The sequence below is a fragment of the Oncorhynchus kisutch genome, linkage group LG6 (assembly GCF_002021735.2).
Source record: "Oncorhynchus kisutch isolate 150728-3 linkage group LG6, Okis_V2, whole genome shotgun sequence".
NCBI classification, from domain to species: domain Eukaryota; kingdom Metazoa; phylum Chordata; class Actinopteri; order Salmoniformes; family Salmonidae; genus Oncorhynchus; species Oncorhynchus kisutch.
In genome coordinates this window covers 73,522,577-73,587,364 of record NC_034179.2, presented here as the reverse complement: position 1 = coordinate 73,587,364, position 64,788 = coordinate 73,522,577, and the positions used below count along the sequence as shown (strand labels likewise).

The 64,788-nt window shown below is 40.8% G+C and overlaps 14 protein-coding genes and 2 pseudogenes across 17 annotated transcripts; 9 read left to right on the top strand and 7 right to left on the bottom strand.

Moving 5' to 3' along the window:
* The first annotated feature begins 950 nt into the window (after window positions 1-950).
* Window positions 951-2,076, top strand: LOC109888026 (hemoglobin embryonic subunit alpha-like; annotated as a pseudogene).
* Window positions 2,077-3,091: 1,015 nt separating this feature from the next.
* LOC109888030 (hemoglobin subunit beta-like) lies at window positions 3,092-3,837 on the top strand. Its single transcript, XM_031827429.1, has 3 exons — window positions 3,092-3,204; window positions 3,314-3,536; window positions 3,628-3,837. Exons 1-3 carry the CDS (start codon window positions 3,113-3,115, stop codon window positions 3,754-3,756), a joined length of 444 nt encoding a protein of 147 aa, XP_031683289.1. The 5' UTR covers window positions 3,092-3,112; the 3' UTR covers window positions 3,757-3,837.
* A 2,248-nt stretch (window positions 3,838-6,085) lies between these two features.
* On the bottom strand, window positions 6,086-6,902 carry LOC109893424 (hemoglobin embryonic subunit alpha-like). The gene is made up of 3 exons (XM_020486642.2): window positions 6,808-6,902; window positions 6,493-6,700; window positions 6,086-6,295 (listed from the first exon to the last, which is right to left on the bottom strand). The coding sequence occupies exons 1-3, from the start codon at window positions 6,900-6,902 to the stop codon at window positions 6,167-6,169; spliced, it is 432 nt and encodes a 143-aa protein (XP_020342231.1). The 3' UTR covers window positions 6,086-6,166.
* Window positions 6,903-10,265: 3,363 nt separating this feature from the next.
* On the bottom strand, window positions 10,266-15,651 carry LOC109893425 (hemoglobin subunit beta-like). 2 transcript variants are annotated; one of them, XM_031827423.1, is made up of 3 exons: window positions 15,541-15,651; window positions 15,083-15,305; window positions 10,266-10,394 (listed from the first exon to the last, which is right to left on the bottom strand). In XM_031827423.1, exons 1-3 carry the CDS (start codon window positions 15,630-15,632, stop codon window positions 10,266-10,268), a joined length of 444 nt encoding a protein of 147 aa, XP_031683283.1. In that variant the 5' UTR covers window positions 15,633-15,651. The 2 variants fall into 2 exon arrangements, with proteins under 2 accessions (XP_031683283.1, XP_031683282.1); XM_031827422.1 differs by lacking the exon at window positions 10,266-10,394 and adding an exon at window positions 14,731-14,915.
* On the top strand, window positions 12,027-12,547 carry LOC109893610 (hemoglobin subunit alpha-1-like). The gene is made up of 3 exons (XM_031825987.1): window positions 12,027-12,121; window positions 12,219-12,409; window positions 12,516-12,547. Exons 1-3 carry the CDS (start codon window positions 12,027-12,029, stop codon window positions 12,545-12,547), a joined length of 318 nt encoding a protein of 105 aa, XP_031681847.1.
* A 1,225-nt stretch (window positions 15,652-16,876) lies between the features above and the next one.
* On the top strand, window positions 16,877-17,746 carry LOC109893423 (hemoglobin embryonic subunit alpha-like). Its single transcript, XM_020486641.2, has 3 exons — window positions 16,877-17,010; window positions 17,120-17,327; window positions 17,514-17,746. Exons 1-3 carry the CDS (start codon window positions 16,916-16,918, stop codon window positions 17,640-17,642), a joined length of 432 nt encoding a protein of 143 aa, XP_020342230.2. The 5' UTR covers window positions 16,877-16,915; the 3' UTR covers window positions 17,643-17,746.
* Window positions 17,747-20,289: 2,543 nt separating this feature from the next.
* LOC109893422 (hemoglobin subunit beta-like) lies at window positions 20,290-21,256 on the bottom strand. The gene is made up of 3 exons (XM_020486640.2): window positions 21,095-21,256; window positions 20,682-20,904; window positions 20,290-20,568 (listed from the first exon to the last, which is right to left on the bottom strand). Exons 1-3 carry the CDS (start codon window positions 21,184-21,186, stop codon window positions 20,440-20,442), a joined length of 444 nt encoding a protein of 147 aa, XP_020342229.1. The 5' UTR covers window positions 21,187-21,256; the 3' UTR covers window positions 20,290-20,439.
* Window positions 21,257-32,070: 10,814 nt separating this feature from the next.
* LOC109891945 (hemoglobin subunit alpha-4-like) lies at window positions 32,071-33,126 on the bottom strand. The gene is made up of 3 exons (XM_031827424.1): window positions 32,952-33,126; window positions 32,375-32,582; window positions 32,071-32,284 (listed from the first exon to the last, which is right to left on the bottom strand). The coding sequence occupies exons 1-3, from the start codon at window positions 33,044-33,046 to the stop codon at window positions 32,156-32,158; spliced, it is 432 nt and encodes a 143-aa protein (XP_031683284.1). The 5' UTR covers window positions 33,047-33,126; the 3' UTR covers window positions 32,071-32,155.
* A 1,051-nt stretch (window positions 33,127-34,177) lies between these two features.
* LOC109893407 (hemoglobin subunit beta) lies at window positions 34,178-35,212 on the top strand. Its single transcript, XM_031827416.1, has 3 exons — window positions 34,178-34,442; window positions 34,556-34,778; window positions 34,967-35,212. Exons 1-3 carry the CDS (start codon window positions 34,351-34,353, stop codon window positions 35,096-35,098), a joined length of 447 nt encoding a protein of 148 aa, XP_031683276.1. The 5' UTR covers window positions 34,178-34,350; the 3' UTR covers window positions 35,099-35,212.
* Window positions 35,213-36,841: 1,629 nt separating this feature from the next.
* On the bottom strand, window positions 36,842-37,915 carry LOC109893416 (hemoglobin subunit alpha-like). Its single transcript, XM_020486636.2, has 3 exons — window positions 37,779-37,915; window positions 37,163-37,370; window positions 36,842-37,053 (listed from the first exon to the last, which is right to left on the bottom strand). The coding sequence occupies exons 1-3, from the start codon at window positions 37,871-37,873 to the stop codon at window positions 36,925-36,927; spliced, it is 432 nt and encodes a 143-aa protein (XP_020342225.1). The 5' UTR covers window positions 37,874-37,915; the 3' UTR covers window positions 36,842-36,924.
* Window positions 37,916-37,941: 26 nt separating this feature from the next.
* Window positions 37,942-41,178, top strand: LOC109893409 (hemoglobin subunit beta-1). Of its 2 annotated transcripts, XM_031827419.1 has the most exons (4): window positions 37,942-38,009; window positions 40,106-40,400; window positions 40,630-40,852; window positions 40,981-41,178. In XM_031827419.1, the coding sequence occupies exons 2-4, from the start codon at window positions 40,309-40,311 to the stop codon at window positions 41,107-41,109; spliced, it is 444 nt and encodes a 147-aa protein (XP_031683279.1). In that variant the 5' UTR covers window positions 37,942-38,009; window positions 40,106-40,308; the 3' UTR covers window positions 41,110-41,178. The 2 variants fall into 2 exon arrangements, with proteins under 2 accessions (XP_031683279.1, XP_020342220.1); XM_020486631.2 differs by lacking the exon at window positions 37,942-38,009 and having other exon boundaries at window positions 39,764-40,400.
* Window positions 41,179-48,136: 6,958 nt separating this feature from the next.
* Window positions 48,137-60,143, bottom strand: LOC109893417 (hemoglobin subunit alpha-4-like). Of its 2 annotated transcripts, none has more exons than XM_031827426.1 (5): window positions 60,138-60,143; window positions 49,461-49,467; window positions 48,842-48,951; window positions 48,503-48,710; window positions 48,137-48,410 (listed from the first exon to the last, which is right to left on the bottom strand). In XM_031827426.1, the coding sequence occupies exons 3-5, from the start codon at window positions 48,934-48,936 to the stop codon at window positions 48,282-48,284; spliced, it is 432 nt and encodes a 143-aa protein (XP_031683286.1). In that variant the 5' UTR covers window positions 48,937-48,951; window positions 49,461-49,467; window positions 60,138-60,143; the 3' UTR covers window positions 48,137-48,281. The 2 variants fall into 2 exon arrangements, with proteins under 2 accessions (XP_031683286.1, XP_031683288.1); XM_031827428.1 differs by having other exon boundaries at window positions 48,842-48,942.
* Window positions 50,417-51,360, top strand: LOC109893405 (hemoglobin subunit beta). The gene is made up of 3 exons (XM_020486628.2): window positions 50,417-50,572; window positions 50,754-50,976; window positions 51,116-51,360. The coding sequence occupies exons 1-3, from the start codon at window positions 50,481-50,483 to the stop codon at window positions 51,245-51,247; spliced, it is 447 nt and encodes a 148-aa protein (XP_020342217.1). The 5' UTR covers window positions 50,417-50,480; the 3' UTR covers window positions 51,248-51,360.
* On the bottom strand, window positions 52,716-53,606 carry LOC116374459 (hemoglobin subunit alpha-like). Its single transcript, XM_031827425.1, has 3 exons — window positions 53,454-53,606; window positions 53,024-53,231; window positions 52,716-52,927 (listed from the first exon to the last, which is right to left on the bottom strand). The coding sequence occupies exons 1-3, from the start codon at window positions 53,546-53,548 to the stop codon at window positions 52,799-52,801; spliced, it is 432 nt and encodes a 143-aa protein (XP_031683285.1). The 5' UTR covers window positions 53,549-53,606; the 3' UTR covers window positions 52,716-52,798.
* LOC109893410 (hemoglobin subunit beta-1-like) lies at window positions 54,997-56,121 on the top strand. The gene is made up of 3 exons (XM_031827418.1): window positions 54,997-55,158; window positions 55,573-55,795; window positions 55,924-56,121. The coding sequence occupies exons 1-3, from the start codon at window positions 55,067-55,069 to the stop codon at window positions 56,050-56,052; spliced, it is 444 nt and encodes a 147-aa protein (XP_031683278.1). The 5' UTR covers window positions 54,997-55,066; the 3' UTR covers window positions 56,053-56,121.
* Window positions 60,144-63,569: 3,426 nt separating the features above from the next.
* On the top strand, window positions 63,570-64,423 carry LOC109891944 (hemoglobin subunit beta-4-like; annotated as a pseudogene).
* The last annotated feature ends 365 nt before the right edge of the window (window positions 64,424-64,788 follow it).

Genomic DNA, 64,788 nt, shown 5'->3' with positions numbered 1-64,788 from the left:
CACAACCTCACTGAACACCTTTGGGATGAATTGGAATGCCGACTACGAGCCAGGCCTTATAGCCCAAATCAGGGCCTGTTCTCACTAATGCTCTTGTTGCTGAATGGAAGCAAGTCCCCACAGCAATGTTCCAACATCAAGTGGAAAGCCTTCCCAGAAGAGTGGAGGCTGTTCTTGCAGCAAAGGTGGGACTAACTCTATATTAATGCCCATGATTTTGGAATGAGGTGTTCGATGAGCAGGTGGATACATACTTTTGGTCATGTAGTGTCAATGACAAGGAGAAGTAATCAACATTTCAAAATTAATATATATTAATTTGGTAGATTGTTTTAAATTATGTTGACCTCCTCCGTTATAGGTGGAAGAGGAAGTGTAAACTCCAAACACATTTTCGCTAAAAACATCTGTTTAGCTCGATAAACAAAGGAATGTCCAAGTCAAGAAAGCTTAACAGCAGCCAGCAGCACTTGCGGCACTAGCCTATTAGCAGGTCCTTTTTCAAAGCATAGGTCAGATTCTCCAGTGAGTGTTATTGGGCTCAATATTAGGAGTTGAGAAATAAAGTTGACATTATAAAAAAAAGATATGCTCCTCTTTTCTACTCTCGGTATGCCATTCAACATTCGTTTATTCTGTTTGCCAGCGATATTCATAACATTCTAAATAAAATAATAATAACAAATCCACTAAAAGAAAGAAGAAAATAACAGTTGAATAACCTTGCCATACGCCCATAACTTTTTTTAATCTATACTTGGCTGTGTGCCATGAGTTGTAAACAACTAAGATGGCACGCTATGATAAGAGATAACCAACGGGTCTCTTTTGGAGGTGGTTTCTGGGCAGCAGCATTGTGCTTGGGCAGATCAGACAATACACAAAAAGGGCCCCGAAAGAGTGAGCTCTATTGAGTTGGTTGGCAGCAAGTCAAGAAGTTGAAGCAAACAATGAGTCTCTCCGCTAAGGACAAGGCAATTGTCAAGGCCTTTTTGGCAAGGTTGCCGGCAGGGCAGAGGATGTTGCCAACGAGGCGCTTTCCAGGTAATTACAATTATTGAATTATTAATGCAAGTAATTGATCAATACAAGTATTTAAGACATTTGAATTACTTGTGAATGGTTGAAAATTCCTTACCATACACGTGCGTAAAAATGGAACTCGCACATGCACATCAAGTTAAAGAGTGGGGTCCTATAGTACAACGATAAACATGCCACGCTTAACCGACGTATGTTTTCAACCTCCCAGGACGCTGCTGGTGTACCCCCAGACCAAGACATATTTCTCCCACTGGAAGGACCTGAGCCTCGGCTCTGCCCCGGTCAGGAAGCACGGTGGGACCGTTATGGGAGGCGTCCTGGATGTCAATGGGAAGATTGAAGACCTTAGTGCTGGTCTTCTTACACTCAGCGAGTTGCACGCCTTCATGTTGAGAGTGGATCCTGTCTACTTCAAGGTTAGTAAATAGTTAAAACTGCACTTGTTTTCTTTCTCACCAGTAGATTTTTTCCATTAGCAACCGTCCAATTTTGAATACTGTAATAGCTTAATGTATGGATTTCAATTTTCAGAAACATACTCGTGAAATATGCTTCTAATAATGTTTCTGCTCTCTTTTCACATCCCCAGATCTTCAACCACAACATGCTGGTGACGCTGGCCATGATGTTCCCTGACGACTTCACCCCTGAGGTGCACGTGGCCACAGACACGTTTCTGGCCCAGCTGGCCCTGGCTCTGTCTGAGAAGTACGGTTAAGCAATGAGACAGATTTCCACTTTACAATCTTTGTAGGGTACCAATTGAAATGAAAAGTTGCAATAAATGAATCCTACGGATCGAATCTGAAACGTTGTTGTCCTTGGTGATTAATCGTAGGCTATATGTGTTTTAATGTTTAGTTACTTATTTATTTAATTGATAGACCTAGATTATTGACATAATTATTGATGTTTGAAATAATTACACAAATATATCCACTATCCACAAAGTTGAAAACTACTCCACTGTGGGTCCACATTGTTTTTTGTTCTTTCTTTTGTTCTACTGTATTATTGATTGTATGTTTTGTTTACTCCATGTGTAACTCTGTGTTGTTGTCTGTTCACACTGCTATGCTTTATCTTGGCCAGGTCGCAGTTGTAAATGAGAACTTGTTCTCCACTGGCCTACCTGGTTAAATAAAGGTGAAATAAAAATAAAATAAAATACATGATATGACCTTACATCCTTATATGATATATGTCATTACTGTTTGTCTTCTGGAGACCTGCATTACCAGTATTTAGACCAGGTTATTATTTCATGAAATAATCAATAAGCCAGAAGCACTGGTCTTGGATCAGATTTCTCACCCAAACGTTACATGAGAATGGCCCAGCTCTTACAGAGATGACTACAATAGGTCATTTATTAGGTTAGTTTGCACCATTTAATAATTGCTCAAACGTGCACTTGTTTGAAAAAACATAGGCACACACATCTTGATATCGTAATTTTAAGTCATATTATTCAATAAAATACTATAGTAAAAAAAATTGTATTGTGAATGAAAACATGCTTTATCATCAAAAAATGTAGATTAATAAAAGGAAAATAAATTATTTAAAAAAACACTAAAATGCATGTTTTATTAGGCCTAAATCAAATAAAATAAAAGGCAGGCAACATATTTTCTTTATCGGCTTTTGGCAGAACTTTTTTCTTAATTTGACTTTCTGAAAACCAAAGTGTTAATTATTTGTCTATACATCGGCAGTCACGGGGATATTACACTATCCATGTTTCCACCAACGCCACTTAAATCATTTCAAATATGAATTGGTAATAAATAATGATGATAATTAATGAATGAGCATAAAAGGCACATGAGAACTATCGTCACTGTCTTGGTGATTTGTTCCTTTCGGTCGTTGTAATTTACAGTAGGCTATGAATGGGCTGGCGTGGTACTGCAATGCATTTCTACAACCATTGTTAACCCAGCCCACTCAAAATAGCTAGACCAATAGTTGGCTTTTGGTGTGGAGACAAAACGCGTATATAAGCTGTCCCTTCAGTAGCATGAACAGTACATATCATCTTGAGTGATACATCACAAACGTCAATATGGTTCAGTGGACAGACTTCGAGCGCAAAACAATCCAGAGCATCTTCGAGAAGATGGACTACGATGACGTGGGCCCCGCGGCTCTTTCCAGGTCCTTGCTCTTTGTCATACCTCCTTAAAAATAGGCCTACATTTACATTTGACCTCGTGCATATTATATGATTAATGCAGTCACTCATAATCCCATTATTCACTTACAGGTGTCTGGTCGTGTACCCCTGGACCCAGAGGTATTTCGGTAACTTTGGAAACCTGTACAACGCCGCTGCCATCCAGGGAAACCCAATGGTCGCCGCTCACGGAAAGACCGTCCTGCGCGGACTGGACCGGGCTGTCAAGAACATGGATGACATCAAGGCCACTTACGCAGAGCTGAGCGTGCTGCACTCCGAGAAATTGCGCGTGGATCCCGACAACTTCCGGGTAAATTAGTTCTACTTTTATACTTAACAAGGTCATATTCTACTCTCAATAGTGTGCCAGAATGCATTTTTATACATTTTTTATTTTGCAGCTGCTGGCTGACTGCTTGACTATTGTCGTTGCTGCGAGAATGGGTGCTGACTTCACCGCTGACGTCCAGGGTGCTTTCCAGAAGTTCCTTGCCGTCGTGGTGAGCTCCCTGGGCAGACAGTACCACTAGAGCGTTCGTTGCTTGCGTCAACAGAAACAGAGCAACATCCAGCGCCCTGCATTGCATGTATCATAAATGTATCGATTCTAAAAGGAAAATAAAGTGCTAAATCGAAAATATATTTGTTATCGCTTTCATTATGTGTTCGTTTGTCAACATGTATGGCCTACATTAACATCTATTGTAAACAAATGAAAGGTCCACGTCAATAGGCCTACATCTTTTTTTGTGGTTTATGTAAGTCTAGAAGTTGTGCAGCTTATTTCTACTGGTACGCCTCCAATCAAATCAAATGTATTTATAAAGCCCTTCTTACATCAGCTGATATCTCAAAGTACAGACACCCAGCCTAAAACCCCAAACAGCAAGCAATGCAGGTGTAGAAGCACAGTGGCTAGGAAAAATTCCCTAGAAAGGCCAGAACCTAGGAAGAAACCTACAGAGGAACCAGGCTAGGTCGAAAGCACCCAATTCTCTGTCCAATCAAAAGCACGAAAATTGTCCTAAAATACATTTCACACAAATTAACTATTATAACATACAAGAGGGGTAAATTCCATAAATAGCGTTAGAATGACAACCCTATTAATGATGTAGGCTACAGCATCCGAGAGGTAGGTAAATTGTGGTTTCTTCCCTGTCCTCTCTCTGGCTAATGATGAAGAACTGTAGGCTACATGTGTGCTGGGGAGGCCGGTTGGAGTCTTGGAGCATCAGAATGTATATAAAATGAAGAAAAAAAAATCGAAATTAACGCATTGGAATCCAGAACGATATGTGAACACTTGGTCACAACAATGCCGAGGACACCCAAACCAGAGTGGCCACCGCAAAGCCCAAGTGCCTGACTCTCCCTGGAAGTTGCCGTAGCCCTGCTTAAGATATTTAGCCTGTGTTGGCTATTGGTTTAGACCCAGGACATGGGGTGACGCAGGGCATGGAGTGACGCACAATTGGCCCAGCGTCGTCCGGGTTAGGGGAGGGTTTGACCGGGTAGGCCGTCATTGTAAAATAAGAATTTGTTATTAAATGACTTGCCTAGTTAAAAAAAAAGGTTAAATGTTCTAGCTTGGTAGGCTATGTCGTGGTGGGAAAATGTAAATGTATATTGGGCCAAGTTGGAAGTGCATTTAGATCATAGTTTATTGAGATGCATAAATACACCACATGTAACGGATTTCCTCCTCTTCGTCTGAGGAGGAGTAAGGATCGGACCAAAGCACAGAATAAAGAATAAAAGAACAGAACTATGGTCAGAACGTGACACCACAGCAAAATCATGATTTTATGGCTGTTTTAAAACGATTTTCCTTTAACTCTACGTAGTAATGATTTATGTGCGCTATTTGATCAATTGATTTATTGATTCAATCTTTGCAAATAAATTATATGAATGTATTATTTACCCCTATGTTTTATTTTATTCTGTAATAGGGTATATTGTAACCATGTGTTCAAGCTTATCAAATCAAAGTGTATTTAGCGCTGTCCTTTTGGAACCATGAAGGGCACTCCAATCGTTTACAATAACACTCATCAAGATCTGTTGCTTAAGCCTAATAGTCTTACTCATCGTAATTATTATCACGTATTATTATTATTACAAATAGAAGATTATCACTTCTCACAATGGTGCTCGTTTAGTAAAGTTAGATCAAAGCTGAATCAATGTCTCATAAGATCACATAACGATTAATTATTATTTTACCATAACAGAACCAAATATAATAGCATAGCCTAATAGGTCTATAGGCTAATGTTACTGTTCCACCAAAAACGCCTCATAATTTCTAATGAGATTTTAGAATGGTTAGCTGAAGCTGAATAGTACAAACAAAACAAAACAAAAAGTATCATGCGCCAAAACTCAACGGGATATATGCTTTGATAGAAACAAAATACAAGAAAGGCTTTGGGTCTGTTAACACCATCTGCTCTAAACAGTCATTCAACAAGAACAAAATACATAGACTATTCCCATGAAACTAATTAAGACCTATCAAATTATTGGAATAAAGACGCAGTTTTGCCGGTAATAACTATCATCCACGATTGACAGTGATGATGGCCTATTTTGAAATGAAGTATGCCCAACTTAGTGTTTGAGGGAATTACAAATATAAAATGTTCTTGAGACAACATGTGTGGGCATAAGCAGACGTGCAATTGGAAGATGCATGTTATAACAGGGCTCTCCAAACCTATTCTGTTTGTGTCATGTTTAATTGATGCATAATGCTAAGCCTGGCTGTTTTCGCCACACAATTGTTTACATTGAAAAATCCGCTCTCCCTTTAAATAAAAACGATCAAGATAAACAGTTGTTGATGACGTAATTTTTATTCCATGATTCATATCATACAACATGTGCAAATGTATGATCAACACAGAAAACCGAGAGGATTTATCTTATCGCCTTTTAACGATACTTCTCGGAAAGCGCCAGGGCCAACTTGGCGAGGAACTTGTCCACAGACACGTGCACCTCAGGGGTAAAGTCGTCAGGGAACAGTATGGCCAGCACCACCAGGATGTTGTGGTTGATGATCTGTAGATGTAGAGGGAATAGTGATATTATTAGCAAGCGTTTCAGGCCTAGTCCATATGCAAAATATAGTGTTTCTGAAGATTCAATTGGAACCTTCACAAAATACATACACAGGACTCAAATTTGGACACGGTTGCCGCTGTGATATTTTGAGAAAGGGTGAATCGTTTTATTGATTTAGTAAGTTATTTAGTCACCTTGAAGTTGGCGGGATCCACACGCAGCGTGAAGGCGTGAAGCTCGCTGAGGGTCAGAAGACCACCGGCCAGGTCGTCGATCTTGGTCACCGCTTCCAGGACGCCTCCCATGACGGTCAGACCGTGCTTCTTGACGGGAGCAGAGCCGGGGCTCAGGTCCGTCCAGTGGGAGAAGTAGGTCTTGGTCTGGGGGTACACCACCAGGGTCCTGGAAATAAAAACATGTGATTATGTATTATGATGATTTAACGTGCGTAAATGCACCGCATAACTCTGTTACAGAACAATCTGTTCAATATATAAAGATGCCGTTACCTAGAGAGAGCCTCATTTCCGATGTCCTCTGCTTTGCCAGACACCTTTCCAAAAAATGCTGTCACGATCTGTTTGTCCTTGGCTGTGAGACTCATTCTAGCGGTTTCTAGGACACAATATATTGCTGGTGCCATAAGAGTGGACACTGGGAGTATTTATATGGTCTCTAAAGATCTCTTTGGCTTAGCTCCACCTTCAACTGGAAGTCATTGGATGTACACAATGTAGAGTTTGGTGATAGCCATCAGTTATGTACCATCAATATATTGCTATTGCATTATGATCAATCACAAATGTTACCCTTTACGCACGGATATACAGTATGTGTAAGTGTCATGTGCTGGAAAACGGAACCATCATGCTTCAAATTGTCATTAATCTAAAGGCTACATTATGCATGATGCAACAATGTCTTTTATACTTCTTATAATATAATGAATACTGTAAGCTGGACGTTTTATGCACAAGGAATGGTCTTTGGAATATGTCTGATTGCTATTATGTTGGCTATTTAGGCGTTCATTTGTTTTATTGACTCTCTCATTGATTAATTCGTTTATGTAATCATTCATTCATTAATTGGATAATACGTTCATTCATTCAGTAAATAGGCCTACTCCAATGGCCAAAATGTACAGAAGGTACTTCTCATTCATCTGACCCTGTTTTGTCAAGGGTGGTACCAAACAAATGATAATGGACATCTCGTTGGCAAAGGTTGAGTGCCAAGATTGCTTTCTTATCTCTGCAACAGCAAGGCAACACTTTTGTTCACCCCTTCCGGTAAGGTGTGTTGAAGGTTGATTTACATTTTCTCAGTAGGTCAGTAGTTACGGTTAGGCCAGGTCTGTCGTTCAAGTCACATGCTGCTGAATATCTATAGTCCTTACCACGTCGTGCGATGTCACTCAGATTTCCCTAAAAATAGGTAAATGCATATGTGTGTGCCTTGCATGAGGGTATATCCGGCATAGGCTTTGTTCACCAATATCTAGCCTGATGTCGTAGTAGCAACTTATAAAGAGCAGTCGCCATTTGTTAGGTGCGTGGACAAAATCGGAGTAATACGTTTTGTCAAGAAGAATATTGATTGATTGGGTAAGCTAATACACCTTGCTTGATACGTGTATAATTGAAGTATATCTCACTTGCTTTTCAAAGGGTGAAACTACTGTGAAGGCTACTCTAACCTCGGCACCTCCACTTCTCTCGACCAGAGAGATAACGAGGAAAGGTGAGCCAATGATTATCATGTACAAAATATGTTACCCTTTTTGTTTCATATCCCATAGCATAACGTGATTAGCCTATTTCGTCACCAAATGCAACTAGTAAAATAGCCTATATCTAGATTTTAAAAAACAAACATTATAGGCCTACTTATAGGATGGATCCAGCACCATGCCTAATGATAACGCTACACACTTCCTAATGTGTTGTAATGATGTTATAATAATGTTAAAGTCCTCTTGGGTCGTCTTGTTTAAATAGTGAGTTACTTAATTCGGGTGCTTTTCCGAACACCAAGCCCGTTGCTCTTCAAACCCATTTTGAATGCCAACGTTCAGCTGCAGTACCAGTAAAAAGCTTGGCCACACCTACTCATTCCAGGGTTTTTCTTTATTTTTTACGTTGTTATAAGGGCACAAGGCGAGACCCAGATGCAGACACAGGAGGCAGATGGTTGGAGTCTTTGTAGTTGATTTATATCCAAAAGGAGTAGGCAAGAGAATTGTCGTGGACAAGCAAAAGGTCAAAACCAGAGTCCAAGAGATAAAGAGTGGCAGACAGGCTCGATGTCAGAAGGGTCAGGCTGGCGGGTACGGAGTCCAGAAAAACAGGCAAGGGTCAAAACCCGGAAGACTAGAAAAAGAGAATAGAAATCAGGAGCACGGGAAAAAACACGCTGGTTGACTTGAAAACATACAAGAAGAACTGGCACAGAGAGACAGGAAACACAGGGATAAATACACTGGTGAAAATAAGCGACACCTGGAGGGGGTGGAGACAATCACAAGAACAGGTGAAACAGATTAGGGCGTGACAGTTGTAGAATAATGGTGAAGACATCAAAGCTATGAAATAACATGAATGGAATCATGTAGTAACCAAAAAGGGTTAAACAAATCAACAGACATCTCAACATCAACTGTTCGACAACACTGCGTGAATCAGGCCTTCATGGTTGAATTGTTGCAAGGAAACCACTACTTAAGGACACCAATAAGAAGAAGAGACATGATTGGGCCAGGAAACACGAGCAATGGACATTAGACCGTGGAAATCTGTCCTTTGGTCTGATGAGTCAAAATGTGAGATTTTTGGTTCCATCCGCCATTTCTTTGTGAGACTTGTGGTTCCCACTGTGAAGTATGGAGGAGGTGAGATGGTGTGGGGGTGCTTTCCTGGTAACACTGTCAGTGATTTATTCAAGGCATGCTTAACCAGCATGGTGTGGGGGTGCTTTCCTGGTAACACTGTCAGTGATTAATTCAAGGCATGCTTAACCAGCATGGCTACCACAGCATTCTGCAGCGATACTCCATCCCATCTGGTTTGCGCTTAGTGGGACTATCATTTGTTTTTCAAAAGGACAATGACTCAACACACCTCCAGGCTGTGTAAGGGCTATTTGACCAAGAAGGAGAGTGATGGAATGCTGCATCAGATGACCTGGCCTCCACAATCACACAACCTCAAACCAATTGAGATGGTTTTGGATGAGTTGGATTGCAGAGTGAAGGAAAAGCAGCCAGCTATGTGAGAACTCCTTCAAGACTGTTGGAAAAGCATTCCAGGTGAAGCTGGTTGAGAGAATGCCAAGAGTGTTGAAACCTGTCATCAAGGCAAACGGTGGCTCTTTGAAGAATCTAAAATCTAAAATATATTTTGATTTGCTTAATAACACTTTTGTTGTTACTACATGATTCCATGTGTGTTATTTCATAGTTTTGATGTAGAAAATAGTACAAATAAAGAAAAACCCTTGAATGAGCAGGTGTGTCCAAACTTTTGACTGATACTGTATATGCAAATTCCGCCTACCTGAGGCAAATAAAAGTTCACCTGGGCAACATAGTTTCTGATAGACTACGTTACTTTTCCTACAGTAGTGTATTAGAAAAGAAGGAACGTTTTGATATAATTACTATAACATAATACAGATGAACATATTGATTATTCCGTTGATTAGAATTCGTTGCTACATGTGATAGTTGACCAAATATACCCTCTCTCGTGACCCCAGAGTCAAAGAGAGGTTTCTCAATCTCACTTAGGCCAAAGGCATAAGAGTTAAAGTAGGCTTGGCTACATTCTCTAATGGCTCCTATTTTACTGCCCCCTCAAACAGAATGAAGTGAAAAGCATGGACCTCTGCTCAACAATATATTTTATTATTCATACAAAATGTCCTCTATAATAAAATATATATGTGTATTCCACTATAGAACATGTCTTTAGTTGTACTGTCTGCCTAGCGCAGAGATGACCACGGTCAGGAACTTCTGCCAGGCCGCTTGGACGTCTGGCGTGAAGCCGCGCCTCATCTGGGAGGCCAGAACAACGGTGAGGCAGTCGCCCAGCAGCTGGGAGAAGGAAACGATTGAAACGTTAGTCATTTATTTGCAACAGCAGTATCCTCTTGGATGTAAATCAACGAGGTAAAACGTATTGTTAATTTGTTTTAGGCACGTCATTAGTACTCATATTATTCATGTCTTTTCAACTCCAAAATCTTACCCTGAAGTTGTCGGGATCCACATGAAGTTTCTCAGAGTGCAGAACGCTCAGCTTGGCGTAATCCCGGCCGGATGTGATACAGCCTGTAGATAACAGTAGTTTTCTATTTTTGAGTGCTAGCTTTGTGAATTACTATAACAAAGACTGGAAATTACCACCAGTCACTGCAAAATGTGGTAGACAGCAAGAATGTGGGAGAACGAAAGAAGTTGACTTTTTTGAAAGGGACCGAGCTAAAGGGCTGTTTATCAGTGAAGTATAGGCTCACGTTTTATCTTGCCGTTCTGAATGAGTTCCACCCTAAAAGCTCCAATTGGTTTCCTTGTTCTGATTAGAAACACCCTTTTCTTGGCAACAACCATCTCCATACGTTGAATGTATTGGGCAACATGCTATTAACTGATAACTAAATAATTTTTTAAATATGAATTAATTGCGGGGTCAGGATTAGAAATCAATGTATTCACTTTAGTCAATCTAAATCAGTCTCGCTCATATAAAAGCATACAAAATTATTATTCAAATGATTACCCTTTGTTTACGATAATTATGCATCAAATAAATAAGTCATATACCAAATTAAACCTTTTTTGCACTTCCCGGTCACTTTATTTACAAATCTCCGCTAAACATATAATCAATATGTTTAGGCTATCTGTCTGTCTGTGACTGCCGATAACCACAGAACGAAGTCGACAAAAAATAAGAAGTTGCCAAAGTATTTGCAATTGTTACAAACAAGTGAAGGATAAAACCGAGATGCCTGCATTGAAAGATACATATGCTACATGGGCCTATGTAGGCTATTTAAATCATATTGAAATCAATTTCATGTTCAGTTAATTGAGTTATATTTTGCAACTAGGTCATTTTTGTCTCAATGTGTTTCATGATGTGTGAAAATATGTGAGCAATGGTGATCCAATATGTAATTTAGTGCATTATTATTGGGAAAGCATAGGCTAATAATCCGCCCCAATAGCCTACTTGCAACCATAGGTCGCAATTTCTCTCTAGGTGCTGATCCGTCGTCAGTATTCTTGTGGAATAATTCTTATGTTAAGGTGAGAGAAAGCTGATCTGAGAGCAGCGCTGCTTTTCTTTGGATTATATCAGTATCGACGCATTTAGCGAACATTCTCTTTGTGTGCTTGTTTGGGAAACAACAAACTCTTATAAAGTTGGCTCGTAAATAAGGATGCATCTGGTAGCATCATCGTAATGCTTAAATAACATCGCACCTGGGAAACGAGGCCCATCCCCGTACATCTCAATGTGTAAGTGTCATTTGTGTTTCAACTTCTTATCTATGAAAATTGGCAATACTCCAATTTCAACAAAAAATGGAATACGTTCAAGTTGGCATGTATCTTGGAGGTGGGTCTGGGGTCTGCCATGTAGGTTGTTTAATATAAAAACGTTCGTTTGTAACAGCTCATCGCTGAACTTTTACTTCAGTATCCTCTCTAAAGACGACAATGAGTCTCACCGCTAAGGACAAGGCCGTGGTCAGGGCCTTCTGGGCTAAGGTGTCCGGGAAGGCTGAGGACGTCGGATGCGATGCTCTTTCTAGGTAATGGAATTATCCAAATGCTATATTGTTGTTTTAGAATATACAATTTGGTGTCAGCTAGCCTTAAATCTCGACATGTATTTTTCCACCCGTGCAGAATGCTGGTGGTGTACCCCCAGACCAAGACATACTTCTCCCACTGGCCGGACCTGAGCCCCGGTTCTGCCCCGGTCAGGAAGCATGGTAAGACTATCAAGATCGACGACCTCACGGCAGGTCTCCTCACCCTCAGCGAGCTGCACGCCTTCCAGATTAATTGTGGGGCATCTTCAGACCAGACATATGGCAGTATGTGCTCAATGCTCTGTCCTGTTCTAAATTATGAATAAATGTTCAAACGCACATAACCATGTTATCTGGTCTTTACTTGGCTTTTTAATGAGTCGTGTTGTAGCGTCTAGACTTGATATGATGAAATACGTCTAGACTTGATATGATGAAATACGTCTAGACTTGATATGATGAAATACGTTGCTATTTGAAATATGTTGCTGAAATAACTATTTCTCAAAATCTTGACGAAATGCAAAAACGTATTCATATAGAAAACTGAGACAATGCAAAACATTGCCGCATGTCCATGAGCAGTCCTCTAAGAACTTTGCAGTAAATGTTTCGTAGGTAGTCTAAAAATATTAAAGGGGTAACGAGGAAGTACAAATACCGGCAGTAGCCCATAGATGAATCAAATAGCCATCCTCGACCTTGCTATTGAAAATCAAGATTGGAACAAACAATTTGACATACAAACAAATCAAATGAAATGTTATTTGTCACATAAACATGTTTAGCAGATGTTATTTCGGGTGTAGCGAAATGCTTGTAAACAACATCGGGAAAGGATTTGATCGACTACCAACATATTATTTGTAAACATTATGGATAGATTATAATCTGAGATTATCTATAAAACTAAAACGTAAAACATAACCTAAGGATTTTGATTGGCTGATCATGCTGTATTTGTAACATATTATACATTTATTTGTATTACACAATGTGGTTCAGTTTCCATAAAATGTCAACAGTTAAATGTCAAATTTTACACAATTTAAAATGAAATACACAGTATATCTTATTAAATTTCTTAGAAATATTGGTTGATTAATTAATTGATTCATCAGTCTAGTATTAATGAGAAGTTAGCAGTAAACGTTTAAAAAGTACAATTTAAAAAATCGAGAAGGGGAACAAAGTTGTAATAGTAGAATAATCAAATGGCTCGCTTAGAACTTGCTACTGATCAACAATATTGAACAAACTATTTGACATAGGACCACATAAACAAAAACAATTTGACATACAAAAATAACATATGTTAGATAATTAGGCTAATTAAGGACTCATATAAATAAATATATATATATCATGAATAGATTAATATTATTTATTCATTACATTTCCTATACACATAACGTGTAAACATAACCTAGTGGTTTTGCTGATCATGCTATAATTGTAACATATTGTTAATGCATTTTTATAAACCAATGGGGTTTAGTTGTCATAAAATGTGAAAAGTTACATGTTGCATTTATAGATGATGTAAAATGAAATACACAGACAGTATAGCTTGTTGAATTTCTTAAGAATATTGGTTGATTAATTCATTGATTTAATAATCTTGTCACGTTCTGACCTTTATTTTCCTTTGTTTTAGTATGGTCAGGGCGTGAGTTGGGGTGGTCAGTCTATGTTTTGTGTTTCTATGTTTGGTTTCTGTTTCGGCCTAGTATGCTTCTCAATCAGAGGCAGGTGTCGTTAGTTGTCTCTGATTGAGAATCATTCTTAGGTAGCCTGGGTTTCACTGTTCGTTTGTGGGTGTTTGTTTCCTGTGTCAGTGTTTGTGCCACACGGGACTGTTTCGGTTTGGTTATTTCACGTATTAGTTTATTGTTTTTGTATTTCATAGTGTTCAGTGCTTTTCTTATTAAAATCGTCATGAACACTTACCACGCCGCATCTTGGTCCGATCCTTACTCCTCTTCAGACGAAGAGGAGGAAATCTGCCGTTACAAATTTGTAATCTAATGACTTTAATAGATTCCTATCTGAACACTTTAGGAGGTGCCTCTGATAAATGTATTTTATAGGGTTCTATTGATTGACCAACTGACGTATTATTATTCATTTAAAAAAATGTTATGGCATTTTGATCTGGTTAAACTCTCGACCATTCAACAATTCCTTGCCACGCTAACACATCAACCAAGATCTGTTCTGAAAAGTTCTGTTGAACCTTTATGAATGACGATTGTGTGTAATTAAAAAGGAATTTATCATTGCAGCGCTGCTCTTATTTGACTCAATGTATCAATGCTGCATCTCTGGACACACGTTTGTCTTCATTATATGGGTCGCTCATGCACAGCTAATGTAACATGTCAGTGTTGTTAATTGCAAAAAAAAATGGTTGTTATTTGCTAAATATTTGTATATATTGCATATTATCCATATCTGGTTAACAAGGTTATTGCGATATTCACACCCACAGCCAATCATATTACCATATTAGGCCTATTAGTTTGCTATATGTGCCACCATATTGATGTTCATGCAAGAAAAAAAAGGCACAGATGAAAATATTATTTAGCTGAATTTATTTGCTTATTTGATCAGAGCTTGTTGGTACTCTGGTGGTCTTCCGTCTCTGAGTGGAGGGGCTCTAGTGGTACTGTCTGCCCAGGGAGCTCACCACGACGGCCAGGAACTTCTGGAAAGCGCGCTGGACATCAGCGGTGAAGTCAGCACCCATTCTCGCAGCAACGACAATAGTAATGCAGTCAGCCAGCAGCTGCAAAAGAAAAGAGCAAATGGACAAGTAAGAAAACGCATTCTGCCACACTATTGTAAGAAAACGCATTCTGCCACACCATTGTAAGAAAACGCATTCTGCCACACCATCTATGCCACAACATAGATAGGCAAGTACATTGTGTGAAGTAGAACATTTCAATTTACCCGGAAGTTGTCTGGATCCACGCGCAGTTTCTCGGAGTGTAGCACGCTCAGCTCTGCGTAGGTGGCCTTGATGTCATCCATGTTCTTGACAGCCCGGTCCAGTCCGCGCAGGACGGTCTTTCCGTGAGCGGCGACCATTGGGTTTCCCTGGATGGCAGCGGCGTTGTACAGGTTTCCAAAGTTACCGAAATACCTCTGGGTCCAGGGGTACACAACCAGACACCTGTAGAAATAATAAACCGTTAAGAATTACACAAACGTGATATCTGCATACACACATATCTTACGGAAATCAATGAATGTGTCATTTGGAGATGTCAATTACGCGTTAATTACACGCTTGTCTCAAATACGACTTCGTCTTGAAAATCATAATAACAAGCGCATAATAATATAATAACAGTATAATAACATGACTAATTCCAATAATTTGTAGACCACAGTTTTAAATGCACTACCTGGAAAGAGCCGCGGGCCCAACGTCATCGTAGTCCATCTTCTCGAAGACGCTCTGAATGGTGACGCGCTCAAAGTCTGTCCACTGAACCATGTTGCTAGCTGTTGAAGTTTCTTTCACAGAGGCTAAAGAATCATTTACACTTTGTCTTCGCTTGAGCAGCGTTTTTAAAAGGATCGGGACGCTCCTCCCTAAAGACAGCGATGGGTGGGGTCATGGTAAGGGGCTGTATAAGCCAAAAGTCACAGATTTGACTGAGATAATAATGTGAAGTTTTACCGTTTACCATATATGTTTAAAAGCAATTTTACAATAATACACTGTCCTAAAATCATCCATTTAAGTATTAGGTTACATACCAATTATTACATTATTAGAAATATTAACAAAAATAAGCCCCAAATAGTGGGGAAATATACCATTCTCAACACATGCAAATACATGTGTAAATATGCCTACTATCTGAAGATATAGACCTATTGCACATTAATTACACTTGTTGGGGATTCAATTACTTTGAGAAACATTTTTCAACTATCTCTGTGTATGCCTATAGTCAGATATTAGTACGATATAACTACGATATTAATATATTACTAAGATATATTAAATAGCCTACTAAGATATTACGTCATTTTTATCCTTGTAATACATTTCTAAACAAATGAATTGATATTTCACCTCTATGTTCATTCTGCGCTAGTAAGGTCGAACCCATTTAATATTTATTTTATTGTTGCACTATTCCAGTCTATTTTGGGGTAATGCATCTCTACTGTCAACTTTTCGATATTTCTGAATACAGGCTTATATTTCTTACTTATGATACAGGCAATTTACCTATTGAAAATACAATTAGACTTCTCTTTATTTGATAAATACCATAAAGCCAGAGTGATAAATAAATAAATAAATGAATATTGAATTATTTTGTACTGAAATAAAATATGGGAAATTACCGACTCCCTTGTGAAAACTACCAGCATTAAAAAACCTCTCAACACATCTCTAATACTAAAAACTTCGTAGACTTCAATGACTGTCATAATCATGTATATATCTATATATCTTTTTATCCATCTCTACCCTGTGTGTTTTATGTTTGATATTGTGTGCTGCTCAGAAGGTGCTAACAATGTCTTTGTACGTCTTGTATGGAGGATTGTACCAACTTGTGTTTTTGTCCAGTAAAATAAGCAGAAATGTAATAACTTGAGAGGGATTGTGCCTATTGAACATTAAGAAAAGGCATGTTGTATCTTGTTTATCTTGGAGGTGGGTCTGCATTGGGTGGGGCTCGCGGCTAATATAAAAAGTCTTCGTTTGTAAGAGCTCATCACTGAACTTCTACTCCAGCATTGTCTTTAACTACAACCATGAGTCTCACCGCTAAGGACAAGAAAATGGTCAAGGCCTTCTGGGCCAAGGTGGCCGGCAAAGCTGAAGACATCGGCTGCGATGCTCTGTCTAGGTAATGGCTTTCGTGCTGCTAATCTTATAGCTGTTTTTGAAGTAAAAATGTAGACTGTTTGGTGTTAGTGTTCCATCTTTCTTGACATGTTTTTTTTCTTCCGGTGCAGGACGCTGGTTGTGTACCCCCAGACCAAGACCTACTTCTCCCACTGGAAGGACCTGAGCCCCGGCTCTGCCCCAGTCAGGAAGCACGGTGGGACCATCATGGGAGGCATCAGTTTAGCGGTGGCCAGCATCGACGACATCAGCGCAGGTCTCCTCGCCCTCAGCGAGCTGCATGCCTTCAAGCTGCGTGTCGATCCCGCCAACTTCAAGGTCAGGACAGTCACAGCATTATTTTTAATAATTTGTTTACCGTTGACACCAAATTAAAATGTATCGTTAAAATGCATTTAAAATATATCGGGTACTCTTTACAGTAAAATGGACAACGTAGATTATTACATCAAATATCCTATTAAAACATGTAGTGTACTAATGTTTATTCCTTTCGTCCTGTAGATCCTGTCCCACAACATCTTGGTGGTGCTGGCTATCTTGTTCCCCAATGATTTCAACCCCGAAGCTCATGTGGCCATGGACAAGTTCCTGGCAGCGGTGGGCCGGGCTCTGTCTGAGAAGTACCGATAAGATGTGGACAGAAGGCATCAGACCAGACGGATTGCAGCATTGATCAGCACTGTGCTCAGCTCTGTATTGTTCTAAAATATAATTAAATGTTACAACGGACATAATTACGTTTTTTGGTCTTTACTTTGGTTTTTAATTCGTTGTTTTGTAGAGCACAGGACCTGATATGATTAAATAAGTTGCTGTTTGCATGTCTGAAAGACATCGAAAGTCAAAAAGGTATTCATAAAGAAAATGGAAACTATATGCAAAACATTTCCACAAAAGCAGGCCTTAGAGAAGTTAGCAGTATAAAGTTTAGAAGTAAATAAATGAAATCAGAGAAGGGGAACAAAGGTGAAATAGTAGCCTATAGATCAATCAAATGGCTCGCTTAGAACTTGCTATTGATTAACAAGATTGAACAAACTATTTGACATAGGACCACATAAACAAAATGGAAAAAACGATTTGATATAACAAATTAATATATATTAGATAATTAGGCTAATTAAGGACTATGTATATATTATGAATGGATTGATAGTATTTGTAAAATACAATTTCCTAAACTCAAAGGACAGGAGGTGCCTCTGATAAATGTATTTTGTATTTTATAGGGTTCTTTTGACTAACTGATTTATTGTAATTAATAAACAAACATGTATCTCATGTTGATCTGGATAAAGCTAGAATCCTTAGTTGAAACAATGACAAAGTAGTCATGGTCTGTTTTGGTAAAAATCTGAGGGGTGGGCATAGAGAGATGTGACCACTCTCAAAATCGTAGACAGAGCTATGGATGCAAGGACAGACTATCCATGATCTCAAAATGATAGTTTTAACCATGTTTTGAGGCTATGCAGTGTCTGTTTACATTTAATTTGTTTGCAATCAGACTAAAATAGTAAAACAAGCTTATATCTTGGGTTCTGATGGGGTACTCATGAGGCATTTATAAGTTATATTCTTTAAGAATTAATGGGTATATATTATTAATTCCCAAAATCGATGTACAGTTGAAGTCGGATGTTTACATACACCTTAGCCAAATACATTTAAACTCAGTTTTTCACAATTCCTGACATTTAATCCAAGTTAAAATTCCCTGTCTTTTTTAATGTCAGACTAATAGTAGAGATAATTATTTATTTCAGCTTTTATTTATTTCATCACATTCCCAGTGGGTCAGAAGTTTACATACTGTACATTCAATTAGTATTTGGTAGCATTGCCTTTAAATTGTTTAACTTGGGTCAAACGTTTTGGGTAGCTTCCCACAATAAGTTGGGTGAATTTTGGCCCATTCCTCCTGACAGAGCTGGTGTAAATGAGTCAGGTTCGTAGGCCTCCTTTCTCGCACACACTTATTCAGTTCTACCCACAACTTTTCGCTAAGATTGAGGTCAGGGCTTTGTAATGGCCACTCCAATACCTTGACTTTGTTGTCCTTAATAAGCCATTTTGCCACAACTTTGGAAGTATGCTTGGGGTCATTGTCCATTTGGAAGACCCATTTTGCAACCAAGCTTTAACTTCCTGACTGATGTCTTGAGATGTTTCTTCAATATATCCACACAATTTTCCTCCCTCATAATGCCATCTATTTTATGAAGTGCACCAGTCCCTCCTGCAGCAAAGGACCCCCACAACATGATGCTGCCACCCCCGTGCTATGTCCAAACAGTTCTATTTTTGTTACATCAGACCAGAGGACATTTCTCCAAAAAGTACGATCGTTGTCCCCGTGTGCAGTTGCAAACTGTAGTCTTGGCTTGTTTTATGGCGGTTTTGGAGCAGTGGCTTCTTCCTTCCTGAGCAGCCTTTCAGGTTATGTCGATATAGGACTCGTTTTACTGTGAATATATATACTTTTGCACCTATTTCCTGCAGCATCTTCACAAGGTCCTCAAGGTCCACAAGGTGCTTTTGTTCTGTGATTGATTTGCACTTTTCGCAGCAATGTTCGTTCATCTCTAGGAGACAGAACGCGTCTCCTTCCTGAACGGTATGACGGCTGGGTGGTACCATGGTGTTTATACTGGCGTACTCTTGTTTGTACAGATGAACGGGGTACATTCAGGCATTTGGAAATTTCTCCCAAGGATGAACCAGTGGAATTGTGATAGAGTGAATTATAAATTAACTAATCTGTCTGTAAACGATTGTTGGAAAAATTACTTGTGTCATGCACAAAGTATATGTCCTAACCGACTTGCCAAGACTATAGTTTGTTAACGAGTTTTAATGACTCCAACATAAGTGTATGTAAACTTCCGATTTCAACTGTAGCAACTAGGGAGTCTAGGTTTAAACTCTCAACCAATCAACAATTTCTTGCCAGACTAATACATGAACCTAACATTGAATACCAGATCTGTTATGAAAAGTTCTCTTCAAATTTTATGAAGGAGATGATTGTGTGTTTAAACAGGAATTAATCATTGCAGTCCTGATATCATTTAAACGCATAGTATCAATTCTGCACCATTAAACACACGGTTGTATTTATTAGTTGCATTGGTTAGTTCATGCACAGCTAATGTAACATGTCAGTGTGGTTAATTGGCAAATATTTTAGTTATTTGCTAAATATTTTTATATATTGCACATTATCAATATCTGATTAACCATATTGATGTTCATGCAAGAAAATAAGGCACAGATAAAAAATATTTGCGGAAGATTTTATTTGCTTTAGTAGAAGGAACAACATGTGCCTCTAAACAAATGATCCTCGCTTGTTGGTTCTCTTAGCTTGTTGGTCCTCCGAGCTTGTTGGTCCTCTGGTGGTCTTCCGTCTCGGAGTGGAGGGGCTCTAGTGGTACTGTCTGCCCAGAGAGCTCACCACGACGGCCAGGAACTTCTGGAAAGCGCGCTGGACATCAGCGGTGAAGTCAGCACCCATTCTCGCAGCAACGACTATAGTAAGGCAGTCAGCTAGCAGCTGCAAAAGAAAGGAGCAAATGGACAAGTAAGAAAACGCCTTCTGCCACACTATTTTAAAAGATAGGCAAATATAATGTGACCTTGTGGATTAGAAAAGGATAACTAATTTACCCTGAAATTGTCGGGATCCACGCGCAGTTTCTCGGAGTGCAGCACGCTCAGCTCTGCGTAGGTGGCCTTGATGTCATCCATGTTCTTGACAGCCCGGTCCAGTCCGCGCAGGACGGTTTTTCCGTGAGCGGCGACCATTGGGTTTCCCTGGATGGCAGCGGCGTTGTACAGGTTTCCGAAGTTACCGAAATACCTCTGGGTCCAGGGGTACACAACCAGACACCTGTATAATTAATTAACAGTCAAGAATTACACAAATGTGATATATACATCCACTCAATGCACATAAATACATTGTTTTGTCGTCTTACGCGGATATGTCAAATAATAACCGGTCTTGAAAAGTGTTAACAACATGACTAATTCCAATAATTTGTCGGCAACAGTGTTAAAGGGTATTAAAGGTAGCCTACCTGGAAAGAGCCGCGGGGCCCACGTCATCGTAGTCCATCTTTGAGAAGATGCTTTGGATTGTGGCGCGCTCAAAGTCTGTCCACTCAACCATGTTGCTGGCTATGAGGTTGCTTTGACAGGGTTCTTAATGGAGGTTAAGGAACCCAATGCACTTATACTTTGTTTGAGCAGCGTTTTTTAAGTACACTCCTCCCTAAACACAGCGATGGGTGTGGTCATGTTAGTAGGCTGTAAAGCCAAGCGTCACACATTTTACTGAGATAATGTAATGTGAATGGAAAGGTTTACTTTTGACCAAATTATTGGCACCCATTTTTCTTACTTACTCTGCATTGTTGTGAAAGGGCTTGTAAGTAAGCATTTCTCGGTAAAGTCAACACCTTTTGTATTCTGCTCATGTGACAAATACAATTAGATTTTATTAAGATGTGCACAAAATACTGTATAAAATAAATAATACAAATTCTGCGCTATGTTGTATGCTAAAAAAAATGGGACAATTCTATTATTTTATAGGCCTACTCATATTGAAAATTCATCAGGCACTCGCATATCTGAGCTATCTCTTGTTCACGAAGGCCTCGAGGCCGATAAGTACAGCTTAATAAAGAGCAGTGATAGTAGTAAGAGCAGTGTGCGGGTTTCTTATTTTTATCCTCATCTTATAGGCCTACTAACACAATTGCTCAGAGAAAGAGTATACAAGTAAGACAACATCTAAACACCAATTATTGGCCCCCTTGTTTTCAGTATCCCAGCACCCTCCCCTTCTGAGGTTTGCGACAATTAGCCTTTTTCTCAAATATTTAATGAGATTGGAAAACACACTGGGAGGGATCTTAGACCATTCCTATATATAGAATATTTCCACATCATTGATCTCTTTCATCTGCTCTTATGGACTGGACTGCCCTCTTTAATTCAAACCAGAGGTTTTCAATGGGGTTCATGGGGTTCCGAGACTGATATTGATTTGTTGATTTTGTGGTCAATTGACCATTTCTTTGAGGATTTTGATGTGTGCTTGGGGTCATTGTCTTGCTGTAAGATCCACTTGCGGCCAAATGTCAGCCTCTTGGCAGAGGCAACCAGGTTTTTGGCTATAATGTCTTGGTGCCGATGACCTTAACAAGGGCCCCAAGTACCTCACTCACTTGAATATGATTTAACTCAAAGCAACATATAGTTATAGACCACAACCTGGCAAGGAGTTAGGCATGTTATCTTCCTTTATTGATTGTGCCTTTTGGGCCTGTAGGGTATATAGGCCTATGCATATTTAATAATGATCTAATTTCAATAAAGTACGATTACAGGCTAGGTAAATTCGTGGGCAAGTGCAAACTGACAATAGCGATCCTCAATAGCCAATACGACACGTTTCATATTTGTCATAGGCCTAATAAGTTCCATATTAGTAGAGTTGTAATATGGTCAGAAATGTGTACAATACAGCCACGCATCAAGAAGAAATTAGCTCTTCCTATTACAAATCTAATAGCGCCCTCTGCTGTTACTATCTGGCACGTTGTGGCACATTCTTTTTATTGGAAGCAGTTCCTGGATAATTTCCCCCCTCAATCAAATCTCCAGCAGAGGGCACTCTCACACTTTCATATAAGAGATACCTAAGCATACATTGGAGTTATCAAAGAGGCACACTCATAGATATAGATAGAGGACTCATCTTTATATCTGTGCCATTCTAGCATCTGTGACAGCAGCGCCATTGAGGCTACAGCCCATAGGAATCCCCACCCAGTTGACTACTTTGACTAGGCCTACTTTAAAATGGCAGAAGCATGGTGGAAGCCCTCAATAGTGCTTTTGGCCACTAGAGGCCTCTATCATTCTCTCTGGGCACAACAGAAAACTCAGAGAACGTACAGTATGAGAGCTCACGTTCATGTCGTGAAGCTTCCGTAGGCCGGATATGGAACAGAGGATCAAACCAAACCAGTATGATCCATGAAGGTATTGCGGGGTCCAGACATATCGCCAAATGAGTATTTCTAACAATAGATTAGACTAATTTTGTCCAAGGGAATAAGTTTAGAGTGTGCAATACAATACAATGTAATATTATTAATCTACAATGTATGTTCTTAAAGGGAAACTACATAATTATGAGTGATGAGAGGGTTTGTCAGACATAATTATGAGTGATGAGAGGGTTTGTCAGACATAATTATGAGTGATGAGAGGGTTTGTCAGACATAATTATGAGTGATGAGAGGGTTTGTCAGACATAATTATGAGTGATGAGAGGGTTTGCCAGACATAATTATGAGTGATGAGAGGGTTTGTCAGACATAATTATGAGTGATGAGAGGGTTTGTCAGACATAATTATGAGTGATGAGAGGGTTTGTCAGACATAATTATGAGTGATGAGAGGGTTTGTCAGACATAATTATGAGTGATGAGAGGGTTTGTCAGACATAATTATGAGTGATGAGAGGGTTTGTCAGACATAATTATGAGTGATGAGAGGGTTTGTCAGACATAATTATGAGTGATGAGAGGGTTTGTCAGACATAATTATGAGTGATGAGAGGGTTTGTCAGACATAATTATGAGTGATGAGAGGGTTTGTCAGACATAATTATGCGCTCTAGCTGTATTTATTTCATTTTTGCACCTGGAAGAGTTCAACCAATAATGTCATTGGTTGATAGAGCCTGCTGTCGGATCTAGAAATGAATGGAGTCGTGTTTTGTAGCAATTATTGTGGCCTTTGTGTTTAGCCGATTTCAGATCACACAATCACTCTAGCAGATTTGGTTGTCGTTGTTCAATAGAGCCGTCGGACTTGTCTCAAAGATGTTCATATGGACAAGTTGCAATCAAGTGAAGGATCAATTCACCACACAGGCAACCAGCAGCATGGTTTCCTAGGCTATTGAACAAAAAACGGCACCTCAACATTTAAAAAAGAAAGACATGAAAAGTGTTTTGTAAATACAATAAATTAACTAACTTCAAATTATCATATTGAAATCTATGGGATGTAATTTTACATTAGGTTATTGTTATTAGTTATGTGGACTTGGAATTAATTTCTCTAATATTGATCAAATGTTTGGACACAACTACTCATTCATGGATTTTTGTTATTTTTACTATTTTCTACATAGTAGGATAATAGTGAAGACTATTTTTGAGATTTGAGATTCTTCAAATAGCCACTCTTTGCCTTGATGACAGCTTTGCACACTCTTGGCATTCTTTCAACCAGCTTCATCTGGAATGCTTTTCCAACAGTCTTGAAGGAGTTCCCACATATGCTGAGCACTCGTTGAGGTCGGGGGATTGTGGAGGCTAATAGTGTATATGTATTTTTTTGCTGAAAATGTGTGGCATAAAACCTCCCTGAATGACGGGTCACTACTGCATAGGGTTCTGAGGTAAATAACGTTAAAGTTATAAAAACTAAGAAAGGATATTCAGTGTCTCATTACAACATATTTAGTAATGGTATGTAATTGTCAATCAAAGTGACTGCAAATCAAATCAAATTTTATTTGTCACATGCGCCAAATACAACAGGTGTAGGTAGACCTTACAGTGAAATGCTTACTTACCAACAATGCAGTTTTAAGAAAATACCTAAAAAAAGTAAATAAATGTTAAAAATATTTAAAGAGCAGCAGTAAAATAACAATAGCGAGGCTATATACAGGGGGTACCGGTACAGAGTCAATATGCAGGGGCACCGGTTAGTTGAGGTAATTGAGGTAATATGTACATGTAGGTAGAGATAATAACAGAGAGTAGCAGCAGCGTAAAAGAGGGGGTAGGGGCAATGCAAATACTCTGAGCAGCAATTTTACTTTTCTAGCGCAGCGGAACCCCTCGACAACATTCCGCTGAACAGGTAGCGCGCAAAATTCTAAAATATTTTTTTGAAATATGTAACTTTCACACATTAACAAGTCCAATACAGCCAATGAAAGATAAACAGCTTGTTAATCTACCCATCGTGTTAATCTACCCATATGATTTTTTTAGGTCATAGCCAAGTCTAAAAAACACACAGCCATTTTTTCCAGCCAAAGATAGGAGTCACAAAAAGCAGAAATATCAATAAAATTAATCACTAACCTTTGATGATCTTCATCAGATGACACTCATAGGACATCATGTTACACAATACATGTATGTTTCCCAAAACATCCGGTGATTTTGCAGAAATACTCATAATAATTAGACGTTCAGGATGGCAGGAAGCTTGGCCCTGGTGATGTACTGGGCCATATGCACTACCCTCTGTAGTGCCTTGCGGTCGGAGGCCAAGCAGTTGCCGTACCAGGCAGTGATGCAACCCGTCAGGATGCTCTCGATGGTTCAGACGTAGAACCTTTTGAGGATCTGAGGACACATGCCAAATCTTTTCAGTCTTCTGAGGCGGAATAGGTTTTGTCATGCCCTCTTCACAACTGTCTTGGTGTGCATGGACCATGTTTGTTTGCTGGTGATGTGGACACCAAGGAACTTGAAGCTGTGGATCCATCATCTGTGGATCCTTTGGTGCTGTATGCAAATTGGAGTGGGTCTAGGGTTTCTGGGATAATGCTGTTGATGTGAGCCATGACCAGCCTTTCAAAGCACTTCATGGCTACAGACGTGAGGGCTATGGGTCGGTAGTCATTTAGGCAGGTTACCTTAGTGTTCTTGGTCACAGGCACTATGGTGGTCTGCTTGAAGCATGTTGGTATTACAGACTCGGAGAGTCTTGAGGAAAACACCTTGAGGATTGATTCTAAACAACGTTTACCATGTTTCAGTCGATATTATGGAGTTAATTTGGAAAAAAGTTCGGCGTTTTTTTTTTTTTTTGGTAGCCAAATGTGACGCACCAAACGGAGCAATTTCTCCTAAACAAATAATCTTTCAGGAAAAACGGAGCATTTGCTATCTAACTGAGAGTCTCCTCATTGAAAACATCTGAAGTTCTTCAAAGGTAATGATTTTATTTGAATGATTTTCTGGTTTTTGTGAAAATGTTGCCTGCTAATGCTAACACTAAATGCTACTGCAACCTCTCATGGAGAGGTTGAAAATGTCAGTGAAGACACCTGCCAGTTGGTCAGCGCATGCTCGGAGTACACGTCCTATTAATCTGTTTGGCCCTGCGGCCTTGTGAATGTTGACCTGTTTAAAGGTCTTACTAACATCGGCTGTGGAGAGCGTGATCACACAGTCGCCCGGAACAGCTGATGCTCTCATGCATGCATCAGTGTTACTTGCCTCGAAGAGAGCATAGAAGTTATTTAGCATCTGGTAGGCTCGTGTCACTGGGCTGCTCTCGGCTGTGCTTCCCTTTGTTGTCTGTAATAGTTTGCAAGCCCTACCACATCTGACGAGCATCGGAGCCGGTGTAGTACGATTTGATCTTAGTCTTGTATTGAGGCTTTTCCTGTGTGATGGTTTGTCGGAGGGCATAGCAGGATTTCTTATAAGCTTCCAGGTTAGCATCCTGCTCCTTGAAAGAGGTATCTCTACCCTTTAGCTCAGTGCGGATGTTGCCTGTAATCCATGGCTTCTGGTTGGGGTATGTACGTACTGTACAGTCACTGTGGGGACGACGTCATCAATGCACTTATTGATGAAGCCAGTGACTGATGTGGTGTACTCCTCAATGCCATCGGAAGAATCCCAGAACATATTCCAGTCTGTGCTAGAAAAACATTCCTGTAGTTTAGCATCTGCTTCATCTGACCACTTTTTTATTGACCGAGTTACTGGTACTTCCTGCTTTAATTTTTGCTTGTAAGCAGAAAACAGGAGGATATAATTATGGTCAGATTTGCCAAATGGAGGGCGAGGGAGAGCTATGTATTCATCTCTGTGTGTGGTTTCTTATTAACAGAAATCATTTTTCTAAATAGGATAAAATGTACATCCTAAATTTCCTCAAATCTCCTATCAGCTTGCTTGCTAGAAAGAGATAGCATAGCTGCATTTTACTTAGAAAGATATTACCCCACCAACATAAAAAATCCTAGCTATATTCATATCCATACTAAAAACTGTTTATTTCGCAGTATTTGACTCTGGTGACAATAAAACATTAATTGAAATTGTTAAGCGGGAAGGTCTTTCTGGTTTCGTTCTAGAACATGTCCATCTATGTAGTGTTGAGAATGTTGAGCTGATAGGCCTACATCAAGTTCATTATATTTTATTTATAGGCTATACAATTACATACAGGCTACATCATATAATTATAATCAGGTATGATGATGATGATAAGAATAATAATAATAATGATAATAATAATGATTATTATACATGAGAATTCTTAATGTTCCACAAAAATAAATAAATAATATTTTAATAAGTTTAATTTGTATGAATAATTTAAGTTTATCATTAAAATATTAAAATTACTCATATACTCTTTAATTGATCCTTTACAATAAATAGTTAAGTGTCCCACTTTGCCAATCAAGGTGTCCCAATTTGCCAGTATTGACTTAAAAAACGTGTTCTTTTATTTTATTTTTTTAGTGTAGAAGAGTTTCCATGCTATTTAGAATGGTATCGTGTCAGGGGTTAAGACAATGCGAGGATTCTGTAAGGTGTTCTGCAAAAAAAAACATTTTCAGAATGTCACGCCCTGGTCGAAGTATTTTTTGTTTATCTTCATTTATTTGGTCAGGCCAGGGTGTGGCATGGGTTTTTGTATGTGGTGTGTATGTATTGGGATTGTAGCTTAGTGGGGTGTTCTAGTTAAGTCTATGGCTGTCTGAAGTGGTTCTCAATCAGAGGCAGGTGTTTTTCGTTGTCTCTGATTGGGAACCATATTTAGGCAGCCATATTCTTTGAGTGTTTCGTGGGTGATTGTCCTTAGTGTCCTTGTTCCTGTCTCTGTGTTAGTTTACACAAGTATAGGCTGTTTCGGTTTTCGTTACGTTCATTACGTTCTTTGTTTTGTAGTGTTTGTATTGATTCGTGTTTAACGTTTGTTTATTAAACATGGATCGCAATCTACACGCCGCATTTTGGTCCGACTCTCCTTCACCACAAGAGAGCCGTTACAGAATCACCCACCACAACAGGACCAAGCAGCGTGTCAACAGGCAGGAGCCACAGGAGAAGCATCAAAGGCAGCTACAGCGGCGCAATGAGGATTGGACATGGGACGATATATTGGATGGCAAGGGTTGCTACACATGGGAGGAGATCCTGGCGGGAAGGGATCGCCTTCCATGGGAACAGGTGGAGGCAGCGAGGAGAGCAGAGGCAGCCGGAGAGAGGAGCCGGCGATATGAGGGAACACGGTTGGCAAGGAAGCCCGGGAGTCAGCCCCAAAAATGTCTTGGGGGGGGGGCTCACAGGGAGTATGGCTACGCCAGGTAGGAGACCTGCGCAAACTCCCTGTGCTTACCGGGGGGCTAGAGAGACCGGGCAGGCACCGTGTTATGCAGTGGTGCGCACGGTGTCCCCAGTGCGGGTGCATAGCCCGGTGCGGTATATTCCAGCTCCTTGTATCGGCCGGGCTAGAGTGGGCATCGAGCCAGGTAAGGTTGGGCAGGCTCGGTGCTCAAGAGCTCCAGTGCGCCTGCACGGTCCGGTCTATCCAGTACCACCTTCACGCACCAGCCCTCCGGTGGCAGCTCCCCGCACCAGGCTTCCTGTGCGTGTTCTCGGCCCAGTACCACCAGTGCCTGCACCACGCATCAGGCCTACAGTGCGCCTCGCCTCTCCAGCGCTGCCGGAGTCTCCCGCCTATCTAGCGCTGCCAGAGCCTTCCTCCTCTACAGCGCTGCTGGAGTCTCCTGCCTGTTCAGCGCAGCCAGAGCTGCCAGTCTGCATGGAGCAGCCAGAGCTGCCAGTCTGCATGGAGCAGCCAGAGCTGCCAGTCTGCATGGAGCAGCCAGAGCTGCCAGTCTGCATGAAGCAGCCAGAGCTGTCAGTCTGCATGTGGAGCAGCCAGAGCTTCCAGTCTGCAAGGAGCTGCCAGTCTGCAAGGAGCCGCCAGTCTGCAAGGAGCTGCCAGTCTGCACGGAGCCGCCAGAGCTGCCAGTCTGTAAGAAGCCGCCAGAGCTGTCAGCCTACATGGAGCAGCCAGAGCCGCTAGTCAGCGTGGAGCAGTCAGAGCCGCCAGTCAGCATGGAGCAGCCAGATCCGTCAGTCTGCCAGGAACCGCCAGTCAGCCAGACTCTTCCAGATCCGCCAGTCAGCCAGACTCTTCCAGATCCGCCAGTCAACCAGACTCTTCCAGATCCGCCAGTCAACCAGACTCTTCCAGATCCGCCAGTCAACCAGACTCTTCCAGATCCGCCAGTCAACCAGACTCTTCCAGATCCGCCAGTCAGCCGGGATCTGCCAGAACCGCCAGTCAGCCAGACTCTTCCAGATCCGCCAGTCAGCCAGACTCTTCCAGATCCGCCAGTCAACCAGACTCTTCCAGATCCGCCAGTCAACCAGACTCTTCCAGATCCGCCAGTCAACCAGACTCTTCCAGATCCGCCAGTCAACCAGACTCTTCCAGATCCGCCAGTCAGCCGGGATCTGCCAGAACCGCCAGCCAGCCAGGATCTGCCGGATCCAGCTACCTGCCTGAGCTTCCTCTCGGTGCCGAGCTTCCCCTCGGTCCCGAGCTGCCCCTCGGTCCCGATCTGCTCCTCAGTCCAGTGGGGTTCTGGGTGAGGACTACTAGGCCATGGTCGGCGGCGAGGGTGGACTATCCAGGGACGCGAGGAGGAGGGACTAAGACATTGATTGAGTGGGGTCCACGTCCCGTGCCGGAGCCGCCACCATGGACAGACGCCCACCCGGACCCTCCCTATTGTTTTGAGGTGCGCCCGGGAGTCTGCACCTTAGAGGGGGGGGGGGTTCTGTCACGCCCTGGTCGAAGTATTTTGTGTTTATCTTCATTTATTTGGTCAGGCCAGGGTGTGGCATGGGTTTTTGTATGTGGTGTGTATGTATTGGGATTGTAGCTTAGTGGGGTGTTCTAGTTAAGTCTATGGCTGTCTGAAGTGGTTCTCAATCAGAGGCAGGTGTTTTTCGTTGTCTCTGATTGGGAACCATATTTAGGCAGCCATATTCTTTGAGTGTTTTGTGGGTGATTGTCCTTAGTGTCCTTGTTCCTGTCTCTGTGTTAGTTTACACAAGTATAGGCTGTTTCGGTTTTCGTTACGTTCATTACGTTCTTTGTTTTGTAGTGTTTGTATTGATTCGTGTTTTACGTTTGTTTATTAAACATGGATCGCAATCTACACGCCGCATTTTGGTCCGACTCTCCTTCACCACAAGAGAACCGTTACACAGAAAGTGTCACATTTTACAAATACTCACACTAATTATATAATTTGGCAAATGTATTTCAATTTCTCTGCATCACTTCCAGGACCCATTTCTGCAGCGCTATGTTTTCTTCCATGTGCTGTGCTCTCCCCAAAGCCAAATCACCAATTCTTAATAATTCAATCGATTGTGGTCAGTAAAGCCATATGTGGTTATTGTGTAGGTAGGCCTACTGTTACAATACTATTTAAAATAATCTATCAGCAAGTGGTCTCAGTAAGTCAAAGAAGCCAATAGTGGTTTCAGCTATATTGTTGTTGAGACGTTTTTTACAGTAAAAAATATGTCAAATGACTAGCCTATGAGAAGTGTAAAAAAAAAATATTGTATTCGCATCAGTAGGCTAAATGACAAATGCATCAGAAAACTATTGGAAAGTTCAGGAAAACATCAGGGAAGCTCATCGGGTAGACTACACAATAGGCCTAACGTGTGTGCGTATAGATCTGCGTTGCTTTCAATTACTAGACTAATGATCATGAGAACATTTCCCAGCCTAATTGTAACCAAATATCCAAACGGAGATCCAGTGGAAACAAACATGTGACATTGATGTCTTGATTTATCAAGCTGAGTTCCTTGTCTCAAAGCAGCGCAGTGATGCTGTCCAATCAAAACGGTGCTAGAATCATCAGTTGACCACACATACCATCATGAAGCCAATTGTATAAAATAATTATAGAATGTAGGCTACATACAACGCATCAACCAAACTGCATGATTGCCTATGCCTACACATACTGTAAGTGGCTAAAGGAAAATGTTCTATTTTTTAAATATTAAAACACCAAATTAGACCTACCTCATTATAAATCAGGCCATCATCACTGTCGACGATAATGATAATTCTTCACGTAGTACAGGTGAAACGTCCATGCTGCATGCATGCCAACCATTTGATCCCAATCAGTTTCATGGGAATACGCATTTCAATTTTCTTGAATTATGTAAGTAAGGGTGGTTAACCGGCCTAACTAATCACATTTTAGAATAGTAAACACAGCCACCACATGATCTTTAAAAAATATATATTATATATATTTTTTAAACATTTTGGCACAATCATCCTAAATTAAGAAATGACAGGGTGTTTTTGGTATGACAGTAGGCTGACATGATCATGCTATTACAGGTGGTTTGTTATGTAGAATATCACCATTTTAAGAAGTTGCCGAGCGTCGCTCCGCTGTGGACCCGCAGCACTACACTCCTGGTTATAACTGTTGGATGACTTCGGGGGGTTCAAGTAACCACAGATCCATGAACTAAGTGGCACATTCAGTTGACTACAGTTTTTTTTAAACCATTGCAGCAGCGCAAAAGATTCAGGGCTGACCCAAAATCATAGCGGGCTAAAGCCCTGAAAGCCAGGTCCTGGTGACGTCCATGGCGGACCAGTGATGTCTGGACATAACATATTGGTCTCAGGCACGTACATTTGGAACTTTTTAACGTCAAGGTGTATGCAAAGGTGGAGTAAAAATATACATTTATTGTGAAGTGCATCATTTTTATGAAATACCGTGAAATAGGCTGTTAACTTTATTTTATACTTGACTTGACAAATCCATTCTACAAGATAATCCAAATGCAGCCTACAATATAAATCACAAGACAATGTAAGACAATTAAAATGACAAACAACAAACACCTCGGTATGAGTTTCAGTTAGATTTATTGTCAGTGTGTCGATATTGGATGGACATTATTCCTCGGATGACAGATTGACAGCTGAACTGCGGTTTAGCGGTACTTCTCGGCCAGGGCCAGAGCCAGTTGCTGCAGGAACTTGTCCACGGACAGGTGGATCTCGGGGGTAAATTCCCCAGGGAAGTAGGCGGCAATGACCACAATCAGGTTGTGTGCCAGGATCTGCAAAGCAAAAGGGAAATAGATTATTTCACATTCACACAGGTAAAAGTGTTATTTATTATTTATTTATTATTTTTTAAATGATCTTACCTTGAAGTTGGTGGGGTCCACCCTCAGCTTGGTGGCGTGCAGTTCACTGAGCTTGGTCAAGAAACCAAAGAGATCGTCCAAGTTGCTAACACATTCATCGATCTGATTCATGATGGTGATGCCGTGCTTCTTCACTGGAGGGGAACCGGGGGCCACGGAAGCCCAGTGGGAGAAGTAGGCCTTGGTCTGAGGGTAGACGACAAGCATCCTGTCGTGGACATTAGAAATGAGGTGAGACCAAATTCATCTTAAATAATCATTCGTTCGGGGCTCCGGTCCATATCTTCGCCGAAAAAACACTCTTAGAAAAAGGGGTTCCAGAAGGGTTCTTCGACTGTCCCATAGGATAACCCTTTTTGGTTCCAAGTATAACCCTTTTGTGTTTCAGGTAGAACCCTCGGGGAAAAGGGTTCCACATGGAACCAAAAGGGTTCTCTACCTGGAACCAAGAACGGTTCTTCAAAGGGTAATCTTATGGGGACAGCTGAACAACCCTTTTAGGTTCCAGATAGCACCTACATGTAGGTGCCCTACATGTACATACTCTATAATTTATCATACATCGTTATGTAATTACCTGGAAAGAGCCTGTTCTCCAATCTCATCGGATTTAGTGAGGATCTTGCCCCAGATGGCCTTCACGTTGGCTTTGTCCTTGGCTGAGAGACTCATAGCTGTCTTGTCCGTTTATCCACTTAAATGAAGATGCTAAGAAAATAAGCTTTTGAGCGTGGAAAACTCAGAGGCTGTTTTTATTGAGGCATGAGAGAAGGCACACCCCGATATAATCTTGGCTCCACCTCTGATTGGGAATTTGTCCAAGACATGATTCATGTTTTTTATACGTTATAATTATGCAACCGAGCCAATTCGTGTAATGCCCAACATATGACCTTAGCACATAACACCTTCGTTTGTAAAAATGTTGACATAACAATGAATGCATTTATTTCATATAGATTGAATAACGACGGGGTTTTGAAACACTTAATACCTCAATATTTTCTTTACAATTAAAGTTTAGTCGTAAGTAATAAGAGGTCTATTAAGGTCTATTATTGCAGCACTCATTGGTGAGTGATTCTGTAACCTACAAAAGATTCGATGGAAAAATCGATTCTGTAACCTACAAAAGATTCGATGGAAAATTCGATGGAAAGGTTTTGTTCTGGTTTTGTTCTGGTCTGCCTATCACTAAATATTTTAATAGCATGTAGGCTACAAGTATTGTATTTCAGTGGGGTTAAACAAAAAGCTGTGGTTTCATTGAAGTAAATAGGCTGATATCCACATTGAATAGTGTCCAGTTAGAACCCATCATGTAATTCCCCTGACGAAGGCAGATAAAAAGACTTTTCACCAACTGACATTTAGATAAATCATTCAAAATGACCAGAAATATGGAACTATCAAATGGGTGGGTCCGTCTGAATATGAAGATAAAACATATTTCGAGTCATGCTCTTTCTTTAATAGTTTACTCCCAATCTAGGATTTTCTTTTTTTAATGAGATCCCAAATAAACACTTACATCAATAATTCGAATTTTATAAAGATAATATTACAATTCAATGCCAATATTACAAGGATCAATTAAAAGAGTATTTAGGGCTAAAGGAACCTTTAAAAGGTCTATACATTTTACTTTTTGAAATGATGTTCGATTGTATAATTAAGTATGCATCTGTTTATGAAGGCTAATCATGACTTGTTTATTTCATCCGTATTAATTAGAATTTGGAAACGCCTAAATGACCAAGCATTATCTTTAAAAGTGGGATGAAGTTGGCACAATGCCGATATGTGCCACACTCGAGGACCTTGCCCCCTAAGACATTCATCCAATCATTTTCTGTATTCTGTTCAGGGCGGAGATACTGAACATCAATAAATTGGTAGTCCCAGGAGACAAAAAGCTCAGGAATCCCTTGTAACATTTTGCAAGTACCAACGGAAATCAACAAACAAACGTCAACATGGTCGACTGGACAGATGCTGAGCGCAGTGCCATCGTAGGCCTGTGGGGAAAGATCAGCGTGGATGAGATCGGACCCCAGGCCCTGGCCAGGTACATTCTTGTAATATTTATGTATTCATTAAATAATAACACGATAATAGGCTACCTAGGCTAATGACCACTAATTTCGTATTGTAATGGCAGCCTGTTTAATTTATTTTTAGACTTCTGATCGTGTCTCCATGGACTCAGAGGCACTTTAGCACCTTCGGCAACCTTTCAACACCCGCTGCCATCATGGGTAACCCCGCCGTGGCCAAGCACGGAAAGACCGTGATGCACGGACTGGACAGAGCTGTGCAGAACCTCGATGACATCAAGAACACTTATACTACACTGAGTGTGATGCACTCAGAGAAACTGCACGTGGATCCCGACAACTTCAGGGTGAGTACTAAACGTAATGCATATAGCCGTAATGCAATTTTGTGCTTCATACAATTATTATTATTTTTTTTAAGGTATGACCAATTTTCCTTCGAGGCATTTAGGAGAAAATAGTCTTATGCATTAAATAGCGGTGTGAGCCGATGTAAAGTGTGTGCCAATATTATTTTACTGTCCCCTCTCCACAGCTCCTCGCCGACTGCATCACCGTGTGCGTGGCCGCCAAGCTCGGTCCCACCGTTTTCAGTGCTGATACTCAGGAAGCCTTCCAGAAGTTCCTGGCTGTCGTTGTGTCCGCTCTTGGCAGACAGTACCACTAGAGCATCACTCGACAGCATCAATATGGAAGAGAGATGACACTCCAACTCCAGTCTGTTAAGAAGCTGTGCCATAGCTACACATGCTGAAAATAATAAAATCTATTTAAAAGCGTTTATCTTTTTGAAGTGTTGTTTTTTATGGAAAACGTTCTCCTGCAATTGTACTGATGGTACATGGTTTCTACACTAAAAATGAGGGAATGTGAATAAAAAAAACTGTTTTGATGATAGTTTTCATAAACATACTTGGTCATAATCTAGAGGCCTATGGGATATTCACTGATGAGATAAGGAAAGAGGATGGCAAACGTGATCTGCATAACCTACCAATAGCAATTAACATACCTTTGTATGCCTCCTTCTTGGAAGAACCTTTTAGGGACCATTTTCAGAACCCTATGGATCTTCAAATAACTTTGGATATCTTAGAAGAACCCTTGTTGAACCCCTCATTTTAGAGTGTATGAATTCTGTGGTGTGCATGTTTTGTTAATCATCTGTATAATTACTATTTTTGGGGGTTCACAGACTTCTCCCTCCCTACACCTCTGATGAGTATAACAGGAAACCTGTTCGATCCCCATACACTCAAAATCATTCTGGCTGTGGATATGGAGAACATCAACACATTAACATCAACTTACCAGAGGACATACCCATTGGACCTGGGGCTCTGCTGAGAGTTTACCTCATATTTAGATTCGTTTTTTCTGCTTTGCCACTAAAATCATAACAAACACTGAGAACTAAAATATTGTGCTATTGTTGCTATTGTTATGCGTATTATTATTAATGAGAATAATAACTGGGGAGGGGGGTAGTTAAAAAATGAACCCCGAAAAGTTATTCAAAAAGTTATTTAAGGATCCGTTAAAAAGGGTTATTTGAAGAAGAAGCTCCAAAATGCAGGTGTTTCAACCTAGATTAGTGCTTTCTGTGGTGGTGGGGTTCGCCAGCAGAAAATACAGAGTGTTGCGCCTGATTGGCTCAGTTTTCTGTCATGATTGGCTCAGTTTTCTGTCACTCATGGGACAGTATGTCATCCCCAATTCTAAGGTTAGAGATCGAACATTTTTGCCCCTTGTAGTCTGCCATAGAGTTATATTAGAAGTGCCCATCCAAGAAGGCTCAAGGTCATTAGCCACAGATAGAATAAGCCATTTTGCCACAAATGTAGAAGTATGCTTGGGGTCATTGTCCATTTGGAAGACCCATTTGCGACCAAGCTTTAACTTCCTGACTGATGCCTTGACATGTTGCTTCAATATTTCCATGTAATTTTCCCCCCTCATGAATCTTTTTCACGAAGTGCACCAGTCCCTCCTGAAGCAAATCACCCCCTCAACATGATACTGCCACCCCCGTGCTTCACAGTTGGGATGGTGTTCTTCGTGTAACATGCATTTGGAGTAGTTACAGATAGGGGTTGGTAAACTGAAGGGGTTATATGAAAATGGTAGAGGCTTCATATAACCCATTAAATTTACCAACCCATCTGTAACTACTCCATATTCATCAAATATTAAATGATGTCAGCAAAATGCATGTTACACATATTAGATAGGCTATCCAAAGTTATGGAGAATAACATAGTGAGATAGTGGATGGTGGACCTAAAGCACCATTTAGTACTTAATCCCTTCCTTTCTTCATTCAATGTATTCAATCTAGATGTGACAGTGATGAAATTCAAATATGACTTTGATGGTGAACTGTGGTGGAATAAGGACACAACAGAGGAGGTAACTTCATTCATTGCCTGTTTATTGTATTGTAATAACAGCAGAGCAGGAACTGGAGTCCAATGATGGACTTTCATGATGGTCTTATCTGTATTTGTCAGCCAGGGCAGCGGACAAGGCTGCAAGGAATTTATCCACAGCAATGTGCACTTCGGGAGTGAAATCAGAAGGGAAGTGAATAGCCAGGGTCACAAGGATGTTGTGGGACAGAATCTGAAAAGTATATTTTAAAAGTTAATATTGAAGGATTAAGCCATAGCAACAGACAGAGTTGATGTCGAGAGTGATCAATATACAGACAATAGGTTATCTGTGGGCAAACCTTGAAGTTTCCAGGGTCCATGCGCAGCTTGAAGGCGTGCAGCTCACCGAGAGCACTCATTCCCCCCACGAGGTCGTCCATCAGTCCGACAGCTTCACCAATTGCACCCATGATGCTGCTTCCATGCTTCTTGACTGGGGCAGAGCCGAGGCTCACGTCAGCCCAGTGGGAGAAGTAGATCTTAGTCTGGGGGTAAGCAGTCAGCATCCTGCAAAGGAAGGTACAGAATAGTTCGTTAGGCGTTTCTTATTAGTTGCGGAACTTCTAAGCATTACGAGTATCATATTTCTCCCATCGTCTGTGTCTACAAGGTAATGAAATTAGTTTACTTAATGTATGTTAAAATGCTTATTCGGGGTAGGCACGTAGGCCGCTGTCAGCAGGTTAAACACACTCATTCTCATCATTCTTTCATTAAGAAGTGGCGGCAGGGTAGCCTAGTAGAGCGTTGGACTAGTAACCGGAAGGTTGCAAGTTCATACCCCCGAGCTGACAAGGTACACATTTGTCGTTCTGCCCCTGAACAGGTAGTTAACCCACTGTTCCTAGGCCGTCATTGAAAATAAGAATTTGTTCTTAACTGACTTGCCTAAAGGTAAAAAGAAAGAAGGCTTACCTCCCCAAAGCCTCAGCACCGAGGACATCTGCCTTTCCACTAATCTTGCCCCAGAAGTCCTTGACTACAGATTTGTCCTTTGCTGTCAGACTCATTTTGCTCCTTTTTGATTGGCCTGTATTAACTATATAATAAATTATCTGAAGACAACTAGGTTCCCTTTATATTATAATAGAGCGGCAGACACACCCAGCTACTAGGGTACACTCCCCCTACACTGCAACCATCTTGGTAAGTTAGCGTATTAACTTCAATAAGATGTCAGAGGGCTATGTTTCTAATAATATCCATAATTTATTTTTTGCAAATACTTTAATTGTAGGCCTACCAGATGCAACAATTTTACAATTTGTTTGATTGATGATAATAATAATAATAATAATCTTTATTTTTTTCGTTGCATAAAACGAAATATTTCAGTGTAATCGGCCATATATTTCCAATAGGTTAATTCTAAAGATGCAGATGCTTTTGCCAAAATAAACAAATATTTAATTTATAGTTAATTGGCTAAATTTAATTGTATATCATAAATAACGTTAAATAATTAAAACGAGCAAGAACCTTAAATATTAAGCTTGAATTTCCATATTAAAATAAGATGCTATGTTTCTAATATTTTTTTATATATATTTTTTCCACCTTTATTTAACCAGGTAGGCTAGTTGAGAACACCTTTATTTAACCAGGTAGGCTAGTTGAGAACAAGTTCTCATTTACAACTGCGACCTGGCCAAGATAAAGCATAGCAGTGTGAACAGACAACACAGAGTTACACATGGAGTAAACAATTAACAAGTCAATAACACAGTAGAAAAAAAGAGAGTCTATATACATTGTGTGCAAAAGGCATGAGGAGGTAGGCGAATAATTGCAATTTTGCAGATTAACACTGGAGTGATAAATGATCAGATGGTCATGTACAGGTAGAGATATTGGTGTGCAAAAGAGCAGAAAAGTAAATAAATAAAAACAGTATGGGGATGAGGTAGGTAAAAATGGGTGGGCTATTTACCGATAGACGTTGTACAGCTGCAGCGATCGGTTAGCTGCTCAGATAGCAGATGTTTGAAGTTGGTGAGGGAGATAAAAGTCTCCAACTTCAGCGATTTTTGTAATTCGTAATATCCATCATAAGGGCCTAATGAACTTTTTGTTTATTTTTGTACTCTACAATTTAATCTTCTGACTGTACTGTAACACAATTCATTTAAATCAATTGCACCAGATGCAACAGAGATGTCAACAATATTGTATAATTTGTTTGATTGATATAGATAAATTATTACTATTATTATTATTTACATTTTTCGTTGCATAAACGAAATCTTTCAGAGTAGCCTAACGAGCATATATTTCCAATAAATTGATTCAAAAGATGCCGCATCTTATGCCAAAATAAGCAAATAATTCATTCATAGCCAATAAACTATTTGAAATTGTATAGGCCTTGATTATGACACAAGTTTTGTTCTATCCTACATAATGTTAAATAATTAAAGGTAGACTTTATATTTGATTGTAGAGTGCTATAAGATATATTGTATTGGTGAATTTAAATGTAAAAACCAAATCCACCTACAAAGACCTGCATTCAACTGGAAAATATTTATTCAAAGTGACGTATTTCACATTTGTATTTCTTTATTTTTAGTTGAACCTTTATTTAACTAGGCAAGTCAGTTAAGAACACGTTCTTATTTACAATGACGGCCTGTATGTATCTATGATATGCTACTCTGGGGTTCAATGGAAGTTGGAGATGAATCCCAATTATAAGGTTGATTGGATTTCGAATGATGATCGACAAAAAAAAGTCAGAGGAAGAAAGAGGTCATGCAAGGACATGGGTACACACCTATCTACAAATAATACAGGACATTTCTGCTTATCATATTTAATGTCTTGAAATTATTAACATAAAATGGGCGGGACCGGTCTGAATACCCCGATAAAAAAAGGAAGGCGTCATTTTGTCGTGCCGAAAATCTCCCCCAACCGGAATTAGCAGGAATTGTCACATTTTCCAAATTCATGGAAATGTATATTGAATGCATCTCTTTCTATTTTTTTCATTAGAATAGCCTTATACTCTGCAATGAAGGACGTATAATCTTCGGAAGAGTTTTGCCATAACCTTGCTTTTATTCTTGCATCCGTTTGATAAATTAAAACAGTTGAGCTAGGGATCATACCAACTTTGAAACGTTGGTAATCTAGATAAACTGTATAGGCATATTTACATATGCTTCCATCTTTTAGGATCTAACCTACAGACTTGATTCTGTAACAGCTAATAAATTAACATTTACTTTTGTTTTTAACAGATACATTATTGGAATTGATGTCATCAAATTCGAGAGCTGAAGCGCTAACTTGGACATACTGATCTTTGCCAGAGCCAATCATATGCGCCGCCTTCAGTGGGCGGAGAGCACTCATAAATACAAGTTGCAGGCAAAGTTTCTCCCTAAACAAGACATTAATTTGTTTAATCTTGTTGCAAAACCGGAAAACAAACACTGACAACATGGTTGACTGGACAGACGCAGAGAAGAGCACCATCAGTGCTGTCTGGGGCAAAGTAGATATCAATGAGGTCGGACCACTGGCTCTAGGAAGGTAGGTCATGGCTTCAGCCTCATTCAAATATATCATCTAATATAGTTTATAGTGGAGATGATCATGAGTAATTATAACACTATTATACGTGTCCTGTTATCTTATCATTACTATTAATATTGAGTTTATATTGTTAAGTTTGAATGGAGCATGTTAGAGTATTAATTAGGCATATAATTGAAATACATTTGAAAATAATTCACATATTTCGGTGTTCTTGCAATGACAGAGTCCTGATCGTCTACCCCTGGACTCAGCGTTATTTCGGCTCTTTCGGAGATGTGTCCACTCCCGCAGCAATCATGGGCAACCCCAAAGTTGCTGCTCACGGCAAGATCGTGTGTGGGGCTCTGGATAAAGCTGTGAAGAACATGGGCAACATCTTGGCCACATACAAGTCACTGAGCGAGACCCACGCTAACAAACTCTTCGTCGACCCTGACAATTTCAGGGTATGCCTTCTGTCTTGAGAAATAGGCTAATATTTTAGGCTACAATCAGAGCAACACGTCTAATTCCAAAGGTAAAACAAAACCGTCAGTCTTATTTAACATCGTCCACCTTTGTCTTTTGTTCACAGGTGTTGGCTGACGTCCTCACAATTGTCATTGCCGCCAAGTTCGGAGCCTCTTTCACTCCTGAAATCCAGGCAACCTGGCAGAAGTTCATGAAAGTGGTTGTCGCAGCCATGGGCAGTCGGTACTTCTAAATGCACCCCAGACAAGTGATTAAGTTCTGACATCCGTGCCTGAGTGAAAATAAAGACATCGAAACAAACTATTGTATTTGTATTTATACAAACGTGTTTTTTTAGAAGGGGGGGGGACAGTTCCACCACAAAATTCTTAACATCTTTATTTTAGGCTATACCCTATTTAGATGAGGGAAGTGGAGCTAGACCCCTATATGGTAGGTAATCGAAGAAAGAAAACAAGTGGGCGGCCAGTACGATGCAGAACAGTTTAATAAACTATTTACAGGTAATATTTTCAAAGCATACATATAAGTCTCAGGGCATCGTTTCCCAGAGCCTTCATAGCCTTAAGATCATTACTAGAACATTATTGTCTTTAGTAGCCGAGTCGTTTCCCAGAGGCCTCGTCAGTAACGTGGCTCTTAAAAACGCTCTTATTAAAAACCTATGCACATCTACGAGTGATCCAGACCACTAATAGAGCAGCCAAGGGGCATGGTTAGATGCTTTTTTGCACTTCCGCGTCACTCATTTACAGAAGATCTCTGCTAAACATAGAATCAAGATGTCTAGCCTGTCTGACTGTGACTGCGGATAACAACAGAACGATGCTGACTACAAAAACAAAGTTGCCGGATAGTGAAGGATAAAAGTATGGTTCAAATGAAAACCGAGATGACTGCATTAAAAACAGCCTACATACATGGGCATCTAAATCAAATCAAACCAAACTTTGTCACATGCGCCGAATACAACACAATAAAGTACTTACCGTGAAATGCTAACTTACAAGTCCTTAACCAACAATGCAGTTCAAGAAGAGTTAAGAAAATATTTACCAAATATACTAAAGTAAAAAATAATTTAAAAGTATCAATAAAATAACAATAAATAGGCTATATACAGGTGGTACAGGTACCGAGTCAATGTGGTTAGTCGAGGTAATCGGTACATGTAGGTAGAGGTGACTATGCATAGATAATATACAGCGAGTAGCAGCAGTGGGGCTTTCCTCTGACACCGCCTATTATGTAGGTCCTGCATGGCAGGAAGCTTGGTCACAGTGATGTACTGGGCTGTAAGCACTACCCTCTGTAGCGCCTTATGGTCAGATGCCGAGCAGCTGCCATACCAGGTGGCGATGCAACCGGTCAGGATGCTCTCAATGGTCCAGCTGTAGAACTCCTTGAGGACCCAGGGATCCATGCCAAATCTTTTCAGTCTCCTGAGGGGGAAAATGTGTTGACGTGCCCCCTTCATGACTGTCTTGGTGAGTTTGGACCATGATAGCTTGTTGGTGATGTGGACACCAAGGAACTTGAAATTCTCGACCCGCTCCACTACAGCCCTGTCCGGCCCGCCTTTTCCTGTAGTCCACGATCGGCACCTTTGTCTTGCTCACAATGAGGGAAGAGGTTGTTGTCCTGGCACCACACTGCCAGGTCTCTGATTGTGTCAAGGCACAGATCTTGGGAAGGGAACCAACACATTTCTGCAGCATTGAAGGTCCCCAAGAACACAGTGGCCTCCATCATTCTTAAATGGAAGAAGTTAGGAACCACCAAGACTCTTCCTAGAGCTGGCCGCCTGGCCAAACTGAGCAATCGGGGGAGAAGGACCTTGGTCAGGGAGGTGACCAAGAATCAAATCAAATCAAATGTATTTGTCGCACACACATGGTTAGCAGATGTTAATGTGAGTGTAGCGAAATGATTGTGCTTCTAGTTCCGACAATGCAGTAATAACCAACGAGTAATCTAACCTAACAATTCCAAAACTACTACCTTATACACACAAGTGTAAAGGGATAAAGAATATGTACACAAAGATATATGAATGAGTGATGGTACAAAACGGCATAGGCAAGATGCAGTATATGGTATCGTGTACAGTATATACATATGAGATGAGTAATGTAGGGTATGTAAACAAAGTGGCATAGTTTAAAGTGGCTAGTGATACATGTATTACATAAAGATGCAGTAGATGATATAGAGTACAGTATATACATATACATATGAGATGAGTAATGTAGGGTATGTAAACATTATATTAAGTAGCATTGTTTAAAGTGGCTAGTAATATATTTTTACATCAATTTCCATCCATTTCCATTATTAAAGTGGCTGGAGTTGAGTCAGTGTGTTGGCAGCAGCCACTCAATGTTAGTGGTGGCTGTTTAACAGTCTGATGGCCTTGAGATAGAAGCTGTTTTTCAGTCTCTCTGTCCCTGCTTTGATGCACCTGTACTGATCTCGCCTTCTGGATGATAGCGGGGTGAACAGGCAGTGGCTCGGGTGGTTGTTGTCCTTGATGATCTTTATGGCCTTCCTGTGACATTGGGTGGTGTAGGTGTCCTGGAACCCGATGGTCACTCTGACTGAGCTCCAGAGTTACCCTGTGGAGATGGAAGAACCTTCCAGAAGGACAACAATCTCTGCAGCACTCCACCAATCAGGCCTTTATGGTAGTGGCCAGACGGAAGCCTCTCCTCAGTATAAGACACATGACAGCCCGCTTGGAGTTGCCAAAAGGCACCTAAAGGAGTCTCAGACCATGAGAATACAGATTATCTGGTTTGATGAAACAAAGATTGAACTCTTTGGCCTGAACGCCAAGCTTCACGTCTGAAGGAAACCTGGCACCATCCCTACGGTGAAGCACGGTGGTGGCAGCATCATGCTGTGGGGATGTTTTTCAGTGGCAGGGACTGGGAGACTAGTCAGGATTGAGGAAAGGATGAAAGGAGCAAAGTACAGAGAGCTCCTTGATGAAAACCTTCTCCAGAGAGCTCAGGACCTCAGATTGGGAAGAAAGTTCACCTTCCAACCATAAAAACAACCCTAAGCACACAGCCAAGACAATGCAGGAGTGGTTTCAGGACAAGTCTCTGAATTTCCTTGAGTGGCCCAGCCAGAGGCCAGACTTGAACATTTCTTGAGAGACCTGAAAATGGCTGTGCAGCGACGCTCCCTATCCAACCTGACAGATCTTGAGAGGATCTGCAGAGAATAATTGGAGAAACTCCCCAAATACAGGTGTGCGAAGCTAGTAGCATCATACCCAAGACAACTTGAGGCTGTAATCGCTGCCAAAGGTGCATCAACAAAGTACTTAGTGAAGGTCTGAATACTTATGTAAATGTCATATTTCGTTTTTTAAACATAAAAATAAAACATTGTCCAGCATAAAAACATTGAGCATGAAATCAAGACATATCCTCCAACATAGCACATAGCACATATACACAGTCATAGCACATATACACAGTCATAGCACATATACACAGTCATAGCACATATACACAGCATAGCACAGATACACAGTCAATACAGGTCACAATACAGAACTAAATGGGTTCACAAGCATAAGTAATCACCTCCCAGTCTTAGAAACATGACAAATAAAATGCGTCCAGCTTCTAGAATAGTTGTTTCTACCAGTGATCCTAGCAAGCATTTGTTCATGTATTTCCAGAAATGCCCCTTGTCTATCATATCATATTTTTGTACCAAACCTGAGTATGACATTAAAACATCTTAATTGTACAGATCACGTATAGTATGAATTATTTTCATTGGCCACTGTTTCCAAAACACTGTCTTTTTCTCTATCCGTAGCCTAGGATTGTGCCACAATGATGAGTATCCTTGTTTAAGATGTGAAAATCCACATATCTTGTGGGAGTTTGACAGACCTCTGCCCTGTAAGACTATGTGACAGAGTATCAACAGACCTCTCCCCTGTAAGACTACATGACAGAGTATCAACAGACCTCGCCCTTGTAGGACTACGTGACAGAGTATCAACAGACCTCTCCCCCGTAAGACTACGTGACAGAGTATCAACAGACATCTCCCCTGTAAGACTACGTGACAGAGTATCAACGGACCTCTCCCCCGTAAGACTACGTGACAGAGTATCAACGGACCTCTCCCCCGTAAGACTACATGACAGAGTATCAACAGACCTCTCCCCTGTAAGACTACGTGACAGAGTATCAACAGACCTCTCCCCTGTAAGACTACGTGACAGAGTATCAACAGACCTCTCCCCCGTAAGACTATGTTACAGAGTATCAACGGACCTCTCCCCCGTAAGACTACGTGACAGAGTATCAACAGACCTCTCCCCTGTAGGACTATGTGACAGAGTATCAATAGACCTCTCCCCTGTAAGACTACGTGACAGAGTATCAACAGACCTCTCCCCTGTAGGACTACGTGACAGAGTATCAACAGACCTCTCCCCTGTAGGACTACGTGACAGAGTATCAACAGACCTCTCCCCTGTAAGACTATGTTACAGAGTATCAACGGACCTCTCCCCCGTAAGACTACGGGACAGAGTATCAACAGACCTCTCCCCTGTAGGACTACGTGACAGAGTATCAACAGACCTCTCCCCTGTAGGACTACGTGACAGAGTATCAACAGACCTCTCCCCTGTAAGACTATGTTACAGAGTATCAACAGACCTCTCCCCTGTAAGACTACGTGACAGAGTCTCAACAGACCTCTCCCCAGTAAGACTATGTGACAGAGTATCAACAGACCTCTCCCCTGTAGCACTACGTAACAGAGTATCAACAGACCTCTCCCCTGTAAGACTACGTGACAGAGTATCAACAGACCTCTCCCCTGTAAGACTACGTGACAGAGTATCAACAGACCTCTCCCCTGTAAGACTACGTGACAGAGTATCAACAGACCTCTCCCCTGTAAGACTACGTGACAGAGTATCAACAGACCTCTCCCCTGTAAGACTACGTGACAGAGTATCAACAGACCTCTCCCCTGTAAGACTACATGACAGAGTATCAACAGACCTCTCCCTTGTAAGACTACGTGACAGAGTATCAACAGACCTCTCCCCTGTAGGACTACATGACAGAGTATCAACAGACCTCTCCCCTGTAGGACTACGTGACAGAGTATCAACAGACCTCTCCCCTGTAGGACTACGTGACAGAGTATCAACAGACCTCTCCCCTCTAGGACTACGTGACAGAGTATCAACAGACCTCTCCCCTCTAGGACTACGTGACAGAGTATCAACAGACCTCTCCCCTGTAGGACTACGTGACAGAGTAACAACAGACCTCTCCCCTCTAGGACTACGTGACAGAGTATAATTTAGTTCCCGTTCTATTGTTATCCATTCCAAGCCAGCGTCCCTTTAGCCCCAATATTTTGCCTATTTAGCCATTTCAAATGATACATTGTACAATGTAACATCTGGTAAAGCCAAGCCTACTACATCTCTTGGTGAGCACATCTTCTTCATATTAATCCTGTTTTATTTCCTATCCCACAAAAAGTATTTAGTTAATTTGTCATATTGTTTAAAATACCGGTTTGATTTATTCATTGCAGAGATATAATTAATTTGTGGGACTACAACCATTTTAATCACGTTGATCATTCCCCATAAAGGAAGTTTCATCCTTTCCCAAAACCTATCCCAAAATAAAACAAAGCAACTCGGAATTTCACGTTGCTTCTCAGATGAGTCAATCATCACAGAACTGTCTTTGATGCTGCAGAAAATAACCTGCAGTGGGTGCCTGACCTGCTCGTGTAGCTGTTTCTTCGCCGTTGCAAACTTCTTCCTCTTCATTGCCAGTTCATTGAACAAGTCTGGGGGAAAGAGACAGCCGGTGGCCTTCCCACTGAACGCCACCCCTTTCTTTCGCCGATTTAAATACTTTTGTCCCGGGCTGTAGATCATAGGAAGCGGAGGAGAACTGTTATCGGGGGCCTATTCTCACCAGGCATCGTTAAACTGTGACGTGTCGTTCAATTTCGAATTCGTGCATGTCATCAAATCCGAATCCCGCGATGAATTTCTGCACACATGAAATTAGTCCACCGCCAGCCTCACTCCCCTCTTTCAAATGAACCAATCTCACCGTATTTCTCCTATTTCTGTTCTCAAATTATTAAACACGATACCACAATATATCCATTTTTTTCACATGATTCTCATTACCCTTCTCCAGACGGGAGATGGCATCCTTCACTGTTGAAATCCGTCACTCATCCTCTCTCTTGTATCGCATGAACTTTTTCCTTTAGCTCGGTAGTTTTTTATTTTTTTTATCGTGGAGACATCGGATGCAACATCAAACAATATCGTGTTCATCTTTCCCATTTGCTCAAATAGATCCTAAAAATTGACCGATTTCTCTGGGTTTACGTGTTTATCCATGTCTTGGTTGTGATGTTCGGGAGGATTAACTGTTTGTTTGCTCGCGGATGTGGCCTTCTGTGAATACCGCGTGTTGGGCTTGAATACATTTTTAGCGTGTCGACATTCCAATAACGCCACTTTAGCGAGATGTTTCAAAATGTAAACTATCTTTATATTAAACTGTACTTCAAGTCAATATATTAAGACAAAAATGAAAGTATATGCGGTTGAATTTCAGTTTTTACATGTGGGTATTAGGAGCTCTCTAAAGTGCTGCCATCTTCTTCGGCGGTCCCACGTGACACCTACAGTTTATTTATTTTTAATACATTTGCTAAGTTTTTGATTTGTTATTATGGGGAATTGTGTGTAGATTGATGAGGGTAAAACAACTTGTTAATCAATTTAAAAACACATCTGTAACCTAACAAAATGTGTGAAAGGTAAAGGGGTCTGAATACTTTCCGAATGCACTGTATATCACAAGACAATGTGAGCAGGGGCTTCATGCTTCGCAAAAATCTGAGGGGACTCAAAGTAAGTGAGGATGGCTGTGGGGTGGTGCTTAAATTGAAGAATTTTGACAAGCGTGCTTCTCTAACTTGATTGGTAGCCTGAAATTGCTTATTGGTAGATAGTTATGAGTTTGGGAGATTGGGAATCAATCTGAACTAGCTAAAGCCAACTTCATACAATTGCCAAATGGCTAGTAGTATTACAGAGAACAAAATATTATTATTATCATTATTTCGTTTTTTAAGAGGACAACTCTGAAGGGGTACGTGCCCCTGTGCTCTCTATGGATATGGCCCCTCTGAATGGGAGACAACGAAAATGACAGACAAACACCTCTGTATGAGTTTCATTTAGGTTTTTTGTCAGTGTGTCAATATCGGAAGGACATTACGTTTAAGAAACATGGATGAACGTCTAATTCTGATGTAAAACTGTGAGAGCTTGTACCTCGGATGACAGTTTAGCAGCTGAACTCCAGTTTAGCGGTACTTCTCCGCAAGGGCCAGAGCCAGTTGTTGCAGGAACTTGTCCACGGACAAATGGATCTCGGGGGTGAATTCTGCGGGGAAGTAGGCGGCAACGACCACAATCAGGTTGTGAGCCAGGATCTGCAAAGGAAAATGGAAATAGATGATTTCACCTTCACACAGGTAAAAAAAATATTTTTTTGTGTGCTTTTTTTAGTGTATTTTTCTCTTACCTTGAAGTTGGTGGGGTCCACCCTCAGCTTGGTGGCGTGCAGTTCACTGAGTTTGGACAAGAAACCAAAGAGATCGTCCAAGTTACCAACACATTCATCGATCTGATTCATGATGGTGATGCCGTGTTTCTTCACTGGAGGGGAACCGGGGGCCACGGAAGCCCAGTGGGAGAAGTAGGCCTTGGTCTGGGGGTAGACGACAAGCATCCTGTAGTGGACATTTTTGCTGAGATAGTTATACGCATTCATAGCCTCCATAGACTTGACTGGGGAGTTATGTGTTAATAAGTTGAATACCTGTTATAGTTTTTAATTTATCATACATCGTTATGTAATTACCTGGATAGAGCCTGTTCTCCAATCTCATCGGATTTAGGGAGGATCTTGCCCCAGATGGCCTTCACGTTGGCTTTGTCCTTGGCTGAGAGACTCATAGCTGTCTTGTCCGTTTATCCATTTAACTAACGATGCTGAGAAAAGAAGTGTGTGAGGGTGGAAAACTCAGAGGCTGTTTTTATTGAGGCATGAGAGAAGGCACATCCCGATATAATCTCGGCTCCTCCTCTGGGCATTTTTCCTACACTACACAGTACTTATTTTTGCACAAAAAATATATATATAGATGAAGTAGGCAATCATATATTTTTTTTGGTGCATTAGACCTTCCTAATTATGACTTGACACATCGTTTTTCTGCTAATAGGCTAAAATACACACTGTCAACATTTTACCTTAAAGTTCTCTGACTTACAATTTTTACTCTATTACATTTCAGATTTACATATGATAATTTTTCAGGAAGTAGCTTGGATAGTGAACTTCTTTTCCATAGTAACTTTATATTTTTCTTAAGGGTAGCTTTAGTGTAGCTTAATTTCTTCCAGTGTGAAGTAATTGCTAGCTTGGTAAACTATATTTTCAGAGTTCCTTCCCCAACACGACAAAATATGTGCAATATGATCGGACTAGCAACCAGATCAAGACATGTTGGCTTAGATCCAATTTGGCCTATGTAGTCAATATTCACAGTCAACACATAAATACTGAGACAAATTATATACCTGATAATCGGAAAGGTTTTGTTTCGGTGAAAAAGCGTACCCTAGGCCTATCACTAAACATTGTAACAATATATAGTCTACGAGCATTGTATTTCAGTGGAGCTAAACAAAAAGCTGTGGTTTCATTGAAGTAAATAGGCTGATATCCACATTGAATAGTGTCCAGTTAGAACCCATCATGTAATTCCCCTGATGAAGGCAGATGAAACGACTTTTCACCAACTGACATTTAGATAAATCATTCAAAAAGACCAGAAATATGGAACTATCAAATGGGTGGGTCCGTCTGAATATGAAGATAAAACATATTTCGAGTCATGCTCTTTCTTTAATAGTTTACTCCCAATCTAGGATTTCCTTTTTCAAATGAGACCTAAAATTAACACTTACATCAATAATTCGCATTTTACAAAGATAATATTGCAATTCAATGTGAATATTACAACATACATTAAAATAGAATTTAAAGCCAAAAAAGGTTCTACCCTGAGATAATTGGCATTAAAGTTCCGAACCTTCACTGGTTTGAGTGGTGTCAGATATTATTTCGAACTTAACAATATGAATTGTGGTTTTAAGTACTATATGCAGTATGTAGAGAACATTGAACAGAAAAATACTATGTCAATAACTGAATTTTGACAAAAATACCGATGAAGGCTAATCATGACTTATTTATTCCATCCGTAATAAATGACCAAGCATTATCTTAAAGGTGGGATGAAGTTGGCTCAATGGCGATATGTGCCACACTCGAGGACCTTGCCCCCCAAGACATTCATCCAATCATTTTCTGTGTTCTGTTCAGGGCGGAGATACTGAACATCAATAAATTGGACGTCCCATGAGACAAAAACCCCAGGGATCTCTTGTAACATTTTGCAAGTACCAACGGAAATCAACAAACAAACGTCAAAATGGTCGACTGGACAGATGCTGAGCGCAGTGCCATCGTAGGCCTGTGGGGAAAGATCAGCGTGGATGAGATCGGACCCCAGGCCCTGGCCAGGTACATTCTTATTATATTTATTTAAATATCATTAAATTATAACACGACAATAGGCTACCTAGGCTAATTAGCACTAATTGCGTAGTAGGACATCCCGGTGTTCACCTTTGGTGCGATACTGAACAGACCATATTGATTGTTAAGTATAATGGTAATGCCAGCCTGTTATATTTATTTTTAGACTTCTGATCGTGTCTCCATGGACTCAGAGGCACTTTAGCACCTTTGGCAACCTATCCACACCCGCTGCCATCATGGGTAACCCCGCCGTGGCCAAGCACGGAAAGACCGTGATGCACGGACTGGACAGAGCTGTGCAGAACCTCGATGACATCAAGAACACTTATACTACACTGAGTGTGATGCACTCCGAGAAACTGCACGTGGATCCCGACAACTTCAGGGTGAGTATTACACTTTAGCAAACTGAAACAAAATACAAAAATAAATAGTCGTATGAATTAAATAGCGTTATGAGCCGATGTAAAGCTTATTCCAATATTACATTCTCCATCTGGTTCCTTTACGGTCCCCTCTCCACAGCTCCTCGCCGACTGCATCACCGTGTGCGTGGCCGCCAAGCTCGGTCCCACCGTTTTCAGTGCTGATACTCAGGAAGCCTTCCAGAAGTTCCTGGCTGTCGTTGTGTCCGCTCTTGGCAGACAGTACCACTAGAGCATCACTCGACAGCATCAATATGGAAGAGAGATGACACTCCAAACCAGTCTGTTAAGAAGCTGTGCCATAGCTACACATGCTGAAAATAATAAAATCTATTTAAAAGCGTTTATCTTTTTGAAGTGTTGTTTTTTATGGAAAACGTTCTCCTGCAATTGTACTTATGGCACATGGTTTCTACACTCTAAAAATGAGGGAATGTGAATTCAAAAAACAGTTTTGATGATGGTTTTCATAAACATACTTGGTCATAATCTAGAGGCCTATGGGATATTCATTGATGAAATAAGGAAAGAGGATGGCAAATGTGATCTGCATGACATACCAATAGCAATTAACATACCTTTGTATGCCTCCTTGTCTGTATACCTGCAGACACAAAAGTGAGCTGTTCAGTCATCTGCACCCAATACAGCTAGCCAACAACATAATGTTATAGCCTACATATTCTTGCCTCTTTGTTGATTGATATCCATTGAATTGTGTACATTTTCTGTATTATAATGATATGCACAAATATGAAAAGAGAGATCATCATAAAACAATATACATTTAGTTCATACAAGGGACAAACCTTCTCTTAAATTGAGGAGATCTTTACATTTTTCAGTTAAGTGTCTGCACCTGCTGCCCTTTCAAATCCAAATGTTTCAGTTGGGCAGTCAGGTTCCTGCACGAACCCCCACCAACTAAAGAGGTTCATCGATTAACCCCGCCTCTTATGGGGTTCTTAGAATAACCTTTTGGAGGCCATTTTCAGTTCCAAGAACCCTAAGGTTCTACAAAGAACTTTGGGGATCTTAGAAGAACCCTTGTTGAACCCCTCATTTTAGAGTGTATGAATTCTGTGGTGTGCATGTTTTGTTAATCATCTGTATAATTACTATTTTGGGGATTCACAGACTTCTCCCTCCCTACACCTCTGATGAGTATAACAGGAAACCTGTTCGATCCCCATACACTCAAAATCATTCTGGCTGTGGATATGGAGAACATCAACACATTAACATCAACGTACCAGAGGATATACCCATTGGAATAGAGGCTCTGCTGAGAGTTTACCTCATATTTAGATTTTTTTATTCTGCTTTGCCACTAAAATCATAACAAACACTGAGAACAAAAATATTGTGCTATTGTTGTTATTGTTATGCATATTATTTTTCATTAGAATAATAACTGGGGAGGGGAGGAGTTAAAAAAATAACCCCAAAAAGTTTATTCAAAAGGTTATTTAAGGATCCATTAAAAGCGGTTCGTTACACGTATTAGATAGGCTAAACAAAGTTATGGAGAATAACATAGTGAGATAGTGGATGGTGGACCTAAAGCACCATTTAGTACTTAATCCCTTCCTTTCTTCATTCAATGTATTCAATCTAGATGTGACCATTTGACCATTTGAAATTCAAATATGTCTTTGTGATGGTGAACTCTGGTGGGAAAAGAACACAAACAAAGGACGTAACTTAATTCATTGCCTGTTTATTTTATTGCAATAACAACAGAGCAGGAACTGGAGTCCAATGATGGACTTTCATGATGGTCTTATCTGTATTTGTCAGCCAGGGCAGCGGACAAGGCTGCAAGGAATTTATCCACAGCAATGTGCACTTCGGGAGTGAATTCAGAAGGGAAGTGAATAGCCAGGGTCACAAGGATGTTGTGGGACAGAATCTGAAAAGTATATTTTAAAAGTTAATATTGAAGGATTGTGCTTTAGCAACAGACAGAGTGATCAATATACAGACAATAGGTTATCTGTGGGCAAACCTTGAAGTTTCCAGGGTCAACGCGCAGGTTGAAGGCGTGCCGATCGCTGAGAGCACTCAGTCCCCCCACGAGGTCGTCCATCAGTCCGACTGCTTTACCAATTGCACCCATGATGATGCCTCCATGGTTCTTGACTGGCCCAGAGCCGGGGCTCAGGTCAGCCCAGTGGGAGAAGTAGGTCTTAGTCTGGGGGTAAGCAGTCAGCATCCTGCAAAGGAAGGTACAGAATAGTTCGATTCATATTGGAGTTTTTGTTAGATGCTGAACTTTTAAGCATTACGAGTATCATATTTCTCCCATCGTCTGTGTCTACAACGTAATGAAATGAGTTTACTTATTGTATGTTAAAATGCTTATTCGGGGTAGGCACATAGGCCGCTGTCATCAGTTTAAACACAATCATTCTCATCATTCTTTCATTAAGGCTTACCTCCCCAAAGCCTCAGCGCCGAGGACATCTGCCTTTCCACTAATCTTGCCCCAGAAGGCATTGACCACAGATTTGTCCTTTGCTGTCAGACTCATTTTGCTCCTTTCCGATTGGCCTGTATTAAATATACAAGAAATTATCTGAAGATGACTGCCTACACAACTAGGTCTCTTTATATCACAGTAGAGCGGTAGACACGCCCAGCTACTAGGGTACACTCCCCCTACACTGCAACCATCTTGGTCAAAATCCAAGAGTAAGAAACGTTCTTGGCATTTATCAAATATTAAGTTAGCGTTTTATATTAAAAACTTCAATAAGATGTCAGAGGGCTATGTTTCTAATAATATCTATAATTAACCTTTTAGCGCAATGCAAATACATTAATTGTAAGCATATATTTCCAGTAGGTTAATTCTAAAGTTGCAGCTGCTTTTGCCGAAACAGCCAAATATGAAATATTTAGTTAATTGGCTAAATTACATGCATTAAATTCAATTGCACCAGATGCAACAGAGATGTCAACAATTTTACAATTTGTTTGATTGATATAGACAATTATTATTTTTTGTTTTATTTTTTTCCGTTGCATAAACTAAATCTTTCAGAGTAGCCTAATCGAGCATGTAAAATATATACTACATTGGTCAATTATATTGTACAAATCAAATCCACCTCCAAAGACCTGCATTCATTTGGAACATATATATTCAAAGTGACGTGTTTCACATTTGTTTTTTTTATTTAACTAGGCAAGTCAGTTAAGAACACATTCTTATTTACAATGACGGCCTAATATGTATCTATGATATGCTACTCTGGGGTTCAATGGAAGTTGGACATGATTCCCAATTATAAGGTTGATTGGACTTCGAATGATGATCGACAAAAAAGTCAGAGGAAGAAAGAGGTCATGCAAGGACATGGGTACACACCTATCTACAAATAATACAGGACATTTCTGCTTATCATGTTTAATGTCTTGAAATTAATCACTTAAAATGGGCAGGACCGGTCTGAAATACCCCGATTAAAAAAGGAAGGCATAATTTTGTCGTAGATAAGAAACTGTGCCAAATTGTAGGCCGAAATTATGTTGAATTATCACATTTTCCAAATTCATAAAAATGTTTAGTGGTTGCATCTCTTTCTAATTTTTCATTAGAATAGCCTTATACATACTCTGCAATGAAGGACGTGTAATCTTCGGAAGAGTTTTGCCATAAACTTGCTTTTATTCTTGCATCAGGGGAATCAATTAAAACTGATAATTAAGCTGTTATCATGCTAATTTTGAAACGTTGGTAATCTAGATAAACTGTATAGGCCTATTTACATAAACTTCCATCTTTTAGGATCTAATCTACAGACTTGATTCTGTAACAGCTAAAAAATTAACATTTACTGTTGTTTTTAACAGATCAATTATTGGAATTGATGTTGGAATTGATGAAGCGCTCACGGCCAATACTGATCTTTGCCAGAGCCAATCATATGCGCCGCCTCCAGTGGGCGGAGAGCACTCATAAATATAAATTGCATGCAGTGTCTCCCTACACAAGACATTAATTTGTTTAATCTTGTTGCAAAACCGGAAAACAAACACTGACAACATGGTTGAATGGACAGACGCAGAGAAGAGCACCATCAGTGCTGTCTGGGGCAAAGTAGATATCAATGAGGTCGGACCACTGGCTCTAGGAAGGTAGGTCATGGCTTCAGCCTCATTCAAATATATAATCTAATATAGTTTATAGTGTAGATGATCATTTTTAAATTTTTTAATTTATCCGTTATTTTACCAGGTAAATTGACTGAGAACATGTTCTCATTTGCAGCAACGACCTGGGGAATAGTTACAGGGGAGAGGAGGGGGATTAATGAGCCAATTGTAAACTGGGGATTATTAGGTGACCATGATGGGTTGAGGGCCAGATTGGGAATTTAGCCATCATGAGTAATTATAACACTATTATACGTGTCCTGTTATCTTATCATTACTATTAATATTGAGTTGATATTGTTAAGTTTGAATGGAGCATGTCAGAGTATTAATTAGGCATATAATTGAAATACATTTGAAAATAATTCACATATTTCGGTGTTCTTGCAATGACAGAGTCCTGATCGTCTACCCCTGGACTCAGCGTTATTTCGGCTCTTTCGGAGATGTGTCCACTCCCGCAGCAATCATGGGCAACCCCAAAGTTGCTGCTCACGGCAAGATCGTGTGTGGAGCTCTGGATAAAGCTGTGAAGAACATGGGCAACATCTTGGCCACATACAAGTCACTGAGCGAGACCCACGCTAACAAACTCTTCGTCGACCCTGACAATTTCAGGGTATGCCTTCTGTCTTGAGAAATAGGCTTATATTTTAGGCTACAATCAGAGCAACACGTCTAATTCCAAAGGTAAAACAAAACCGTCAGTCTTATTTAACATCGTCCTCCTTTGTCTTTTGTTCACAGGTGTTGGCTGACGTCCTCACAATTGTCATTGCCGCCAAGTTCGGAGCCTCTTTCACTCCTGAAATCCAGGCAACCTGGCAGAAGTTCATGAAAGTGGTTGTCGCAGCCATGGGCAGTCGGTACTTCTAAATGCACTCCAGACAAGTGATTATGTTCTGACATCCCTGCCTGAGTGAAAATAAAGACATCGAAACAATCTATTGTATTTTATATTTATACAAACTTGTTTTTTTTAGAAGGGGGGGGGGCAGCTTATTTGATAGCCTCAATAGCCTATTTGCCGCCATGGGGGGGGGGGGGGGGGGGGGGGGGGTCCCAAGACGGTCCCACTATAGTTCCATAAATGGCCTTATGCTGTTATGTGGCCAATTACAGCAGGGAAATCACTCATGCTATCCTGCGTGTAGGCTATTTGACAACACAGAGTCATGTCTGGCCACAACATACAGTTAATTCAGAAAATATTCAGACCCCTTGACTTTTTCCACATTTTGTGACATTAGACCTATTCTAAAATTGATTAAATTGTTTTTCCTCATCAATCTACACACATTACCCCATATTGAAAAAGCGAAAATATATTTTTTTAAATGTTTGCAAATGTATAAAAAATAAAAACTGAAATACCTTATTTCCATAAGTATTCAGACCCTTTGCTATGAGACTCGGCCAAACTGAGCAATCGGGGGAGAAGGGCCTTGGTCAGGGAGGTGACCAAGAACCTGATGGTCACTCTGACAGAGCTCCAGAGTTTCTCTTTGGAGATGGGAGAAACTTCCAGAAGAACAACCATCTCAGCAGCACTCTACCAATCAGGCCTTTATGGTAGTGTGGCCAGATGGAAGCCACTCCTCAGTAAAATGAACATTACAGCCCGCTTGGAGTTGCCAAAAGGCACCTAAAGGACTCTCAGACCATTAAAAACAATATTATCTGGTCTGATGAAACCAAGATTGAACTCTTTGGCCTGAATGCCAAGCATCACGTCGGAAGGAAACCGGGAACCATCCCTACAGTGAAGCATGGTGGTGGCAGCATCGTGCTGTGGGGATGTTTTTCAGAGGCAGGGACTGGGAGACTAGTTAGGATTGAGGGAAAGATGAAAGGAGGAAAGTACAGAGAGATTCTTGATGAAAACCTGTTCCAGAGTGCTCAGGACCTCAGACAAGGGGGTGAAGGTTCACCTTCCAACAGGACAATGACCCTAAGCACACAGCCAAGACAAGCCAAGACACAGCCCGAGTGGTGCAGTGGTCTTCAAGACGTGTCACCACAGACACCCTGGTTCGAATCCAGGCTGTATCACAACCGGACGGGTTTGGGCGCACAATTGAACCTAAAAAGAGTTTGAGAGGATCTGCACAGAAGAATTGAAACTCCCCAAATACAGGTGTGCCAAGCTCATAGTGACATACCCAAGAAGACTCAAGGCTGTAATCGCTGCCAAAGGTGCTTCAACAAAGTATTGAGTAAAGGTTCTGAATACTTATGTAAATGTGATTTTTCAGTTTTTTATATATATTTAAAAAATTAAAGTTGTATCTATTGTTTCCTTTTTTCCACAAACAAACAAATAAAACATAAAAAATAACACTGTACAGCATAAAAACATTGAGCATGACATCAAGACATATCCTCCAACATAGCACATAGCACATATACACAGTCATAGCACATATACACAGTCATAGCACATATACACAGCATAGCATATATACACAGTCAACTAGTATCATACAGGTCACAATACAGAACTAAATGGGTTCACAAGCATAAGTAATCACCTCCCAGTCTTAGAAACATGACAAATAAAACGCGTCCAGCTTCTAGAATTGTTGTTTCTACCAGTGATAATAGTAAGCATTAGTTCATAAGATGCTACCTCCGACATTGATTCTATTCCCTGTTTCAGAGTAGGAGTCGCATGACCCTTCCAAATTCAGAGTATTACTCCAGCTTCTGTAACCACACCAACAGTGATCAGTGCAAATTCCTCCTTTGTTACATCAGGTAACTCTGCTCTTTCGCCCAAGAGACATATTCTAAAATGACGCTGGAAGAAATGGCAGCAGTTTTACGGGTGCCTAACCAATTGTGCTATTATGTGTACACACAGGTACAGAGGAAACAGAGCGGGTTGCCTTGTAAGGATCCGCCGATGGCGAGTGGGAAACGTGCCTTTAACGTCAGTATTACTTGCCAATGTACAATCATTGGATAATAAATTAGACAAGGTACGATCACGAATATCCTACCAACGGGACATAAAAAACTGTAACATCTTATGTTTCACCGAATCGTGGATGAATGACGACATGGATATTCAGCTTGCGGGATATGCGCTGCACCGGCTAGATAGAACAGCACACTCCGACAAGTGTGGGGGGGGGGGGGCAGTCTGAGCATATTTGTAAACAACAGCTGATCCAAGAAATCTAAGGAAGTCTCTAGATTTTGCTCGCCTGAAGTAGAGTATCTCATGATAAGCTGTGGACCACACTATTCGCCAAGAGAGTTTTCATCCATATTTTTCGTGACTGTTTATTTACCATCACAGACAGATGCTGGCACTAAGACCGCACTCTGGCAGCTGTATAAGGAAATAAGCAAACAGGAAACCACTCACCCAGAGGGTTGCAGGGAATGCGGTGAAACTTAAATCATTTTTACCTCATTTCTATCAGCATGTTAAATGCACAACCAGAAGGAAAATAATTATAGATCACCTGTATGCCACACACAGAGACACATACAAAGCTCTCCCTCGCCCGCCAGTGGCAAATCTGACCACAATTCTATCCTCCTGATTCCTGCTTACAAGCAGAAATTAAAGCAGGAAGCACCAGTGACTCGGTCTATAGTAAAGTGGTCAGACGAAACTAAAGGACTGTTTTGCTAGCACAGACGGGAATATGTAATGGGATTTTTCCGATGACATTGAGGAGTACACCACATCAGTCACTGGCTTTATCAATAAGTGCTTCGATGATGTTGTCCCCACAGTGACTGTACATACATACCCCAACCAGAAGCCATGGATTGCAGGCAACATCCGCACTGAGCTAAACGGTAAAGATGCCACGTTCAAGGTGCGGGACTCTAACCCGGAAGCTAATAAGAAATCCTGCTATGCCCTCCAACGAACCATCAAAAAGGCAAAGCGTCAATACAGGACTAAGATTGAATCGCACTACACCAGCTCCGATGCTCGTCTTATGTGGCAGGGTCTGCAAACTGTTACAGACTACTAAGGGAAGCACAGCCGTGAGCTGCCCAGTGACACAAGCCTACCAGGTGAGTTAAATCACTTCTATGCTCGCTTCGATGCCCGCAACACTGAGACATGCATGAGAGCATCAGCTGTTCCGGACGACTGTGTGATCATGCCCTCTGTAGCTGATACTTTAAACAGGTCAACATTCACAAGGCTGCCGGGCCAGATGGATTACCAGGACGTGTACTCTGAGCATGTGCTGACCAACTGGCAGGTGTCTTCACTGACATTTTCAACATGTCCCTGATTGAGTCTGTAATACCAACATGTTTCAAGCAGACCACCATAGTCCCTGTGCCCAAGAACACTAAGATAACCTGCCTAAATGACTACAGACCCACTCACGTCCGTAGCCATGAAGTGCTTTGAAAGGCTGGTAATGGCTCACATTAACATCATTATCCCAGAAACCCTAGACCCACTCCAATTTGCATACCGCCCAAACAGATCCACAGATGATGCAATCTCTATTGCACTCCACACTGCCCTTTCCCACCAAAAGGAACATCTACATGAGAATGCTATTTATTGACTACAGCTCAGCCTTCAATACCATAGTTCCCTCACAGCTCATCACTAAGCTAAGGATTCTGGGACTAAACACCTCCCTCTGCAACTGGATCCTGACGGGCCTCCCCCAGGTGGGGAGGTTAGGTAGCAACACATCCGCCACGCTGATCCTCAATACTGGAGCCCCTCGGGGGTGCGTGGTCAGTCCCCTCCTGTACTCCCTGTTCACCCACGACTGCGTGGCCAGGAACAACTCCAACACCATCATTAAGTTTGCAGACAACACAACAGTGGTAGGCCTGATCACCGACAACGACGAGACAGCCTATAGGGAGGTCAGAGACCTGGCCGGGTGGTGCCAGAATAACAACCTATCCCTCAACGTGACCAAGACAAACGAGATGATTGTGGACTACAGGAAAAGAAGGACAGAGCACACCCCCATTCTCATCGACGAGGTTGTAATGGAGCAGGTTGAGAGCTTCAAGTTCTTTGGTGTCCACATCACCAACTAGAATGGTCCAAACACACCAAGACAGTCGTGAAGAGGGCATGACAAAGCCTATTCCCCATCAGGAAACTAAAAGATTTGGCATGGGTCCTCAGATCCTCAAAAGGTCAACATCGAGAGCATCCTGACTGGTTGCATCACTGCCTGGAACGGCAACTGCTCGGCTTCCGAATGCAAGGCACTACAGAGGGTAGTGCATAAGGCCCAGTACATCACTGAGGCTAAGCTGCCTGCCATCCAGGACCTCTACACCAGGCAGTGTCAGAGGAAGACCCTAAAAATGGTCAAAAACCCCAGCCACCCCAGCCACCTCAGACATAGACTGTTCTCTCTGCTACCGCATGGCAAGCGGTACCGGAGCGCCAAGTCTAGGACCAAAAAAATACTCAACAGCTTTAACCCACAAGCCATAAGACTCCTGAACAGGTAATGAAATGGCTACCTGGATTATTTTCATTGTGCCACCCCCCTCCCCAGCCAACCCCTCCTTTACGCTGCTGCTACTCTCTGTTTATCATCTATGCATAGTCACTTTAACTAAACCTACAGTTGAAGTCGGAAGTTTACATACACTGAGTTTTTCACAATTCCCGACATTTAATCCAAGTTAAAATTCCCTGTTTTAGGTCAGTTAGGATCACCACTTTATTTTAAGAATTTGAAATGTCAGAATAATAGTAGTAGTAGATTTATTTAAGCTTTTATTTCTTTCATCACATTTCCAGTGGGTCAGAAGTTTACATACACTCAATTAGTATTTGGTAGCGATGCCTGTAAATTGTTTAACTTGGGTCAAACGTTTCGGGTAGCCTTCCACATGCTTCCCACAATAAGTTGGGTGATTTTTGGCCCATTCCTCCTGACAGAGCTGGTGTAACTGAGTCAGGTTTGTAGGTCTCCTTACTCGCACACGCTTTTTCAGTTCTGCCCACAGATTTTCTATAGGATTGGGGTCAGGGCATTGTGATGGCCACTCCAATACCTTGACTTTGTTGTCCTTAAGCCATTTTGACTCAACTTTGGAAGTATGCTTGAAGTCATTGTCCATTTAGAAGACTCATTTGCGACCAAGCTTTAACTTCCTGACTGATGTCTTGAGATGTTGCTTCAATATATCCACATAATTTTCCATCCTCATGAAGCCATCTATTTTGTGAAGTTGCACCAGTCCCTCCTGTAGAAAAGCACCCCCACAGCATGATGCTGCCACCCCCGTGTTTCACGGTTGGGATGGTGTTCTACAGCTTGCAAGCCTCCCCATTTTTCCTCCAAACATAACAATGGTCATTATGGCCAAACAGTTCTATTTTTGTTTCATCAGACCAGAGGACATTTCTCCAAAAAGTATGATCTTTGACCCCATGTGCAGTTGCAAACCGTAGTTTTATGGCGGTTTTGGAGCAGTGGCTTCTTCCTTGCTGAGCGGCCTTTCGGGTTATGTCGATATAGGACTCGTTTTACTGTGGATATAGATACTTTTGTACCTGTTTCCAACAGCATTTTCACAGGGTCCTTTGCTGTTGTTCTGGTTTTGATTTGCACTTTTAGCACCAAAATACGTTCATCTCTAGGATGGTATGAAGGCAGAATGACGGCTGCATGGTAACATGGTGTTTATACTTGTGTACTATTGTTTGTACAGATGAACGTGGTACCTTCAGGCGTTTGGAAATTGCTCCCAAGGATGAACCAGACTTGTGGAGATCAACCTGTACCTGTATTGCCAGTGGTTTACTTCCGGACACCTTTAATGAGGCTTTGATATCGCTGATTCCTAAAAAGGATAGAGATACTACAGAACCTGGGAATTTTAGAGCTATCAGCCTCCTTGCGATACGCTTAGAGAAGGCACTACCTTAAAATGAAAGGAATTAATACATAGTGACCATGTAGGATTTATTAAGAACAAGACCTCAACTGATAATACATCTCGTGGTTAAACCTCTCAAATATAGTTCCTATCGCTGCTGGCTCCTTAGATGCTGAGAAGGCATTTGATAGGGTAGAGTGGGCTTTTCTCTTAAGAACCCTATAAACGCCACCCCTTTCTTTCGCCGCTTTTACCTTTGTCCCGGGCTGTAGATCGTAGGAAGCGGATGAGAACCGTTATCGGGGGCCTATTCTCGCCAGGCATCATGTTCATCATTCCCATTTGCTCAAATAGATCCTAAAGATTTTCTTTGGGCTTACGTGTTTTCCCATGTTTATCCGTGTCTTGGTGGGGGTGTGGCCTTCTGTGAATACCGCGTGTTAGGCTTGAATACATTTTTAGCGTTTTGTCGACATTCCAATAACGCCACTTTAGCGAGATGTTTCAAAATGTAAACTATCTTTATATTAAACTGTACTTCAAGTCAATATATTAAGACAAAAATTTAAGTGTATGGGTTGAATTTCAGTATTTGCATGCTGGAATTAGGAGCTCTTTAATGTACTGCCATCTTTTTCGGTGGTCCCACGTGAGACCTCCAGGTATTTAAAACAATTAAATTTGCAAACATTTCTAAAAACATGTTTTTGATTTGTCAATATGGGGTATTGCGTGTAGATTGATGAGGGTAATTTTTTATTTTAAAATAAATCTGTAACCTAACAAAACAGGGAAAAAGTAAAGGGGTCTAAATTGTTTTCTATATGTTGTGGATCTGAGCCAATTCGTATTATTCCCAAAATCTGACATTTGCACATAATCAATTTTGTTTGTAAAAATGCTGTCATAACATTGTATGTATTTATTTCATATAGATTGAATAACAAAGTGTTTTTGAAACACTTAATAACTCAACATTTTCTTTACAGTTAATTTCTTCCAGTGTGAAGTAATTGCTAGCTTGGTAAACTATATTTTCAGAGTTCCTTCCCCAACACTGACAAATAGTTGCAATATGATCGGACTAGCAACCACATCAAGGCGTGTTGGCCTATATCCACTTTTATAAAGATAATATTCCAATTCAATTTTAATTTTACAACGATAAATTAAAAGATAATTTAGGGCTAAATAAGGTTGTATCCTAAGATAATTGGCATTAAAGATCCGAACCTTCATTGGTTTGAGTGGTGTCAGGTATTATTTTGAATTTAACAATATGAATTGTGGTATTAAGTACAACATGTAGTATGTAGAGAACATTTAACAGAAAAAGACTATGTCAATAACTAAAATTTGACAAAAATACCGATGAAGGCTAATCATGACTTGTTTATTCCATCCGTAATAAATGACCAAGCATTATCTTAAAGGTGGGATGAAGTTGGCACAATGCCGATATGTGCCACACTCGAGGACCTTGTCCCCTCAAGATATTCATCCAATAATTGTCTGTGTTCCTTTCAGGGCAGAGATACTGAACATCAATAAATTGGAGGTCCCATGAGACCAAAACCTCAGGGATCTCTTGTAACATTTTGCAAGTACCAACGGAAATCAACAAACAAACAGATGCTGAGCGCAGTGCCAACGTAGGCCTGTTGGGAAAGATCAACGTGGATGAGATCGGACCCCAGGCCCTGGCCAGGTACATTCTTATAATATTTATGTAGATATCATTAAATAATAACACGATAATAGGTTACTTAGGCTAATTAGCACTAATTGCGTAGTAGGACATCGCGGTGTTCACCTTTGGTGCGATACAGACCATATTGATTGTGAAGTATAATTTTAATGGCAGCCTGTTTAATTTATTTTTAGACTTCTGATCGTGTCTCCATGGACTCAGAGGCACTTTAGCACCTTCGGCAACCTATCCACACCCGCTGCCATCATGGGTAACCCCGCCGTGGCCAAGCACGGAAAGACCGTGATGCACGGACTGGACAGAGCTGTGCAGAACCTCGATGACATCAAGAACACTTATACTACACTGAGTGTGATGCACTCCGAGAAACTGCACGTGGATCCCGACAACTTCAAGGTGAGTATTACACTTTAGCACACTGAAACAAAATACAAAAATAAATAGTCTCATGAATTAAATAGCGTTATGAAGCGATGTAAAGCTTATTAAAATATTACATTCTCTATCTGGTTCCTTTACCGTCCTCTCTCCACAGCTCCTCGCCGACTGCATCACCGTGTGCGTGGCCGCCAAGCTCGGTCCCGCCGTTTTCAGTGCTGATACTCAGGAAGCCTTCCAGAAGTGTCGTTGGATGTCGTTGTGTCCGCTCTTGGCAGACAGTACCACTAGAGTATCAATCGACAGCATCAATATGGAAGAGAGATGACACTCCAACTCCATAGCTACACATTTGAAAAAAAATAACATCTATTTGAAAGCGTTTATCTTTTTGAAGTGTTGTTTTTTTATGGAAAACGTTCCCCTGCAATTGTACTGATGGCACATGGTTTCTACACTAAAAATGAGGGAATGTGAATGAAAAAAACTGTTTTGATGATGGTTTTCATGAACATACTTGGTCATAATCTAGAGGCCTATGGGATATTCATTGATGAAATAAGGAAAGAGGATGACAAATGTGATCTGCATAACATACCAATAGCAATTAACATACCTTTGTATGCCTCCTTGTCTGTATACCTGCAGACACAAAAGTGATCAGTTCAGTC

What these genes read in the sequence shown, in the direction of transcription:
- LOC109891945 (XM_031827424.1), bottom strand. Translation starts at nt 33,046, where the DNA reads ATGAGTCTCTCAGCCAAGGACAAAGCCAACGTGAAGGCCATCTGGGGC. An exon ending in GGAGAACAGGCTCTTTCCAG is followed by an intron (nt 32,583 to 32,951) that starts GTAATTACATAA and finishes TGTCCACGACAG; the next exon opens with GATGCTTGTCGTCTACCCTC. An exon ending in TGGACCCCACCAACTTCAAG is followed by an intron (nt 32,285 to 32,374) that starts GTAAGATCATTT and finishes TTTGCTTTGCAG; the next exon opens with ATCCTGGCACACAACCTGAT.
- LOC109893423 (XM_020486641.2), top strand. Translation starts at nt 16,916, where the DNA reads ATGAGTCTCACCGCTAAGGACAAGAAAATGGTCAAGGCCTTCTGGGCC. An exon ending in GGCTGCGATGCTCTGTCTAG is followed by an intron (nt 17,011 to 17,119) that starts GTAATGGCTTTC and finishes CTTCCGGTGCAG; the next exon opens with GACGCTGGTTGTGTACCCCC. An exon ending in TCGATCCCGCCAACTTCAAG is followed by an intron (nt 17,328 to 17,513) that starts GTCAGGACAGTC and finishes TTCGTCCTGTAG; the next exon opens with ATCCTGTCCCACAACATCTT.
- LOC109893422 (XM_020486640.2), bottom strand. Translation starts at nt 21,186, where the DNA reads ATGGTTGAGTGGACAGACTTTGAGCGCGCCACAATCCAAAGCATCTTC. An exon ending in GGCCCCGCGGCTCTTTCCAG is followed by an intron (nt 20,905 to 21,094) that starts GTAGGCTACCTT and finishes TTAATTATACAG; the next exon opens with GTGTCTGGTTGTGTACCCCT. An exon ending in TGGATCCCGACAATTTCAGG is followed by an intron (nt 20,569 to 20,681) that starts GTAAATTAGTTA and finishes TTTCTTTTGCAG; the next exon opens with CTGCTAGCTGACTGCCTTAC.
- LOC109893410 (XM_031827418.1), top strand. Translation starts at nt 55,067, where the DNA reads ATGGTTGAATGGACAGACGCAGAGAAGAGCACCATCAGTGCTGTCTGG. An exon ending in GGACCACTGGCTCTAGGAAG is followed by an intron (nt 55,159 to 55,572) that starts GTAGGTCATGGC and finishes TTGCAATGACAG; the next exon opens with AGTCCTGATCGTCTACCCCT. An exon ending in TCGACCCTGACAATTTCAGG is followed by an intron (nt 55,796 to 55,923) that starts GTATGCCTTCTG and finishes TTTTGTTCACAG; the next exon opens with GTGTTGGCTGACGTCCTCAC.
- LOC109893405 (XM_020486628.2), top strand. Translation starts at nt 50,481, where the DNA reads ATGGTCGACTGGACAGATGCTGAGCGCAGTGCCATCGTAGGCCTGTGG. An exon ending in GGACCCCAGGCCCTGGCCAG is followed by an intron (nt 50,573 to 50,753) that starts GTACATTCTTAT and finishes ATTTATTTTTAG; the next exon opens with ACTTCTGATCGTGTCTCCAT. An exon ending in TGGATCCCGACAACTTCAGG is followed by an intron (nt 50,977 to 51,115) that starts GTGAGTATTACA and finishes CCCTCTCCACAG; the next exon opens with CTCCTCGCCGACTGCATCAC.
- LOC109893425 (XM_031827423.1), bottom strand. Translation starts at nt 15,632, where the DNA reads ATGGTTCAGTGGACAGACTTTGAGCGCGTCACCATTCAGAGCGTCTTC. An exon ending in GGGCCCGCGGCTCTTTCCAG is followed by an intron (nt 15,306 to 15,540) that starts GTAGTGCATTTA and finishes TTATTTCTACAG; the next exon opens with GTGTCTGGTTGTGTACCCCT. An exon ending in TGGATCCAGACAACTTCCGG is followed by an intron (nt 10,395 to 15,082) that starts GTAAATTGAAAT and finishes TCCTTCTCCCAG; the next exon opens with CTGCTGGGCGACTGCCTCAC.
- LOC109893417 (XM_031827426.1), bottom strand. Translation starts at nt 48,936, where the DNA reads ATGAGTCTCTCAGCCAAGGACAAAGCCAACGTGAAGGCCATCTGGGGC. An exon ending in GGAGAACAGGCTCTATCCAG is followed by an intron (nt 48,711 to 48,841) that starts GTAATTACATAA and finishes TGTCCACTACAG; the next exon opens with GATGCTTGTCGTCTACCCCC. An exon ending in TGGACCCCACCAACTTCAAG is followed by an intron (nt 48,411 to 48,502) that starts GTAAGAGAAAAA and finishes TTTCCTTTGCAG; the next exon opens with ATCCTGGCTCACAACCTGAT.
- LOC109893416 (XM_020486636.2), bottom strand. Translation starts at nt 37,873, where the DNA reads ATGAGTCTGACAGCAAAGGACAAATCTGTAGTCAAGGACTTCTGGGGC. An exon ending in GGTGCTGAGGCTTTGGGGAG is followed by an intron (nt 37,371 to 37,778) that starts GTAAGCCTTCTT and finishes CTTCCTTTGCAG; the next exon opens with GATGCTGACTGCTTACCCCC. An exon ending in TGGACCCTGGAAACTTCAAG is followed by an intron (nt 37,054 to 37,162) that starts GTTTGCCCACAG and finishes TATACTTTTCAG; the next exon opens with ATTCTGTCCCACAACATCCT.
- LOC109893409 (XM_031827419.1), top strand. Translation starts at nt 40,309, where the DNA reads ATGGTTGACTGGACAGACGCAGAGAAGAGCACCATCAGTGCTGTCTGG. An exon ending in GGACCACTGGCTCTAGGAAG is followed by an intron (nt 40,401 to 40,629) that starts GTAGGTCATGGC and finishes TTGCAATGACAG; the next exon opens with AGTCCTGATCGTCTACCCCT. An exon ending in TCGACCCTGACAATTTCAGG is followed by an intron (nt 40,853 to 40,980) that starts GTATGCCTTCTG and finishes TTTTGTTCACAG; the next exon opens with GTGTTGGCTGACGTCCTCAC.
- LOC109893424 (XM_020486642.2), bottom strand. Translation starts at nt 6,902, where the DNA reads ATGAGTCTCACAGCCAAGGACAAACAGATCGTGACAGCATTTTTTGGA. An exon ending in GGAAATGAGGCTCTCTCTAG is followed by an intron (nt 6,701 to 6,807) that starts GTAACGGCATCT and finishes TTTTATTTCCAG; the next exon opens with GACCCTGGTGGTGTACCCCC. An exon ending in TGGATCCCGCCAACTTCAAG is followed by an intron (nt 6,296 to 6,492) that starts GTGACTAAATAA and finishes CTACATCTACAG; the next exon opens with ATCATCAACCACAACATCCT.
- LOC116374459 (XM_031827425.1), bottom strand. Translation starts at nt 53,548, where the DNA reads ATGAGTCTGACAGCAAAGGACAAATCTGTGGTCAATGCCTTCTGGGGC. An exon ending in GGCGCTGAGGCTTTGGGGAG is followed by an intron (nt 53,232 to 53,453) that starts GTAAGCCTTAAT and finishes CTTCCTTTGCAG; the next exon opens with GATGCTGACTGCTTACCCCC. An exon ending in TTGACCCTGGAAACTTCAAG is followed by an intron (nt 52,928 to 53,023) that starts GTTTGCCCACAG and finishes TATACTTTTCAG; the next exon opens with ATTCTGTCCCACAACATCCT.
- LOC109893407 (XM_031827416.1), top strand. Translation starts at nt 34,351, where the DNA reads ATGGTCGACTGGACAGATGCTGAGCGCAGTGCCATCGTAGGCCTGTGG. An exon ending in GGACCCCAGGCCCTGGCCAG is followed by an intron (nt 34,443 to 34,555) that starts GTACATTCTTGT and finishes ATTTATTTTTAG; the next exon opens with ACTTCTGATCGTGTCTCCAT. An exon ending in TGGATCCCGACAACTTCAGG is followed by an intron (nt 34,779 to 34,966) that starts GTGAGTACTAAA and finishes CCCTCTCCACAG; the next exon opens with CTCCTCGCCGACTGCATCAC.
- LOC109893610 (XM_031825987.1), top strand. Translation starts at nt 12,027, where the DNA reads ATGAGTCTCACCGCTAAGGACAAGGCCGTGGTCAGGGCCTTCTGGGCT. An exon ending in GGATGCGATGCTCTTTCTAG is followed by an intron (nt 12,122 to 12,218) that starts GTAATGGAATTA and finishes CCACCCGTGCAG; the next exon opens with AATGCTGGTGGTGTACCCCC. An exon ending in TTCAGACCAGACATATGGCA is followed by an intron (nt 12,410 to 12,515) that starts GTATGTGCTCAA and finishes GTCGTGTTGTAG; the next exon opens with CGTCTAGACTTGATATGATG.
- LOC109888030 (XM_031827429.1), top strand. Translation starts at nt 3,113, where the DNA reads ATGGTTCAGTGGACAGACTTCGAGCGCAAAACAATCCAGAGCATCTTC. An exon ending in GGCCCCGCGGCTCTTTCCAG is followed by an intron (nt 3,205 to 3,313) that starts GTCCTTGCTCTT and finishes ATTCACTTACAG; the next exon opens with GTGTCTGGTCGTGTACCCCT. An exon ending in TGGATCCCGACAACTTCCGG is followed by an intron (nt 3,537 to 3,627) that starts GTAAATTAGTTC and finishes TTTATTTTGCAG; the next exon opens with CTGCTGGCTGACTGCTTGAC.